Raw genomic sequence first — 70,946 nt, forward strand, 5'->3', positions numbered from 1 at the left:
GTTTTCAAAAATGCACAGGTTTGGTAGGTTTCCCTAGGTGCCGGCTGAGCTAGAGGCCAAAATCTACAGGTAGGCACTTTACAAAAAACAGCTCTGTTTTCTTTCAAAACATGGGATGTGTCCACCTTGTGTTTTGGGGCGTTTCCTATGGCGGGCCCTAGGCCTACCCACACAAGTGAGGTATAATTTTTATCGGGAGACTTGGGGGGAACGCTGGGTGGAAGGAAATTTGTGGCTCCTCTCAGATTCCAGAACTTTCTGTCACCGAAATGTGAGGAAAATATGTTTTTTTAGCCAAATGTTGAGGTTTGCAAAGGATTCTGGGTAACAGAACCTGGTAAGAGCCCCACAAGTCACCCCATCTTGGATTCCCCTAGGTCTCTAGTTTTCAAAAATGCACAGGTTTGGTAGGTTTCCCTAGGTGCCGGCTGAGCTAGAGGCCAAAATCTACAGGTAGGCACTTTGCAAAAAACAGCTCTGTTTTCTGTGATGTGTCCACGTTGTGTTTTGGGGCATATCCTGTCGCAGGCGCTAGGCCTACCCACACAAGTGAGGTATCATTTTTATCGGGAGACTTCGGGGAACGCTGAGTAGAAGAAAATTTGTGGCTCCTCTCAGATTCTAGAACTTTCTGTCACCGAAATGTGAGGAAAATATGTTTTTTTAGCCAAATGTTGAGGTTTGCAAAGGATTCTGGGTAACAGAACCTGGTTAGAGCCCCACAAGTCACCCCATCTTGGATTCCCCTAGGTCTCTAGTTTTCAAAAATGCACAGGTTTGGTAGGTTTCCCTAGGTGCCGGCTGAGCTAGAGGCCAAAATCTACAGGTAGGCACTTTGCAAAAAACAGCTCTGTTTTCTGTCCAAAAATGGGATGTGCCCACTTTGTGTTTTGGGACATTTCCTGTTGCGGGCGCTAGGACTACCCACACAAGTGAAGTATCATTTTTATCGGGAGACTTGGGGGAACGTTGGGTGGAAGGAAATTTGTGGCTCCTCTCAGATTCCAGAACTTTCTGTCACCGAAATGTGAGGAAAATATGTTTTTTTAGCCAAATCTTGAGTTTTGCAAAGGATTCTGGGTATCAGAACCTGGTCAGAGCCCCACAAGTCACCCCATCTTGGATTCCCCTAGGTCTCTAGTTTTCAGAAATGCACAGGTTTGGTAGGTTTCCCTAGGTGCCGGCTGAGCTAGAGGCCAAAATCTACAGGTAGGCACTTTGCAAAAAACAGCTCTATTTTCTTTCAAAAAATGGGATGTGTCCACGTTGTGTTTTTGGGGCGTTTCCTGTCGCGGGCGCTAGGCCTACCCACACAAGAGAGGTATCATTTTTATCAGGAGACTTGGGGGAACGCTGGGTGGAAGGAAATTTGTGGCTCCTCTCAGATTCCAGAACTTTCTGTCACCGAAATGTGAGGAAAATGTGTTTTTTTAGCCAAATTTTGAGGTTTGCAAAGGATTCTGGGTAACAGAACCTGGTTAGAGCCCCACAAGTCACCCCATCTTGGATTCCCCTAGGTCTCTAGTTTTCAAAAATGCACAGGTTTGGTAGGTTTCCCTAGGTGCCGGCTGAGCTAGAGGCCAAAATCTACAGGTAGGCACTTTACAAAAAACAGCTCTGTTTTCTTTCAAAACATGGGATGTGTCCACGTTGTGTTTTGGGGCGTTTCCTATGGCGGGCCCTAGGCCTACCCACCCAAGTGAGGTATCATTTTTATCGGGAGACTTGGGGGGAACGCTGGGTGGAAGGAAATTTGTGGCTCCTTTCATATTCCAGAACTTTCTGTCACCGAAATGTGAGGAAAATGTGTTTTTTAGCCAAATTTTGAGGAATGCAAAGGATTCTGGGTAACAGAACCTGGTCAGAGCCCCACATGTCACCCCATCTTGGATTACCCTAGGTCTCTAGTTTTCAAAAATGCACAGGTTTGGTAGGTTTCCCTAGGTGCCGGCTGAGCTAGAGGCCAAAATCTACAGGTAGGCACTTTGCAAAAAACAGCTCTGTTTTCTGTCAAAAAATGGGATGTGCCCACTTTGTGTTTTGGGACATTTCCTGTTGCGGGCGCTAGGACTACCCACACAAGTGAGGTATCATTTTTATCGGGAGACTTGGGGGAACGTTGGGTGGAAGGAAATTTGTGGCTCCTCTCAGATTCCAGAACTTTCTGTCACCGAAATGTGAGGAAAATATGTTTTTTTAGCCACATTTTGAGGTTTGCCAAGGATTCTCGGTAACAGAATCTGGTCAGAGCCCCACAAGTCACCCCATCTTGGATTCCCCTAGGTCTCTAGTTTTCAAAAATGCACAGGTTTGGTAGGTTTCCCTAGGTGCCGGCTGAGCTAGAGGCCAAAATCTACAGGTAGGCACTTTGCAAAAAACAGCTCTGTTTTCTTTCAAAAAATGGGATGTGTCCACGTTGTGTTTTGGGGCGTTTCCTATCGCGGGCGCTAGGCCTACCCACACAAGTGAGGTATCATTTTTATCGGGAGACTTGGGGGAATGCTGGGTGGAAGGAAATTTGTGGCTCCTCTCAGATTCCAGAACTTTCTGTCACTGAAATGTGAGGAAAATGTGTTTTTTTAGCCAAATTTTGAAGTTTGCAAAGGATTCTGGGTAACTGAACCTGGTCAGAGCCCCACAAGTCACCTCATCTTGGATTCCCCTAGGTCTCTAGTTTTCGAAAATGCACAGGTTTGGTAGGTTTCCTTAGGTGCCCGCTGAGCTAGAGTCCATAATCTACAGGTAGGCACTTTGCAAAAAACAGCTCTGTTTTCTTTCAAAAAATGGGATGTGTTCACGTTGTATTTTGGGGCGTCTCCTGTCGCGGGCGCTAGGCCTACCCACACAAGTGAGGTATCATTTTTATCGGGAGACTTGTGGGAACGCTGGGTGGAAGGAAATTTGTGGCTCCTCTCAGATTCCAGAACTTTCTGTCACCGAAATGTGTGGAAAATATGTTTTGTTGGCCAAATTTTGAGGTTTGCAAAGGATTCTGGGTAACAGAACCTGGTCAGAGCCCCACAAGTCATCCCATCTTGGATTCCCCAAGGTCTCTAGTTTTCAAAAATGCACAGTTTTGGTAGGTTTCCCTAGGTGCCCGCTGAGCTAGAGGCCAAAGTCTACAGGTGGGCACTTTGCAAAAAACAGCTCTGTTTTCTGTGATGTGTCCACGTTGTGTTTTGGGGCATATCCTGTTGCGGGCGCTAGGCCTACCCACACAAGTGAGGTACCATTTTTATCGGGAGACTTCGGTGAACGCTGAGTAGAAGGAAATTTGTGGCTCCTCGCAGATTCCAGGACTTTCTGTCACCGAAATGTGAGGAAAATATATTTTTTTAGCCAAATGTTGAGGTTTGCAAAGGATTCTGGGTAACAGAACCTGGTCAGAGCCCCACAAGTCACCCCATCTTGGATTCCCCTAGGTCTCTAGTTTTCAAAAATGCACAGTTTTGGTAGGTTCCCCTAGGTGCCCGCTGAGCTAGAGGCCAAAATCTACAGGTGGGCACTTTGAAAAAAACAGCTCTGTTTTCTGTGATGTGTCCACGTTGTGTTTTGGGGCATATCCTGTTGCGGGCGCTAGGCCTACCCACACAAGTGAGGTACCATTTTTATTGGGAGACTTCGGGGAACGCTGAGTAGAAGGAAATTTGTGGCTCCTCGCAGATTCCAGAACTTTCTGTCACCGAAATGTGAGGAAAATATATTTTTTTAGCCAAATGTTGAGGTTTGCAAAGGATTCTGGGTAACAGAACCTGGTCAGAGCCCCACAAGTCACCCCATCTTGGATTCCCCTAGGTCTCTAGTTTTCAAAAATGCACAGGTTTGGTAGGTTTCCCTAGGTGCCGGCTGAGCTAGAGGCCAAAATCTACAGGTAGGCACTTTGCAAAAAACAGCTCTGTTTTCTGTCAAAAAATGGGATGTGCCCACTTTGTGTTTTGGGACATTTCCTGTCGCGGGCGCTAGGACTACCCACACAAGTGAGGTACCATTTTTATCGGGAGACTTCGGGGAACTCTGAGTAGAAGGATATTTGTGGCTCCTCTCAGATTCCAGAACTTTCTGTCACCGAAATGTGAGGAAAATATGTTTTTTTAGCCAAATGTTGAGGTTTGCAAAGGATTCTGGGTAACAGAACCTGGTTAGAGCCCCACAAGTCACCCCATCTTGGATTCCCCTACGTCTCTAGTTTTCAAAAATGCACAGTTTTGGTAGGTTCCCCTAGGTGCCCGCTGAGCTAGAGGCCAAAATCTACAGGTGGGCACTTTGAAAAAAACAGCTCTGTTTTCTGTGATGTGTCCACGTTGTGTTTTGGGGCATATCCTGTTGCGGGCGCTAGGCCTACCCACACAAGTGAGGTACCATTTTTATCGGGAGACTTCGGGGAACGCTGAGTAGAAGGAAATTTGTGGCTCCTCGCAGATTCCAGAACTTTCTGTCACCGAAATGTGAGGAAAATATATTTTTTTAGCCAAATGTTGAGGTTTGCAAAGGATTCTGGGTAACAGAACCTGGTCAGAGCCCCACAAGTCACCCCATCTTGGATTCCCCTAGGTCTCTAGTTTTCAAAAATGCACAGGTTTGGTAGGTTTCCCTAGGTGCCCGCTGAGCTAGAGGCCAAAGTCTACAGGTGGGCACTTTGCAAAAAACAGCTCTGTTTTCTGTGATGTGTCCACGTTGTGTTTTGGGGCATATCCTGTTGCGGGCGCTAGGCCTACCCACACAAGTGAGGTACCATTTTTATCGGGAGACTTCGGTGAACGCTGAGTAGAAGGAAATTTGTGGCTCCTCGCAGATTCCAGGACTTTCTGTCACCGAAATGTGAGGAAAATATATTTTTTTAGCCAAATGTTGAGGTTTGCAAAGGATTCTGGGTAACAGAACCTGGTCAGAGCCCCACAAGTCACCCCATCTTGGATTCCCCTAGGTCTCTAGTTTTCAAAAATGCACAGTTTTGGTAGGTTCCCCTAGGTGCCCGCTGAGCTAGAGGCCAAAATCTACAGGTGGGCACTTTGAAAAAAACAGCTCTGTTTTCTGTGATGTGTCCACGTTGTGTTTTGGGGCATATCCTGTTGCGGGCGCTAGGCCTACCCACACAAGTGAGGTACCATTTTTATCGGGAGACTTCGGGGAACGCTGAGTAGAAGGAAATTTGTGGCTCCTCGCAGATTCCAGAACTTTCTGTCACCGAAATGTGAGGAAAATATATTTTTTTAGCCAAATGTTGAGGTTTGCAAAGGATTCTGGGTAACAGAACCTGGTCAGAGCCCCACAAGTCACCCCATCTTGGATTCCCCTAGGTCTCTAGTTTTCAAAAATGCACAGGTTTGGTAGGTTTCCCTAGGTGCCGGCTGAGCTAGAGGCCAAAATCTACAGGTAGGCACTTTGCAAAAAACAGCTCTGTTTTCTGTCAAAAAATGGGATGTGCCCACTTTGTGTTTTGGGACATTTCCTGTCGCGGGCGCTAGGACTACCCACACAAGTGAGGTACCATTTTTATCGGGAGACTTCGGGGAACTCTGAGTAGAAGGATATTTGTGGCTCCTCTCAGATTCCAGAACTTTCTGTCACCGAAATGTGAGGAAAATATGTTTTTTTAGCCAAATGTTGAGGTTTGCAAAGGATTCTGGGTAACAGAACCTGGTTAGAGCCCCACAAGTCACCCCATCTTGGATTCCCCTAGGTCTCTAGTTTTCAAAAATGCACAGGTACGGTAGGTTTCCCTAGGTGCCGGCTGAGCTAGAGGCCAAAATCTACAGGTAGGCACTTTGCAAAAAACAGCTCTGTTTTCTGTCAAAAAATGGGATGTGCCCACTTTGTGTTTTGGGACATTTCCTGTTGCGGGCGCTAGGACTACCCACACAAGTGAGGTATCATTTTTATCGGGAGACTTGGGGGAACGTTGGGTGGAAGGAAATTTGTGGCTCCTCTCAGATTCCAGAACTTTCTGTCACCGAAATGTGAGGAAAATATGTTTTTTTAGCCAAATTTTGAGGTTTGCAAAGGATTCTCGGTAACAGAATCTGGTCAGAGCCCCACAAGTCACCCCATCTTGGATTCCCCTAGGTCTCTAGTTTTCAAAAATGCACAGGTTTGGTAGGTTTCCCTAGGTGCCGGCTGAGCTAGAGGCCAAAATCTACAGGTAGGCCCTTTGAAAAAAACAGCTCTGTTTTCTTTCAAAAAATGGGATGTGTCCACGTTGTGTTTTGGGCGTTTCCTATCGCGGGCGCTAGGCCTACCCACACAAGTGAGGTATCATTTTTATCGGGAGACTTGGGGGAATGCTGGGTGGAAGGAAATTTGTGGCTCCTCTCAGATTCCAGAACTTTCTGTCACTGAAATGTGAGGAAAATGTGTTTTTTTAGCCAAATCTTGAGGTTTGCAAAGGATTCTGGGTAACAGAACCTGGTCAGAGCCCCACAAGTCACCTCATCTTGGATTCCCCTACGTCTCTAGTTTTCGAAAATGCACAGGTTTGGTAGGTTTCCCTAGGTGCCCGCTGAGCTAGAGTCCATAATCTACAGGTAGGCACTTTGCAAAAAACAGCTCTGTTTTCTTTAAAAAAATGGGATGTGTCCACGTTGTGTTTTGGGGCGTCTCCTGTCGCGGGCGCTAGGCCTACCCACACAAGTGAGGTATCATTTTTATCGGGAGACTTGTGGGAACGCTGGGTGGAAGGAAATTTGTGGCTCCTCTCAGATTCCAGAACTTTCTGTCACCGAAATGTGTGGAAAATATGTTTTGTTGGCCAAATTTTGAGGTTTGCAAAGGATTCTGGGTAACAGAACCTGGTCAGAGCCAAACAAGTCACCCCATCTTGGATTCCCCTAGGTCTCTAGTTTTCAAAAATGCACAGTTTTGGTAGGTTTCCCTAGGTGCCCGCTGAGCTAGAGGCCAAAGTCTACAGGTGGGCACTTTGCAAAAAACAGCTCTGTTTTCTGTGATGTGTCCACGTTGTGTTTTGGGGCATATCCTGTTGCGGGCGCTAGGCCTACCCACACAAGTGAGGTACCATTTTTATCGGGAGACTTCGGGGAACGCTGAGTAGAAGGAAATTTGTGGCTCCTCGCAGATTCCAGAACTTTCTGTCACCGAAATGTGAGGAAAATATATTTTTTTAGCCAAATGTTGAGGTTTGCAAAGGATTCTGGGTAACAGAACCTGGTCAGAGCCCCACAAGTCACCCCATCTTGGATTCCCCTACGTCTCTAGTTTTCAAAAATGCACAGGTTTGGTAGGTTTCCCTAGGTGCCGGCTGAGCTAGAGGCCAAAATCTACAGGTAGGCACTTTGCAAAAAACAGGTCTGTTTTCTGTAAAAAAATGGGATGTGCACACTTTGGGCCTGATTACAACTTTGGAGGACGGTGTTAAACCGTCCCAAAAGTGACAGATATACCACCTACCGTATTACGAGTTCCATAGGATATAATGGACTCGTAATACGGTAGGTGGTATATCCGCCACTTTTGGGACGGTTTAACACCGTCCTCCAAAGTTGTAATCAGGCCCTTTGTGTTTTGGGACATTTCCTGTCGCGGGCGTTAGGACTACCCACACAAGTGAGGTACCATTTTTATCGGGAGACTTCGGGGAACTCTGAGTAGAAGGAAATTTGTGGCTCCTCTCAGATTCCAGAACTTTCTGTCACCGAAATGTGAGGAAAATATGTTTTTTTAGCCAAATGTTGAGGTTTGCAAAGGATTCTGGGTAACAGAACCTGGTTAGAGCCCCACAAGTCCCCCATCTTGGATTCCCCTAGGTCTCTAGTTTTCAAAAATGCACAGGTTTGGTAGGTTTCCCTAGGTGCCGGCTGAGCTAGAGGCCAAAATCTACAGGTAGGCACTTTGCAAAAAACAGCTCTGTTTTCTGTCCAAAAATGGGATGTGCCCACTTTGTGTTTTGGGACATTTCCTGTTGCGGGCGCTAGGACTACCCACACAAGTGAGGTATCATATTTATCGGGAGACTTGGGGGAACGTTGGGTGGAAGGAAATTTGTGGCTCCCCTCAGATTCCAGAACTTTCTGTCACCGAAATGTGAGGAAAATATGTTTTTTTAGCCAAATCTTGAGTTTTGCAAAGGATTCTGGGTATCAGAACCTGGTCAGAGCCCCACAAGTCACCCCATCTTGGATTCCCCTAGGTCTCTAGTTTTCAGAAATGCACAGGTTTGGTAGGTTTCCCTAGGTGCCGGCTGAGCTAGAGGCCAAAATCTACAGGTAGGCACTTTGCAAAAAACAGCTCTATTTTCTTTCAAAAAATGGGATGTGTCCACGTTGTGTTTTTGGGGCGTTTCCTGTCGCGGGCGCTAGGCCTACCCACACAAGAGAGGTATCATTTTTATCAGGAGACTTGGGGGAACGCTGGGTGGAAGGAAATTTGTGGCTCCTCTCAGATTCCAGAACTTTCTGTCACCGAAATGTGAGGAAAATGTGTTTTTTTAGCCAAATTTTGAGGTTTGCAAAGGATTCTGGGTAACAGAACCTGGTCAGAGCCCCACAAGTCACCCCATCTTGGACTCCCCTAGGTCTCTAGTTTTCAAAAATGCACAGATTTGGTAGGTTTCCCTAGGTGCTGGCTGAGCTAGAGGCCAAAATCTACAGGTAGGCACTTTGCAAAAAACAGCTCTGTTTTCTGTGATGTGTCCACGTTGTGTTGTGGGGCATATCCTGTCGCAGGCGCTAGGCCTACCCACACAAGTGAGGTATCATTTTTATCGGGAGACTTCGGGGAACGCTGCGTAGAAGAAAATTTGTGGCTCCTCTCAGATTCCAGAACTTTCTGTCACCGAAATGTGAGGAAAATATGTTTTTTTAGCCAAATGTTGAGGTTTGCAAAGGATTCTGGGTAACAGAACCTGGTTAGAGCCCCACAAGTCACCCCATCTTGGATTCCCCTAGGTCTCTAGTTTTCAAAAATGCACAGGTTTGGTAGGTTTCCCTAGGTGCCGGCTGAGCTAGAGGCCAAAATCTACAGGTAGGCACTTTACAAAAAACAGCTCTGTTTTCTTTCAAAACATGGGATGTGTCCACGTTGTGTTTTGGGGCGTTTCCTATGGCGGGCCCTAGGCCTACCCACACAAGTGAGGTATCATTTTTATCGGGAGACTTGGGGGGAACGCTGGGTGGAAGGAAATTTGTGGCTCCTTTCATATTCCAGAACTTTCTGTCACCGAAATGTGAGGAAAATGTGTTTTTTTAGCCAAATTTTGAGGAATGCAAAGGATTCTGGGTAACAGAACCTGGTCAGAGCCCCACAAGTCACCCCATCTTGGATTCCCCTAGGTCTCTAGTTTTCAAAAATGCACAGGTTTGGTAGGTTTCCCTAGGTGCCGGCTGAGCTAGAGGCCAAAATCTACAGGTAGGCACTTTGCAAAAAACAGCTCTGTTTTCTGTCAAAAAATTGGATGTGCCCACTTTGTGTTTTGGGACATTTCCTGTTGCGGGCGCTAGGACTACCCACACAAGTGAGGTATCATTTTTATCGGGAGACTTGGGGGAACGTTGGGTGGAAGGAAATTTGTGGCTCCTCTCAGATTCCAGAACTTTCTGTCACCGAAATGTGAGGAAAATATGTTTTTTTAGCCACATTTTGAGGTTTGCCAAGGATTCTCGGTAACAGAATCTGGTCAGAGCCCCACAAGTCACCCCATCTTGGATTCCCCTAGGTCTCTAGTTTTCAAAAATGCACAGGTTTGGTAGGTTTCCCTAGGTGCCGGCTGAGCTAGAGGCCAAAATCTACAGGTAGGCACTTTGCAAAAAACAGCTCTGTTTTCTTTCAAAAAATGGGATGTGTTCACGTTGTGTTTTGGGGCGTCTCCTGTCGCGGGCGCTAGGCCTACCCACACAAGTGAGGTATCATTTTTATCGGGAGACTTGTGGGAACGCTGGGTGGAAGGAAATTTGTGGCTCCTCTCAGATTCCAGAACTTTCTGTCACCGAAATGTGTGGAAAATATGTTTTGTTGGCCAAATTTTGAGGTTTGCAAAGGATTCTGGGTAACAGAACCTGGCCAGAGCCCCACAAGTCATCCCATCTTGGATTCCCCTAGGTCTCTAGTTTTCAAAAATGCACAGTTTTGGTAGGTTTCCCTAGGTGCCCGCTGAGCTAGAGGCCAAAGTCTACAGGTGGGCACTTTGCAAAAAACAGCTCTGTTTTCTGTGATGTGTCCACGTTGTGTTTTTGGGGCATATCCTGTTGCGGGCGCTAGGCCTACCCACACAAGTGAGGTACCATTTTTATCGGGAGACTTCGGGGAACGCTGAGTAGAAGGAAATTTGTGGCTCCTCGCAGATTCCAGGACTTTCTGTCACCGAAATGTGAGGAAAATATATTTTTTTAGCCAAATGTTGAGGTTTGCAAAGGATTCTGGGTAACAGAACCTGGTCAGAGCCCCACAAGTCACCCCATCTTGGATTCCCCTAGGTCTCTAGTTTTCAAAAATGCACAGTTTTGGTAGGTTTCCCTAGGTGCCCGCTGAGCTAGAGGCCAAAATCTACAGGTGGGCACTTTGAAAAAAACAGCTCTGTTTTCTGTGATGTGTCCACGTTGTGTTTTGGGGCATATCCTGTTGCGGGCGCTAGGCCTACCCACACAAGTGAGGTACCATTTTTATCGGGAGACTTCGGGGAACGCTGAGTAGAAGGAAATTTGTGGCTCCTCGCAGATTCCAGAACTTTCTGTCACCGAAATGTGAGGAAAATATATTTTTTTAGCCAAAAGTTGAGGTTTGCAAAGGATTCTGGGTAACAGAACCTGGTCAGAGCCCCACAAGTCACCCCATCTTGGATTCCCCTCGGTCTCTAGTTTTCAAAAATGCACAGGTTTGGTAGGTTTCCCTAGGTGCCGGCTGAGCTAGAGGCCAAAATCTACAGGTAGGCACTTTGCAAAAAACAGCTCTGTTTTCTGTAAAAAAATGGGATGTGCCCACTTTGTGTTTTGGGACATTTCCTGTTGCGGGCGCTAGGACTACCCACACAAGTGAGGTATCATTTTTATCGGGAGACTTCGGGGAACTCTGAGTAGAAGGAAATTTGTGGCTCCTCTCAGATTCCAGAACTTTCTGTCACCGAAATGTGAGGAAAATATGTTTTTTTAGCCAAATGTTGAGGTTTGCAAAGGATTCTGGGTAACAGAACCTGGTTAGAGCCCCACAAGTCACCCCATCTTGGATTCCCCTAGGTCTCTAGTTTTAAAAAATGCACAGGTTTGGTAGGTTTCCCTAGGTGCCGGCTGAGCTAGAGGCCAAAATCTACAGGTAGGCACTTTGCAAAAAACAGCTCTGTTTTCTTTAAAAAAATGGGATGTGTCCACGTTGTGTTTTGGGCGTTTCCTATCGTGGGCGCTAGGCCTACCCACACAAGTGAGGTATCATTTTTATCGGGAGACTTGGGGGAATGCAGGGTGGAAGAAAATTTGTGGCTTCTCTCAGATTCCAGAACTTTCTGTCACTGAAATGTGAGGAAAATGTGTTTTTTTAGCCAAATTTTGAGGTTTGCAAAGGATTCTCGGTAACAGAACCTGGTCAGAGCCCCACAAGTCACCTCATCTTGGATTCCCCTAGGTCTCTAGTTTTCAAAAATGCACAGGTTTGGTAGGTTTCCCTAGGTGCCCGCTGAGCTAGAGTCCATAATCTACAGGTAGGCACTTTGCAAAAAACAGCTCTGTTTTCTTTAAAAAAATGGGATGTGTCCACGTTGTGTTTTGGGGCGTCTCCTGTCGCGGGCGCTAGGCCTACCCACACAAGTGAGGTATCATTTTTATCGGGAGACTTGTGGGAACGCTGGGTGGAAGGAAATTTGTGGCTCCTCTCAGATTCCAGAACTTTCTGTCACCGAAATGTGTGGAAAATATGTTTTGTTGGCCAAATTTTGAGGTTTGCAAAGGATTCTGGGTAACAGAACCTGGTCAGAGCCCCACAAGTCACCCCATCTTGGATTCCCCTAGGTCTCTAGTTTTCAAAAATGCACAGTTTTGGTAGGTTTCCCTAGGTGCCCGCTGAGCTAGAGGCCAAAGTCTACAGGTGGGCACTTTGCAAAAAACAGCTCTGTTTTCTGTGATGTGTCCACGTTGTGTTTTGGGGCATATCCTGTTGCGGGCGCTAGGCCTACCCACACAAGTGAGGTACCATTTTTATCGGGAGACTTCGGGGAACGCTGAGTAGAAGGAAATTTGTCTCTCCTCGCAGATTCCAGAACTTTCTGTCACCGAAATGTGAGGAAAATATATTTTTTTAGCCAAATGTTGAGGTTTGCAAAGGATTCTGGGTAACAGAACCTGGTCAGAGCCCCACAAGTCACCCCATCTTGGATTCCCCTACGTCTCTAGTTTTCAAAAATGCACAGGTTTGGTAGGTTTCCCTAGGTGCCGGCTGAGCTAGAGGCCAAAATCTACAGGTAGGCACTTTGCAAAAAACAGCTCTGTTTTCTGTAAAAAAAATGGGATGTGCACACTTTGTGTTTTGGGACATTTCCTGTCGCGGGCGCTAGGACTACCCACACAAGTGAGGTACCATTTTTATCGGGAGACTTCGGGGAACTCTGAGTAGAAGGAAATTTGTGGCTCCTCTCAGATTCCAGAACTTTCTGTCACCGAAATGTGAGGAAAATCTGTTTTTTTAGCCAAATGTTGAGGTTTGCAAAGGATTCTGGGTAACAGAACCTGGTTAGAGCCCCACAAGTCACCCCATCTTGGATTCCCCTAGGTCTTTAGTTTTCAAAAATGCACAGGTTTGGTAGGTTTCCCTAGGTGCCGGCTGAGCTAGAGGCCAAAATCTACAGGTAGGCACTTTGCAAAAAACAGCTCTGTTTTCTGTCCAAAAATGGGATGTGCCCACTTTGTGTTTTGGGACATTTCCTGTTGCGGGCGCTAGGACTACCCACACAAGTGAGGTATCATTTTTATCGGGAGACTTGGGGGAACGTTGGGTGGAAGGAAATTTGTGCTCCTCTCAGATTCCAGAACTTTCTGTCACCGAAATGTGAGGAAAATATGTTTTTTTAGCCAAATCTTGAGTTTTGCAAAGGATTCTGGGTATCAGAACCTGGTCAGAGCCCCACAAGTCACCCCATCTTGGATTCCCCTAGGTCTCTAGTTTTAAAAAATGCACAGGTTTGGTAGGTTTCCCTAGGTGCCGGCTGAGCTAGAGGCCAAAATCTACAGGTAGGCACTTTGCAAAAAACATCTCTGTTTTCTTTCAAAAAATGGGATGTGTCCACGTTGTGTTTTGGGCGTTTCCTATCGTGGGCGCTAGGCCTACCCACACAAGTGAGGTATCATTTTTATCGGGAGACTTGGGGGAATGCGGGGTGGAAGGAAATTTGTGGCTCCTCTCAGATTCCAGAACTTTCTGTCACTGAAATGTGAGGAAAATGTGTTTTTTTAGCCAAATTTTGAGGTTTGCAAAGGATTCTGGGTAACAGAACCTGGTCAGAGCCCCACAAGTCACCTCATCTTGGATTCCCCTAGGTCTCTAGTTTTCAAAAATGCACAGGTTTGGTAGGTTTCCCTAGGTGCCCGCTGAGCTAGAGTCCATAATCTACAGGTAGGCACTTTGCAAAAAACAGCTCTGTTTTCTTTAAAAAAATGGGATGTGTCCACGTTGTGTTTTGGGGCGTCTCCTGTCGCGGGCGCTAGGCCTACCCACACAAGTGAGGTATCATTTTTATCGGGAGACTTGTGGGAACGCTGGGTGGAAGGAAATTTGTGGCTCCTCTCAGATTCCAGAACTTTCTGTCACCGAAATGTGTGGAAAATATGTTTTGTTGGCCAAATTTTGAGGTTTGCAAAGGATTCTGGGTAACAGAACCTGGTCAGAGCCCCACAAGTCACCCCATCTTGGATTCCCCTAGGTCTCTAGTTTTCAAAAATGCACAGTTTTGGTAGGTTTCCCTAGGTGCCCGCTGAGCTAGAGGCCAAAGTCTACAGGTGGGCACGTTGCAAAAAACAGCTCTGTTTTCTGTGATGTGTCCACGTTGTGTTTTGGGGCATATCCTGTTGCGGGCGCTAGGCCTACCCACACAAGTGAGGTACCATTTTTATCGGGAGACTTCGGGGAACGCTGAGTAGAAGGAAATTTGTGGCTCCTCGCAGATTCCAGAACTTTCTGTCACCGAAATGTGAGGAAAATATATTTTTTTAGCCAAATGTTGAGGTTTGCAAAGGATTCTGGGTAACAGAACCTGGTCAGAGCCCCACAAGTCACCCCATCTTGGATTCCCCTACGTCTCTAGTTTTCAAAAATGCACAGGTTTGGTAGGTTTCCCTAGGTGCCGGCTGAGCTAGAGGCCAAAATCTACAGGTAGGCACTTTGGAAAAAACAGCTCTGTTTTCTGTAAAAAAAATGGGATGTGCACACTTTGTGTTTTGGGACATTTCCTGTCGCGGGCGCTAGGACTACCCACACAAGTGAGGTACCATTTTTATCGGGAGACTTCGGGGAACTCTGAGTAGAAGGAAATTTGTGGCTCCTCTCAGATTCCAGAACTTTCTGTCACCGAAATGTGAGGAAAATATGTTTTTTTAGCCAAATGTTGAGGTTTGCAAAGGATTCTGGGTAACAGAACCTGGTTAGAGCCCCACAAGTCACCCCATCTTGGATTCCCCTAGGTCTCTAGTTTTCAGAAATGCACAGGTTTGGTAGGTTTCCCTAGGTGCCGGCTGAGCTAGAGGCCAAAATCTACAGGTAGGCACTTTACAAAAAACAGCTCTGTTTTCTTTCAAAACATGGGATGTGTCCACGTTGTGTTTTGGGGCGTTTCCTATGGCGGGCCCTAGGCCTACCCACACAAGTGAGGTATCATTTTTATCGGGAGACTTGGGGGGAACGCTGGGTGGAAGGAAATTTGTGGCTCCTTTCATATTCCAGAATTTTCTGTCACCGAAATGTGAGGAAAATGTGTTTTTTTAGCCAAATTTTGAGGAATGCAAAGGATTCTGGGTAACAGAACCTGGTCAGAGCCCCACAAGTCACCCCATCTTGGATTCCCCTAGGTCTCTAGTTTTCAAAAATGCACAGGTTTGGTAGGTTTCCCTAGGTGCCGGCTGAGCTAGAGGCCAAAATCTACAGGTAGGCACTTTGCAAAAAACAGCTCTGTTTTCTGTCAAAAAATGGGATGTGCCCACTTTGTGTTTTGGGACATTTCCTGTTGCGGGCGCTAGGACTACCCACACAAGTGAGGTATCATTTTTATCGGGAGACTTGGGGGAACGTTGGGTGGAAGGAAATTTGTGGCTCCTCTCAGATTCCAGAACTTTCTGTCACCGAAATGTGTGGAAAATATGTTTTTTTAGCCAAATTTTGAGGTTTGCCAAGGATTCTCGGTAACAGAATCTGGTCAGAGCCCCACAAGTCACCCCATCTTGGATTCCCCTAGGTCTCTAGTTTTCAAAAATGCACAGGTTTGGTAAGTTTCCCTAGGTGCCGGCTGAGCTAGAGGCCAAAATCTACAGGTAGGCACTTTGCAAAAAACAGCTCTGTTTTCTTTCAAAAAATGGGATGTGTCCACGTTGTGTTTTGGGGCGTTTCCTATCGCGGGCGCTAGGCCTACCCACACAAGTGAGGTATCATTTTTATCGGGAGACTTGGGGGAATGCTGGGTGGAAGGAAATTTGTGGCTCCTCTCAGATTCCAGAACTTTCTGTCACTGAAATGTGAGGAAAATGTGTTTTTTTAGCCAAATTTTGAAGTTTGCAAAGGATTCTGGGTAACTGAACCTGGTCAGAGCCCCACAAGTCACCTCATCTTGGATTCCCCTAGGTCTCTAGTTTTCGAAAATGCACAGGTTTGGTAGGTTTCCCTAGGTGCCCGCTGAGCTAGAGTCCATAATCTACAGGTAGGCACTTTGCAAAAAACAGCTCTGTTTTCTTTCAAAAAATGGGATGTGTTCACGTTGTGTTTTGGGGAGTCTCCTGTCGCGGGCGCTAGGCCTACCCACACAAGTGAGGTATCATTTTTATCGGGAGACTTGTGGGAACGCTGGGTGGAAGGAAATTTGTGGCTCCTCTCAGATTCCAGAACTTTCTGTCACCGAAATATGTGGAAAATATGTTTTGTTGGCCAAATTTTGAGGTTTGCAAAGGATTCTGGGTAACAGAACCTGGTCAGAGCCCCACAAGTCATCCCATCTTGGATTCCCCTAGGTCTCTAGTTTTCAAAAATGCACAGTTTTGGTAGGTTTCCCTAGGTGACCGCTGAGCTAGAGGCCATAGTCTACAGGTGGGCACTTTGAAAAAAACAGCTCTGTTTTCTGTGATGTGTCCACGTTGTGTTTTGGGGCATATCCTGTTGCGGGCGCTAGGCCTACCCACACAAGTGAGGTACCATTTTTATCGGGAGACTTCGAGGAACGCTGAGTAGAAGGAAATTTGTGGCTCCTCGCAGATTCCAGGACTTTCTGTCACCGAAATGTGAGGAAAATATATTTTTTTAGCCAAATGTTGAGGTTTGCAAAGGATTCTGGGTAACAGAACCTGGTCAGAGCCCCACAAGTCACCCCATTTTGGATTCCCCTAGGTCTCTAGTTTTCAAAAATGCACAGTTTTGGTAGGTTTCCCTAGGTGCCCGCTGAGCTAGAGGCCAAAATCTACAGGTGGGCACTTTGAAAAAAACAGCTCTGTTTTCTGTGATGTGTCCACGTTGTGTTTTGGGGCATATCCTGTTGCGGGCGCTAGGCCTACCCACACAAGTGAGGTACCATTTTTATCGGGAGACTTCGGGGAACGCTGAGTAGAAGGAAATTTGTGGCTCCTCACAGATTCCAGAACTTTCTGTCACCGAAATGTGAGGAAAATATATTTTTTTAGCCAAATGTTGAGGTTTGCAAAGGATTCTGGGTAACAGAACCTGGTCAGAGCCCCACAAGTCACCCCATCTTGGATTCCCCTAGGTCTCTAGTTTTAAAAAATGCACAGGTTTGGTAGGTTTCCCTAGGTGCCGGCTGAGCTAGAGGCCAAAATCTACAGGTAGGCACTTTGCAAAAAACAGCTCTGTTTTCTGTAAAAAAATGGGATGTGCCCACTTTGTGTTTTGGGACATTTCCTGTCGCGGGTGCTAGGACTACCCACACAAGTGAGGTACCATTTTTATCAGGAGACTTCGGGGAACTCTGAGTAGAAGGAAATTTGTGGCTCCTCTCAGATTCCAGAACTTTCTGTCACCGAAATGTGAGGAAAATATGTTTTTTTAGCCAAATGTTGAGGTTTGCAAAGGATTCTGGGTAACAGAACCTGGTCAGAGCCCCACAAGTCACCCCATTTTGGATTCCCCTAGGTCTCTAGTTTTCAAAAATGCACAGTTTTGGTAGGTTTCCCTAGGTGCCCGCTGAGCTAGAGGCCAAAATCTACAGGTGGGCACTTTGAAAAAAACAGCTCTGTTTTCTGTGATGTGTCCACGTTGTGTTTTGGGGCATATCCTGTTGCGGGCGCTAGGCCTACCCACACAAGTGAGGTACCATTTTTATCGGGAGACTTCGGGGAACGCTGAGTAGAAGGAAATTTGTGGCTCCTCACAGATTCCAGAACTTTCTGTCACCGAAATGTGAGGAAAATATATTTTTTTAGCCAAATGTTGAGGTTTGCAAAGGATTCTGGGTAACAGAACCTGGTCAGAGCCCCACAAGTCACCCCATCTTGGATTCCCCTAGGTCTCTAGTTTTAAAAAATGCACAGGTTTGGTAGGTTTCCCTAGGTGCCGGCTGAGCTAGAGGCCAAAATCTACAGGTAGGCACTTTGCAAAAAACAGCTCTGTTTTCTGTAAAAAAATGGGATGTGCCCACTTTGTGTTTTGGGACATTTCCTGTCGCGGGCGCTAGGACTACCCACACAAGTGAGGTACCATTTTTATCAGGAGACTTCGGGGAACTCTGAGTAGAAGGAAATTTGTGGCTCCTCTCAGATTCCAGAACTTTCTGTCACCGAAATGTGAGGAAAATATGTTTTTTTAGCCAAATGTTGAGGTTTGCAAAGGATTCTGGGTAACAGAACCTGGTTAGAGCCCCACAAGTCACCCCATCTTGGATTCCCCTAGGTCTCTAGTTTTCAAAAATGCACAGGTTTGGTAGGTTTCCCTAGGTGCCGGCTGAGCTAGAGGCCAAAATCTACAGGTAGGCACTTTGCAAAAAACAGCTCTGTTTTCTGTCAAAAAATGGGATGTGCCCACTTTGTGTTTTGGGACATTTCCTGTTGCGGGCGCTAGGACTACCCACACAAGTGAGGTATCATTTTTATCGGGAGACTTGGGGGAACATTGTGTGGAAGGAAATTTGTGGCTCCTCTCAGATTCCAGAACTTTCTGTCACCGAAATGTGAGGAAAATATGTTTTTTTAGCCAAATTTTGAGGTTTGCAAAGGATTCTCGGTAACAGAATCTGGTCAGAGCCCCACAAGTCACCCCATCTTGGATTCCCCTAGGTCTCTAGTTTTCAAAAATGCACAGGTTTGGTAGGTTTCCCTAGGTGCCGGCTGAGCTAGAGGCCAAAATCTACAGGTAGGCACTTTGCAAAAAACAGCTCTGTTTTCTTTCAAAAAATGGGATGTGTCCACGTTGTGTTTTGGGCGTTTCCTATCGCGGGCGCTAGGCCTACCCACACAAGTGAGGTATCATTTTTATCGGGAGACTTGGGGGAATGCTGGGTGGAAGGAAATTTGTGGCTCCTCTCAGATTCCAGAACTTTCTGTCACTGAAATGTGAGGAAAATGTGTTTTTCTAGCCAAATTTTGAGGTTTGCAAAGGATTCTGGGTAACAGAACCTGGTCAGAGCCCCACAAGTCACCTCATCTTGGATTCCCCTAGGTCTCTAGTTTTCGAAAATGCACAGGTTTGGTAGGTTTCCCTAGGTGCCCGCTGAGCTAGAGTCCATAATCTACAGGTAGGCACTTAGCAAAAAACAGCTCTGTTTTCTTTAAAAAAATGGAAGGTGTCCACGTTGTGTTTTGGGGCGTCTCCTGTCGCGGGCGCTAGGCCTACCCACACAAGTGAGGTATCATTTTTATCGGGAGACTTGTGGGAACGCTGGGTGGAAGGAAATTTGTGGCTCCTCTCAGATTCCAGAACTTTCTGTCACCGAAATGTGTGGAAAATATGTTTTGTTGGCCAAATTTTGAGGTTTGCAAAGGATTCTGGGTAACAGAACCTGGTCAGAGCCCCACAAGTCACCTCATCTTGGATTCCCCTAGGTCTCTAGTTTTCAAAAATGCACAGTTTTGGTAGGTTTCCCTAGGTGCCCGCTGAGCTAGAGGCCAAAGTCTACAGGTGGGCACTTTGCAAAAAACAGCTCTGTTTTCTGTGATGTGTCCACGTTGTGTTTTGGGGCATATCCTGTTGCGGGCGCTAGGCCTACCCACACAAGTGAGGTACCATTTTTATCGGGAGACTTCGGGGAACGCTGAGTAGAAGGAAATTTGTGGCTCCTCACAGATTACAAGAACTTTCTGTCACCAAAATGTGAGGAAAATATATTTTTTTAGCCAAATGTTGAGGTTTGCAAAGGATTCTGGGTAACAGAACCTGGTCAGAGCCCCACAAGTCACCCCATCTTGGATTCCCCTACGTCTCTAGTTTTCAAAAATGCACAGGTTTGGTAGGTTTCCCTAGGTGCCGGCTGAGCTAGAGGCCAAAATCTACAGGTAGGCACTTTGCAAAAAACAGCTCTGTTTTCTGTAAAAAAATGGGATGTGCACACTTTGTGTTTTGGGACATTTCCTGTCGCGGGCGCTAGGACTACCCACACAAGTGAGGTACCATTTTTATCGGGAGACTTCGTGGAACTCTGAGTAGAAGGAAATTTGTGGCTCCTCTCAGATTCCAGAACTTTCTGTCACCGAAATGTGAGGAAAATATGTTTTTTTAGCCAAATGTTGAGGTTTGCAAAGGATTCTGGGTAACAGAACCTGGTTAGAGCCCCACAAGTCAACCCATCTTGGATTCCCCTAGGTCTCTAGTTTTCAAAAATGCACAGGTTTGGTAGGTTTCCCTAGGTGCCGGCTGAGCTAGAGGCCAAAATCTACAGGTAGGCACTTTGCAAAAAACAGCTCTGTTTTCTGTCCAAAAATGGGATGTGCCCACTTTGTGTTTTGGGACATTTCCTGTTGCGGGCGCTAGGACTACCCACACAAGTGAGGTATCATTTTTATCGGGAGACTTGGGGGAACGTTGGGTGGAAGGAAATTTGTGGCTCCTCTCAGATTCCAGAACTTTCTGTCACCGAAATGTGAGGAAAATATGTTTTTTTAGCCAAATCTTGAGTTTTGCAAAGGATTCTGGGTATCAGAACCTGGTCAGAGCCCCACAAGTCACCCCATCTTGGATTCCCCTAGGTCTCTAGTTTTCAGAAATGCACAGGTTTGGTAGGTTTCCCTAGGTGCCGGCTGAGCTAGAGGCCAAAATCTACAGGTAGGCACTTTGCAAAAAACAGCTCTATTTTCTTTCAAAAAATGGGATGTGTCCACGTTGTGTTTTTTGGGTGTTTCCTGTCGCGGGCGCTAGGCCTACCCACACAAGAGAGGTATCATTTTTATCAGGAGACTTGGGGGAACGCTGGGTGGAAGGAAATTTGTGGCTCCTCTCAGATTCCAGAACTTTCTGTCACCGAAATGTGAGGAAAATGTGTTTTTTTAGCCAAATTTTGAGGTTTGCAAAGGATTCTGGGTAACAGAACCTGGTCAGAGCCCCACAAGTCACCCCATCTTGGACTCCCCTAGGTCTCTAGTTTTCAAAAATGCACAGATTTAGTAGGTTTCCCTAGGTGCTGGCTGAGCTAGAGGCCAAAATCTACAGGTAGGCACTTTGCAAAAAACAGCTCTGTTTTCTGTGATGTGTCCACGTTGTGTTTTGGGGCATATCCTGTCGCAGGCGCTAGGCCTACCCACACAAGTGAGGTATCATTTTTATCGGGAGACTTCGGGGAACGCTGAGTAGAAGAAAATTTGTGGCTCCTCTCAGATTCCAGAACTTTCTGTCACCGAAATGTGAGGAAAATATGTTTTTTTAGCCAAATGTTGAGGTTTGCAAAGGATTCTGGGTAACAGAACCTGGTTAGAGCCCCACAAGTCACCCATCTTGGATTCCCCTAGGTCTCTAGTTTTCAAAAATGCACAGGTTTGGTAGGTTTCCCTAGGTGCCGGCTGAGCTAGAGGCCAAAATCTACAGGTAGGCACTTTACAAAAAACAGCTCTGTTTTCTTTCAAAACATGGGATGTGTCCACGTTGTGTTTTGGGGCGTTTCCTATGGCGGGCCCTAGGCCTACCCACACAAGTGAGGTATCATTTTTATCGGGAGACTTGGGGGGAACGCTGGGTGGAAGGAAATTTGTGGCTCCTTTCATATTCCAGAACTTTCTGTCACCGAAATGTGAGGAAAATGTGTTTTTTTAGCCAAAGTTTGAGGAATGCAAAGGATTCTGGGTAACAGAACCTGGTCAGAGCCCCACAAGTCACCCCATCTTGGAATCCCCTAGGTCTCTAGTTTTGAAATATGCACAGGTTTGGTAGGTTTCCCTAGGTGCCGGCTGAGCTAGAGGCCAAAATCTACAGGTAGGCACTTTGCCAAAAACAGCTCTGTTTTTGGTCAAAAAATGGGATGTGCCCACTTTGTGTTTTGGGACATTTCCTGTTGCGGGCGCTAGGACTACCCACACAAGTGAGGTACCATTTTTATCGGGAGACTTCGGGGAACGCTGAGTAGAAGGAAATTTGTGGCTCCTCTCAGATTCCAGAACTTTCTGTCACCGAAATGTGAGGAAAATATGTTTTTTTAGCCAAATTTTGAGGTTTGCAAAGGATTCTGGGTAACAGAACCTGATCAGAGCCCCACAAGTCACCACATCTTGGATTCCCCTAGGTCTATAGTTTTCAAAAATGCACAGGTTTGGTAGGTTTCCCTAGGTGCCGGCTGAGCTAGAGGCCAAAATCTACAGGTAGGCACTTTGCAAAAAACAGCTCTGTTTTCTTTCAAAACATGGGATGTGTCCACGTTGTGTTTTGGGGCGTTTCATGTGGCGGGCGCTAGGCCTACCCACACAAGTGAGGTATCATTTTTATCAGGAGACTTGGGGGGAACGCTTAGTGGAAGGAAATTTGTGGCTCCTTTCATATTACAGAACTTTCTGTCACCGAAATGTGAGGAAAATGTGTTTTTTTAGCCAAATTTTGAGGTTTGCAAAGGATTCTGGGTAACAGAACCTGGTCAGAGCCCCACAAGTCACCCCATCTTGGATTCCCCTAGGTCTCTAGTTTTCGAAAATGCACAGGTTTGGTAGGTTTCCCTAGGTGCCCGCTGAGCTAGAGGCCAAAATCTACAGGTAGGCACTTTGCAAAAAACAGCTCTGTTTTCTTTAAAAAAATGGGATGTGTCCACGTTGTGTTTTGGGGCGTTTCCTGTCGAGGGCGCTAGGCCTACCCACACAAGTGAGGTACCATTTTTATCGGGAGACGTGGGGGAACGCTGGGTGGAAGGAAATGTGTGGCTCCTCTCAGATTCCAGAACTTTCTGTCACCGAAATGTGAGGAAAATATGTTTTTTTAGCCAAATTTTGAGGTTTGCAAAGGATTCTCGGTAACAGAACCTGGTCAGAGTCCCACAAGTCACCCCATCTTGGATTCCCCTAGGTCTCTAGTTTTCAAAAATGCACAGGTTTGGTAGGTTTCCCTAGGTGCCGGCTGAGCTAGAGGCCAAAATCTACAGGTAGGCACTTTGCAAAAAACAGCTCTGTTTTCTTTCAAAAAATGGGATGTGTCCACGTTGTGTTTTGGGGCGTTTCCTATCGCGGGCGCTAGGCCTACCCACACAAGTGAGGTATCATTTTTATCGGGAGACTTGGGGGAATGCTGGGTGGAAGGAAATTTGTGGCTCCTTTCAGATTCCAGAACTTTCTGTCACTGAAATATGAGGAAAATGTGTTTTTTTAGCCAAATTGTGAGGTTTGCAAAGGATTCTGAGTAACAGAACCTGGTCAGAGCCCCACAAGTCACCTCATCTTGGATTCCCCTAGGTCTCTAGTTTTCGAAAATGCACAGGTTTGGTAGGTTTCCCTAGGTGCCCGCTGAGCTAGAGTCCATAATCTACAGGTAGGCACTTTGCAAAAAACAGCTCTGTTTTCTTTAAAAAAATGGGATGTGTCCACGTTGTGTTTTGGGGCGTTTCCTGTCGCAGGCGCTAGGCCTACCCACACAAGTGAGGTATCATTTTTATTGGGAGACTTGGGTGAACGCGGGGTGGAAGGAAATTTGTGGCTCCTCTCAGATTCCAGAACTTTCTGTCACCGAAATATGTGGAAAATGTGTTTTGTTGGCCAAATTTTGAGGTTTGCAAAGGATTCTGGGTAACAGAACCTGGTCAGAGCCCCACAAGTCACCCCATCTTGGATTCCCCTAGGTCTCTAGTTTTCAAAAATGCACAGTTTTGGTAGGTTTCCCTAGGTGCCCGCTGAGCTAGAGGCCAAAGTCTACAGGTGGGCACTTTGGAAAAAACAGCTCTGTTTTCTGTGATGTGTCCACGTTGTGTTTTGGGGCATATCCTGTCGCAGGCGCTAGGCCTACCCACACAAGTGAGGTACCATATTTATCGGGAGACTTGGGGGAACGCTGGGTGGAAGGAAATTTGTGGCTCCTCTCAGATTCCAGAACTTTCTGTCACCGAAATGTGAGGAAAATATGTTTTGTTGGCCAACTTTTGAGATTTGCTAAGGATTCTGGGTAACAGAACCTGGTCAGAGCCCCACAAGTCATCCCATCTTGGATTCCCCTAGGTCTCTAGTTTTCAAAAATGCACAGATTTGGTGGGTTTCCCTAGGTGCCGGCTGAGCTAGAGGCCAAAGTAAACAGGTAGGAACTTTGCAAAAAACAGTTCTGTTTTCTGTGATGTGTCCACGTTGTGTTTTGGGGCATATCCTGTTGCGGGCGCTAGGCCTACCCACAGAAGTGAGGTACCATTTTTATCGGGAGACTTGGGGGAACGCTGGGTGGAAGGGAATTTGTGGCTCCTCTCAGATTCCAGGATTTTCTGTCACCGAAATGTGAGGAAAATATGTTTTTTAGCCAAATTTTGAGGTTTAAAAAGGATTCTGGGTAACAGAACCTGGTCAGAGCCCCACATGTCACCCCATCTTGGATTCCCCTAGGTCTCTAGTTTTCAAATATGCACAGGTTTGGTAGGTTTCCCTAGGTGCCGGCTGAGCTAGAGGCCAAAGTCTACAGGTGGGCACTTTGCAAAAAACAGCTCTGTTTTCTGTGATGTGTCCACGTTGTGTTTTGGGGCATATCCTGTTGTGGGCGCTAGGCCTACCCACACAAGTGAGGTACCATTTTTATCGGGAGACTTCGGGGAACGCTGAGTAGAAGGAAATTTGTGGCTCCTCACAGATTACAAGAACTTTCTGTCACCAAAATGTGAGGAAAATATATTTTTTTAGCCAAATGTTGAGGTTTGCAAAGGATTCTGGGTAACAGAACCTGGTCAGAGCCCCACAAGTCACCCCATCTTGGATTCCCCTACGTCTCTAGTTTTCAAAAATGCACAGGTTTGGTAGGTTTCCCTAGGTGCCGGCTGAGCTAGAGGCCAAAATCTACAGGTAGGCACTTTGCAAAAAACAGCTCTGTTTTCTGTAAAAAAATGGGATGTGCACACTTTGTGTTTTGGGACATTTCCTGTCGCGGGCGCTAGGACTACCCACACAAGTGAGGTACCATTTTTATCGGGAGACTTCGGGGAACTCTGAGTAGAAGGAAATTTGTGGCTCCTCTCAGATTCCAGAACTTTCTGTCACCGAAATGTGAGGAAAATATGTTTTTTTAGCCAAATGTTGAGGTTTGCAAAGGATTCTGGGTAACAGAACCTGGTTAGAGCCCCACAAGTCACCCCATCTTGGATTCCCCTAGGTCTCTAGTTTTCAAAAATGCACAGGTTTGGTAGGTTTCCCTAGGTGCCGGCTGAGCTAGAGGCCAAAATCTACAGGTAGGCACTTTGCAAGAAACAGCTCTGTTTTCTGTCCAAAAATGGGATGTGCCCACTTTGTGTTTTGGGACATTTCCTGTTGTGGGCGCTAGGACTACCCACACAAGTGAGGTATCATTTTTATCGGGAGACTTGGGGGAACGTTGGGTGGAAGGAAATTTGTGGCTCCTCTCAGATTCCAGAACTTTCTGTCACCGAAATGTGAGGAAAATATGATTTTTTAGCCAAATCTTGAGTTTTGCAAAGGATTCTGGGTATCAGAACCTGGTCAGAGACCCACAAGTCACCCCATCTTGGATTCCCCTAGGTCTCTAGTTTTCAGAAATGCACAGGTTTGGTAGGTTTCCCTAGGTGCCGGCTGAGCTAGAGGCCAAAATCTACAGGTAGGCACTTTGCAAAAAACAGCTCTATTTTCTTTCAAAAAATGGGATGTGCCCACTTTGTGTTTTGGGACATTTCCTGTTGTGGGCGCTAGGACTACCCACACAAGTGAGGTATCATTTTTATCAGGAGACTTGGGGGAACGCTGGGTGGAAGGAAATTTGTGGCTCCTCTCAGATTCCAGAACTTTCTGTCACCGAAATGTGAGGAAAATGTGTTTTTTTTAGCCAAATTTTGAGGTTTGCAAAGGATTCTGGGTAACAGAACCTGGTCAGAGCCCCACAAGTCACCCCATCTTGGACTCCCATAGGTCTCTAGTTTTCAAAAATGCACAGATTTGGTAGGTTTCCCTAGGTGCTGGCTGAGCTAGAGGCCAAAATCTACAGGTAGGCACTTTGCAAAAAACAGCTCTGTTTTCTGTGATGTGTCCACGTTGTGTTTTGGGGCATATCCTGTCGCAGGCGCTAGGCCTACCCACACAAGTGAGGTATCATTTTTATCGGGAGACTTCGGGGAACGCTGAGTAGAAGAAAATTTGTGGCTCCTCTCAGATTCCAGAACTTTCTGTCACCGAAATGTGAGGAAAATATGTTTTTTTAGCCAAATGTTGAGGTTTGCAAAGGATTCTGGGTAACAGAACCTGGTTAGAGCCCCACAAGTCACCCATCTTGGATTCCCCTATGTCTCTAGTTTTCAAAAATGCACAGGTTTGGTAGGTTTCCCTAGGTGCCCGCTGAGCTAGAGGCCAAAATCTACAGGTAGGCACTTTGCAAAAAACAGCTCTGTTTTCTTTCAAAACATGGGATGTGTCCACGTTGTGTTTTGTGGCGTTTCCTATGGCGGGCCCTAGGCCTACCCACACAAGTGAGGTATCATTTTTATCTGGAGACTTGGGGGGAACGCTGGGTGGAAGGAAATTTGTGGCTCCTTTCATATTCCAGAACTTTCTGTCACCGAAATGTGAGGAAAATGTGTTTTTTTAGCCAAAGTTTGAGGAATGCAAAGGATTCTGGGTAACAGAACCTGGTCAGAGCCCCACAAGTCACCCCATCTTGGAATCCCCTAGGTCTCTAGTTTTGAAATATGCACAGGTTTGGTAGGTTTCCCTAGGTGCCGGCTGAGCTAGAGGCCAAAATCTACAGGTAGGCACTTTGCCAAAAACAGCTCTGTTTTTGGTCAAAAAATGGGATGTGCCCACTTTGTGTTTTGGGACATTTCCTGTCGCGGGCGCTAGGACTACCCACACAAGTGAGGTACCATTTTTATCGGGAGACTTCGGGGAACGCTGAGTAGAAGGAAATTTGTGGCTCCTCTCAGATTCCAGAACTTTCTGTCACCGAAATGTGAGGAAAATATGTTTTTTTAGCCAAATTTTGAGGTTTGCAAAGGATTCTGGGTAACAGAACCTGATCAGAGCCCCACAAGTCACCACATCTTGGATTCCCCTAGGTCTATAGTTTTCAAAAATGCACAGGTTTGGTAGGTTTCCCTAGGTGCCGGCTGAGCTAGAGGCCAAAATCTACAGGTAGGCACTTTGCAAAAAACAGCTCTGTTTTCTTTCAAAACATGGAATGTGTCCACGTTGTGTTTTGGGGCGTTTCATGTGGCGGGCGCTAGGCCTACCCACACAAGTGAGGTATCATTTTTATCAGGAGACTTGGGGGCAACGCTTGGTGGAAGGAAATTTGTGGCTCCTTTCATATTACAGAACTTTCTGTCACCGAAATGTGAGGAAAATGTGTTTTTTTAGCCAAATTTTGAGGTTTGCAAAGGATTCTGGGTAACAGAACCTGGTCAGAGCCCCACAAGTCACCCCATCTTGGATTCCCCTAGGTCTCTAGTTTTCGAAAATGCACAGGTTTGGTAGGTTTCCCTAGGTGCCCGCTGAGCTAGAGGCCAAAATCTACAGGTAGGCACTTTGCAAAAAACAGCTCTGTTTTCTTTAAAAAAATGGGATGTGTCCACGTTGTGTTTTGGGGCGTTTCCTGTCGAGGGCGCTAGGCCTACCCACACAAGTGAGGTACCATTTTTATCGGGAGACGTGGGGGAACGCTGGGTGGAAGGAAATGTGTGGCTCCTCTCAGATTCCAGAACTTTCTGTCACCGAAATGTGAGGAAAATATGTTTTTTTAGCCAAATTTTGAGGTTTGCAAAGGATTCTCGGTAACAGAACCCGGTCAGAGTCCCACAAGTCACCCATCTTGGATTCCCCTAGGTCTCTAGTTTTCAAAAATGCACAGGTTTGGTAGGTTTCCCTAGGTGCCGGCTGAGCTAGAGGCCAAAATCTACAGGTAGGCACTTTGCAAAAAACAGCTCTGTTTTCTTTCAAAAAATGGGATGTGTCCACGTTGTGTTTTGGGGCGTTTCCTATCGCGGGCGCTAGGCCTACCCACACAAGTGAGGTATCATTTTTATCGGGAGACTTGGGGGAATGCTGGGTGGAAGGAAATTTGTGGCTCCTTTCAGATTCCAGAACTTTCTGTCACTGAAATATGAGGAAAATATGTTTTTTTAGCCAAATTGTGAGGTTTGCAAAGGATTCTGAGTAACAGAACCTGGTCAGAGCCCCACAAGTCACCTCATCTTGGATTCCCCTAGGTCTCTAGTTTTCAAAAATGCACAGGTTTGGTAGGTTTCCCTAGGTGCCGGCTGAGCTAGAGGCCAAAATCTACAGGTAGGCACTTTGCAAAAAACAGCTCTGTTTTCTTTCAAAAAATGGGATGTGTCCACGTTGTGTTTTGGGCGTTTCCTATCGCGGGCGCTAGGCCTACCCACACAAGTGAGGTATCATTTTTATCGGGAGACTTGGGGGAATGCTGGGTGGAAGGAAATTTGTGGCTCCTCTCAGATTCCAGAACTTTCTGTCACTGAAATGTGAGGAAAATGTGTTTTTCTAGCCAAATTTTGAGGTTTGCAAAGGATTCTGGGTAACAGAACCTGGTCAGAGCCCCACAAGTCACCTCATCTTGGATTCCCCTAGGTCTCTAGTTTTCGAAAATGCACAGGTTTGGTAGGTTTCCCTAGGTGCCCGCTGAGCTAGAGTCCATAATCTACAGGTAGGCACTTAGCAAAAAACAGCTCTGTTTTCTTTAAAAAAATGGAAGGTGTCCACGTTGTGTTTTGGGGCGTCTCCTGTCGCGGGCGCTAGGCCTACCCACACAAGTGAGGTATCATTTTTATCGGGAGACTTGTGGGAACGCTGGGTGGAAGGAAATTTGTGGCTCCTCTCAGATTCCAGAACTTTCTGTCACCGAAATGTGTGGAAAATATGTTTTGTTGGCCAAATTTTGAGGTTTGCAAAGGATTCTGGGTAACAGAACCTGGTCAGAGCCCCACAAGTCACCTCATCTTGGATTCCCCTAGGTCTCTAGTTTTCAAAAATGCACAGTTTTGGTAGGTTTCCCTAGGTGCCCGCTGAGCTAGAGGCCAAAGTCTACAGGTGGGCACTTTGCAAAAAACAGCTCTGTTTTCTGTGATGTGTCCACGTTGTGTTTTGGGGCATATCCTGTTGCGGGCGCTAGGCCTACCCACACAAGTGAGGTACCATTTTTATCGGGAGACTTCGGGGAACGCTGAGTAGAAGGAAATTTGTGGCTCCTCACAGATTACAAGAACTTTCTGTCACCAAAATGTGAGGAAAACATATTTTTTTAGCCAAATGTTGAGGTTTGCAAAGGATTCTGGGTAACAGAACCTGGTCAGAGCCCCACAAGTCACCCCATCTTGGATTCCCCTACGTCTCTAGTTTTCAAAAATGCACAGGTTTGGTAGGTTTCCCTAGGTGCCGGCTGAGCTAGAGGCCAAAATCTACAGGTAGGCACTTTGCAAAAAACAGCTCTGTTTTCTGTAAAAAAATGGGATGTGCACACTTTGTGTTTTGGGACATTTCCTGTCGCGGGCGCTAGGACTACCCACACAAGTGAGGTACCATTTTTATCGGGAGACTTCGGGGAACTCTGAGTAGAAGGAAATTTGTGGCTCCTCTCAGATTCCAGAACTTTCTGTCACCGAAATGTGAGGAAAATATGTTTTTTTAGCCAAATGTTGAGGTTTGCAAAGGATTCTGGGTAACAGAACCTGGTTAGAGCCCCACAAGTCAACCCATCTTGCATTCCCCTAGGTCTCTAGTTTTCAAAAATGCACAGGTTTGGTAGGTTTCCCTAGGTGCCGGCTGAGCTAGAGGCCAAAATCTACAGGTAGGCACTTTGCAAAAAACAGCTCTGTTTTCTGTCCAAAAATGGGATGTGCCCACTTTGTGTTTTGGGACATTTCCTGTTGCGGGCGCTAGGACTACCCACACAAGTGAGGTATCATTTTTATCGGGAGACTTGGGGGAACGTTGGGTGGAAGGAAATTTGTGGCTCCTCTCAGATTCCAGAACTTTCTGTCACCGAAATGTGAGGAAAATATGATTTTTTAGCCAAATCTTGAGTTTTGCAAAGGATTCTGGGTATCAGAACCTGGTCAGAGACCCACAAGTCACCCCATCTTGGATTCCCCTAGGTCTCTAGTTTTCAGAAATGCACAGGTTTGGTAGGTTTCCCTAGGTGCCGGCTGAGCTAGAGGCCAAAATCTACAGGTAGGCACTTTGCAAAAAACAGCTCTATTTTCTTTCAAAAAATGGGATGTGTCCACGTTGTGTTTTTTGGGTGTTTCCTGTCGCGGGCGCTAGGCCTACCCACACAAGAGAGGTATCATTTTTATCAGGAGACTTGGGGGAACGCTGGGTGGAAGGAAATTTGTGGCTCCTCTCAGATTCCAGAACTTTCTGTCACCGAAATGTGAGGAAAATGTGTTTTTTTAGCCAAATTTTGAGGTTTGCAAAGGATTCTGGGTAACAGAACCTGGTCAGAGCCCCACAAGTCACCCCATCTTGGACTCCCATAGGTCTCTAGTTTTCAAAAATGCACAGATTTGGTAGGTTTCCCTAGGTGCTGGCTGAGCTAGAGGCCAAAATCTACAGGTAGGCACTTTGCAAAAAACAGCTCTGTTTTCTGTGATGTGTCCACGTTGTGTTTTGGGGCATATCCTGTCGCAGGCGCTAGGCCTACCCACACAAGTGAGGTATCATTTTTATCGGGAGACTTCGGGGAACGCTGAGTAGAAGAAAATTTGTGGCTCCTCTCAGATTCCAGAACTTTCTGTCACCGAAATGTGAGGAAAATATGTTTTTTTAGCCAAATGTTGAGGTTTGCAAAGGATTCTGGGTAACAGAACCTGGTTAGAGCCCCACAAGTCACCCATCTTGGATTCCCCTAGGTCTCTAGTTTTCAAAAATGCACAGGTTTGGTAGGTTTCCCTAGGTGCCGGCTGAGCTAGAGGCCAAAATCTACAGGTAGGCACTTTACAAAAAACAGCTCTGTTTTCTTTCAAAACATGGGATGTGTCCACGTTGTGTTTTGGGGCGTTTCCTATGGCGGGCCCTAGGCCTACCCACACAAGTGAGGTATCATTTTTATCGGGAGACTTGGGGGGAACGCTGGGTGGAAGGAAATTTGTGGCTCCTTTCATATTCCAGAACTTTCAGTCACCGAAATGTGAGGAAAATGTGTTTTTTTAGCCAAAGTTTGAGGAATGCAAAGGATTCTGGGTAACAGAACCTGGTCAGAGCCCCACAAGTCACCCCATCTTGGAATCCCCTAGGTCTCTAGTTTTGAAATATGCACAGGTTTGGTAGGTTTCCCTAGGTGCCGGCTGAGCTAGAGGCCAAAATCTACAGGTAGGCACTTTGCCAAAAACAGCTCTGTTTTTGGTCAAAAAATGGGATGTGCCCACTTTGTGTTTTGGGACATTTCCTGTCGCGGGCGCTAGGACTACCCACACAAGTGAGGTACCATTTTTATCGGGAGACTTCGGGGAACGCTGAGTAGAAGGAAATTTGTGGCTCCTCTCAGATTCCAGAACTTTCTGTCACCGAAATGTGAGGAAAATATGTTTTTTTAGCCAAATTTTGAGGTTTGCAAAGGATTCTGGGTAACAGAACCTGATCAGAGCCCCACAAGTCACCACATCTTGGATTCCCCTAGGTCTATAGTTTTCAAAAATGCACAGGTTTGGTAGGTTTCCCTAGGTGCCGGCTGAGCTAGAGGCCAAAATCTACAGGTAGGCACTTTGCAAAAAACAGCTCTGTTTTCTTTCAAAACATGGAATGTGTCCACGTTGTGTTTTGGGGCGTTTCATGTGGCGGGCGCTAGGCCTACCCACACAAGTGAGGTATCATTTTTATCAGGAGACTTGGGGGGAACGCTTGGTGGAAGGAAATTTGTGGCTCCTTCATATTACAGAACTTTCTGTCACCGAAATGTGAGGAAAATGTGTTTTTTTAGCCAAATTTTGAGGTTTGCAAGGATTCTGGGTAACAGAACCTGGTCAGAGCCCCACAAGTCACCCCATCTTGGATTCCCCTAGGTCTCTAGTTTTCGAAAATGCACAGGTTTGGTAGGTTTCCCTAGGTGCCCGCTGAGCTAGAGGCCAAAATCTACAGGTAGGCACTTTGCAAAAAACAGCTCTGTTTTCTTTAAAAAAATGGGATGTGTCCACGTTGTGTTTTGGGGCGTTTCCTGTCGAGGGCGCTAGGCCTACCCACACAAGTGAGGTACCATTTTTATCGGGAGACGTGGGGGAACGCTGGGTGGAAGGAAATGTGTGGCTCCTCTCAGATTCCAGAACTTTCTGTCACCGAAATGTGAGGAAAATATGTTTTTTTAGCCAAATTTTGAGGTTTGCAAAGGATTCTCGGTAACAGAACCCGGTCAGAGTCCCACAAGTCACCCCATCTTGGATTCCCCTAGGTCTCTAGTTTTCAAAAATGCACAGGTTTGGTAGGTTTCCCTAGGTGCCGGCTGAGCTAGAGGCCAAAATCTACAGGTAGGCACTTTGCAAAAAACAGCTCTGTTTTCTTTCAAAAAATGGGATGTGTCCACGTTGTGTTTTGGGGCGTTTCCTATCGCGGGCGCTAGGCCTACCCACACAAGTGAGGTATCATTTTTATCGGGAGACTTGGGGGAATGCTGGGTGGAAGGAAATTTGTGGCTCCTTTCAGATTCCAGAACTTTCTGTCACTGAAATATGAGGAAAATATGTTTTTTTAGCCAAATTGTGAGGTTTGCAAAGGATTCTGAGTAACAGAACCTGGTCAGAGCCCCACAAGTCACCTCATCTTGGATTCCCCTAGGTCTCTAGTTTTCAAAAATGCACAGGTTTGGTAGGTTTCCCTAGGTGCCGGCTGAGCTAGAGGCCAAAATCTACAGGTAGGCACTTTGCAAAAAACAGCTCTGTTTTCTTTCAAAAAATGGGATGTGTCCACGTTGTGTTTTGGGCGTTTCCTATCGCGGGCGCTAGGCCTACCCACACAAGTGAGGTATCATTTTTATCGGGAGACTTGGGGGAATGCTGGGTGGAAGGAAATTTGTGGCTCCTCTCAGATTCCAGAACTTTCTGTCACTGAAATGTGAGGAAAATGTGTTTTTCTAGCCAAATTTTGAGGTTTGCAAAGGATTCTGGGTAACAGAACCTGGTCAGAGCCCCACAAGTCACCTCATCTTGGATTCCCCTAGGTCTCTAGTTTTCGAAAATGCACAGGTTTGGTAGGTTTCCCTAGGTGCCCGCTGAGCTAGAGTCCATAATCTACAGGTAGGCACTTAGCAAAAAACAGCTCTGTTTTCTTTAAAAAAATGGAAGGTGTCCACGTTGTGTTTTGGGGCGTCTCCTGTCGCGGGCGCTAGGCCTACCCACACAAGTGAGGTATCATTTTTATCGGGAGACTTGTGGGAACGCTGGGTGGAAGGAAATTTGTGGCTCCTCTCAGATTCCAGAACTTTCTGTCACCGAAATGTGTGGAAAATATGTTTTGTTGGCCAAATTTTGAGGTTTGCAAAGGATTCTGGGTAACAGAACCTGGTCAGAGCCCCACAAGTCACCTCATCTTGGATTCCCCTAGGTCTCTAGTTTTCAAAAATGCACAGTTTTGGTAGGTTTCCCTAGGTGCCCGCTGAGCTAGAGGCCAAAGTCTACAGGTGGGCACTTTGCAAAAAACAGCTCTGTTTTCTGTGATGTGTCCACGTTGTGTTTTGGGGCATATCCTGTTGCGGGCGCTAGGCCTACCCACACAAGTGAGGTACCATTTTTATCGGGAGACTTCGGGGAACGCTGAGTAGAAGGAAATTTGTGGCTCCTCACAGATTACAAGAACTTTCTGTCACCAAAATGTGAGGAAAACATATTTTTTTAGCCAAATGTTGAGGTTTGCAAAGGATTCTGGGTAACAGAACCTGGTCAGAGCCCCACAAGTCACCCCATCTTGGATTCCCCTACGTCTCTAGTTTTCAAAAATGCACAGGTTTGGTAGGTTTCCCTAGGTGCCGGCTGAGCTAGAGGCCAAAATCTACAGGTAGGCACTTTGCAAAAAACAGCTCTGTTTTCTGTAAAAAAATGGGATGTGCACACTTTGTGTTTTGGGACATTTCCTGTCGCGGGCGCTAGGACTACCCACACAAGTGAGGTACCATTTTTATCGGGAGACTTCGGGGAACTCTGAGTAGAAGGAAATTTGTGGCTCCTCTCAGATTCCAGAACTTTCTGTCACCGAAATGTGAGGAAAATATGTTTTTTTAGCCAAATGTTGAGGTTTGCAAAGGATTCTGGGTAACAGAACCTGGTTAGAGCCCCACAAGTCAACCCATCTTGCATTCCCCTAGGTCTCTAGTTTTCAAAAATGCACAGGTTTGGTAGGTTTCCCTAGGTGCCGGCTGAGCTAGAGGCCAAAATCTACAGGTAGGCACTTTGCAAAAAACAGCTCTGTTTTCTGTCCAAAAATGGGATGTGCCCACTTTGTGTTTTGGGACATTTCCTGTTGCGGGCGCTAGGACTACCCACACAAGTGAGGTATCATTTTTATCGGGAGACTTGGGGGAACGTTGGGTGGAAGGAAATTTGTGGCTCCTCTCAGATTCCAGAACTTTCTGTCACCGAAATGTGAGGAAAATATGATTTTTTAGCCAAATCTTGAGTTTTGCAAAGGATTCTGGGTATCAGAACCTGGTCAGAGACCCACAAGTCACCCCATCTTGGATTCCCCTAGGTCTCTAGTTTTCAGAAATGCACAGGTTTGGTAGGTTTCCCTAGGTGCCGGCTGAGCTAGAGGCCAAAATCTACAGGTAGGCACTTTGCAAAAAACAGCTCTATTTTCTTTCAAAAAATGGGATGTGTCCACGTTGTGTTTTTTGGGTGTTTCCTGTCGCGGGCGCTAGGCCTACCCACACAAGAGAGGTATCATTTTTATCAGGAGACTTGGGGGAACGCTGGGTGGAAGGAAATTTGTGGCTCCTCTCAGATTCCAGAACTTTCTGTCACCGAAATGTGAGGAAAATGTGTTTTTTTAGCCAAATTTTGAGGTTTGCAAAGGATTCTGGGTAACAGAACCTGGTCAGAGCCCCACAAGTCACCCCATCTTGGACTCCCATAGGTCTCTAGTTTTCAAAAATGCACAGATTTGGTAGGTTTCCCTAGGTGCTGGCTGAGCTAGAGGCCAAAATCTACAGGTAGGCACTTTGCAAAAAACAGCTCTGTTTTCTGTGATGTGTCCACGTTGTGTTTTGGGGCATATCCTGTCGCAGGCGCTAGGCCTACCCACACAAGTGAGGTATCATTTTTATCGGGAGACTTCGGGGAACGCTGAGTAGAAGAAAATTTGTGGCTCCTCTCAGATTCCAGAACTTTCTGTCACCGAAATGTGAGGAAAATATGTTTTTTTAGCCAAATGTTGAGGTTTGCAAAGGATTCTGGGTAACAGAACCTGGTTAGAGCCCCACAAGTCACCCATCTTGGATTCCCCTAGGTCTCTAGTTTTCAAAAATGCACAGGTTTGGTAGGTTTCCCTAGGTGCCGGCTGAGCTAGAGGCCAAAATCTACAGGTAGGCACTTTACAAAAAACAGCTCTGTTTTCTTTCAAAACATGGGATGTGTCCACGTTGTGTTTTGGGGCGTTTCCTATGGCGGGCCCTAGGCCTACCCACACAAGTGAGGTATCATTTTTATCGGGAGACTTGGGGGGAACGCTGGGTGGAAGGAAATTTGTGGCTCCTTTCATATTCCAGAACTTTCAGTCACCGAAATGTGAGGAAAATGTGTTTTTTTAGCCAAAGTTTGAGGAATGCAAAGGATTCTGGGTAACAGAACCTGGTCAGAGCCCCACAAGTCACCCCATCTTGGAATCCCCTAGGTCTCTAGTTTTGAAATATGCACAGGTTTGGTAGGTTTCCCTAGGTGCCGGCTGAGCTAGAGGCCAAAATCTACAGGTAGGCACTTTGCCAAAAACAGCTCTGTTTTTGGTCAAAAAATGGGATGTGCCCACTTTGTGTTTTGGGACATTTCCTGTCGCGGGCGCTAGGACTACCCACACAAGTGAGGTACCATTTTTATCGGGAGACTTCGGGGAACGCTGAGTAGAAGGAAATTTGTGGCTCCTCTCAGATTCCAGAACTTTCTGTCACCGAAATGTGAGGAAAATATGTTTTTTTAGCCAAATTTTGAGGTTTGCAAAGGATTCTGGGTAACAGAACCTGATCAGAGCCCCACAAGTCACCACATCTTGGATTCCCCTAGGTCTATAGTTTTCAAAAATGCACAGGTTTGGTAGGTTTCCCTAGGTGCCGGCTGAGCTAGAGGCCAAAATCTACAGGTAGGCACTTTGCAAAAAACAGCTCTGTTTTCTTTCAAAACATGGAATGTGTCCACGTTGTGTTTTGGGGCGTTTCATGTGGCGGGCGCTAGGCCTACCCACACAAGTGAGGTATCATTTTTATCAGGAGACTTGGGGGGAACGCTTGGTGGAAGGAAATTTGTGGCTCCTTCATATTACAGAACTTTCTGTCACCGAAATGTGAGGAAAATGTGTTTTTTTAGCCAAATTTTGAGGTTTGCAAGGATTCTGGGTAACAGAACCTGGTCAGAGCCCCACAAGTCACCCCATCTTGGATTCCCCTAGGTCTCTAGTTTTCGAAAATGCACAGGTTTGGTAGGTTTCCCTAGGTGCCCGCTGAGCTAGAGGCCAAAATCTACAGGTAGGCACTTTGCAAAAAACAGCTCTGTTTTCTTTAAAAAAATGGGATGTGTCCACGTTGTGTTTTGGGGCGTTTCCTGTCGAGGGCGCTAGGCCTACCCACACAAGTGAGGTACCATTTTTATCGGGAGACGTGGGGGAACGCTGGGTGGAAGGAAATGTGTGGCTCCTCTCAGATTCCAGAACTTTCTGTCACCGAAATGTGAGGAAAATATGTTTTTTTAGCCAAATTTTGAGGTTTGCAAAGGATTCTCGGTAACAGAACCTGGTCAGAGTCCCACAAGTCACCCCATCTTGGATTCCCCTAGGTCTCTAGTTTTCAAAAATGCACAGGTTTGGTAGGTTTCCCTAGGTGCCGGCTGAGCTAGAGGCCAAAATCTACAGGTAGGCACTTTGCAAAAAACAGCTCTGTTTTCTTTCAAAAAATGGGATGTGTCCACGTTGTGTTTTGGGGCGTTTCCTATCGCGGGCGCTAGGCCTACCCACACAAGTGAGGTATCATTTTTATCGGGAGACTTGGGGGAATGCTGGGTGGAAGGAAATTTGTGGCTCCTTTCAGATTCCAGAACTTTCTGTCACTGAAATATGAGGAAAATGTGTTTTTTTAGCCAAATTGTGAGGTTTGCAAAGGATTCTGAGTAACAGAACCTGGTCAGAGCCCCACAAGTCACCTCATCTTGGATTCCCCTAGGTCTCTAGTTTTCGAAAATGCACAGGTTTGGTAGGTTTCCCTAGGTGCCCGCTGAGCTAGAGTCCATAATCTACAGGTAGGCACTTTGCAAAAAACAGCTCTGTTTTCTTTAAAAAAATGGGATGTGTCCACGTTGTGTTTTGGGGCGTTTCCTGTCGCGGGCGCTAGGCCTACCCACACAAGTGAGGTATCATTTTTATCGGGAGACTTGGGTGAACGCGGGGTGGAAGGAAATTTGTGGCTCCTCTCAGATTCCAGAACTTTCTGTCACCGAAATATGTGGAAAATGTGTTTTGTTGGCCAAATTTTGAGGTTTGCAAAGGATTCTGGGTAACAGAACCTGGTCAGAGCCCCACAAGTCACCCCATCTTGGATTCCCCTAGGTCTCTAGTTTTCAAAAATGCACAGTTTTGGTAGGTTTCCCTAGGTGCCCGCTGAGCTAGAGGCCAAAGTCTACAGGTGGGCACTTTGGAAAAAACAGCTCTGTTTTCTGTGATGTGTCCACGTTGTGTTTTGGGGCATATCCTGTCGCGGGCGCTAGGCCTACCCACACAAGTGAGGTACCATATTTATCGGGAGACTTGGGGGAACGCTGGGTGGAAGGAAATTTGTGGCTCCTCTCAGATTCCAGAACTTTCTGTCACCGAAATGTGAGGAAAATATGTTTTGTTGGCCAACTTTTGAGATTTGCTAAGGATTCTGGGTAACAGAACCTGGTCAGAGCCCCACAAGTCATCCCATCTTGGATTCCCCTAGGTCTCTAGTTTTCAAAAATGCACAGATTTGGTGGGTTTTTCCCTAGGTGCCGGCTGAGCTAGAGGCCAAAGTAAACAGGTAGGAACTTTGCAAAAAACAGTTCTGTTTTCTGTGATGTGTCCACGTTGTGTTTTGGGGCATATCCTGTTGCGGGCGCTAGGCCTACCCACAGAAGTGAGGTACCATTTTTATCGGGAGACTTGGGGGAACGCAGGGTGGAAGGGAATTTGTGGCTCCTCTCAGATTCCAGGACTTTCTGTCACCGAAATGTGAGGAAAATATGTTTTTTAGCCAAATTTTGAGGTTTAAAAAGGATTCTGGGTAACAGAACCTGGTCAGAGCCCCACATGTCACCCCATCTTGGATTCCCCTAGGTCTCTAGTTTTCAAATATGCACAGGTTTGGTAGGTTTCCCTAGGTGCCGGCTGAGCTAGAGGCCAAAGTCTACAGGTGGGCACTTTGCAAAAAACAGCTCTGTTTTCTGTGATGTGTCCACGTTGTGTTTTGGGGCATATCCTGTTGTGGGCGCTAGGCCTACCCACACAAGTGAGGTACCATTTTTATCGGGAGACTTCGGGGAACGCTGAGTAGAAGGAAATTTGTGGCTCCTCACAGATTACAAGAACTTTCTGTCACCAAACTGTGAGGAAAATATATTTTTTTAGCCAAATGTTGAGGTTTGCAAAGGATTCTGGGTAACAGAACCTGGTCAGAGCCCCACAAGTCACCCCATCTTGGATTCCCCTACGTCTCTAGTTTTCAAAAATGCACAGGTTTGGTAGGTTTCCCTAGGTGCCGGCTGAGCTAGAGGCCAAAATCTACAGGTAGGCACTTTGCAAAAAACAGCTCTGTTTTCTGTAAAAAAATGGGATGTGCACACTTTGTGTTTTGGGACATTTCCTGTCGCGGGCGCTAGGACTACCCACACAAGTGAGGTACCATTTTTATCGGGAGACTTCGGGGAACTCTGAGTAGAAGGAAATTTGTGGCTCCTCTCAGATTCCAGAACTTTCTGTCACCGAAATGTGAGGAAAATATGTTTTTTTAGCCAAATGTTGAGGTTTGCAAAGGATTCTGGGTAACAGAACCTGGTTAGAGCCCCACAAGTCACCCCATCTTGGATTCCCCTAGGTCTCTAGTTTTCAAAAATGCACAGGTTTGGTAGGTTTCCCTAGGTGCCGGCTGAGCTAGAGGCCAAAATCTACAGGTAGGCACTTTGCAAGAAACAGCTCTGTTTTCTGTCCAAAAATGGGATGTGCCCACTTTGTGTTTTGGGACATTTCCTGTTGTGGGCGCTAGGACTACCCACACAAGTGAGGTATCATTTTTATCGGGAGACTTGGGGGAACGTTGGGTGGAAGGAAATTTGTGGCTCCTCTCAGATTCCAGAACTTTCTGTCACCGAAATGTGAGGAAAATATGATTTTTTAGCCAAATCTTGAGTTTTGCAAAGGATTCTGGGTATCAGAACCTGGTCAGAGACCCACAAGTCACCCCATCTTGGATTCCCCTAGGTCTCTAGTTTTCAGAAATGCACAGGTTTGGTAGGTTTCCCTAGGTGCCGGCTGAGCTAGAGGCCAAAATCTACAGGTAGGCACTTTGCAAAAAACAGCTCTATTTTCTTTCAAAAAATGGGATGTGTCCACGTTGTGTTTTTTGGGTGTTTCCTGTCGCGGGCGCTAGGCCTACCCACACAAGAGAGGTATCATTTTTATCAGGAGACTTGGGGGAACGCTGGGTGGAAGGAAATTTGTGGCTCCTCTCAGATTCCAGAACTTTCTGTCACCGAAATGTGAGGAAAATGTGTTTTTTTAGCCAAATTTTGAGGTTTGCAAAGGATTCTGGGTAACAGAACCTGGTCAGAGCCCCACAAGTCACCCCATCTTGGACTCCCATAGGTCTCTAGTTTTCAAAAATGCACAGATTTGGTAGGTTTCCCTAGGTGCTGGCTGAGCTAGAGGCCAAAATCTACAGGTAGGCACTTTGCAAAAAACAGCTCTGTTTTCTGTGATGTGTCCACGTTGTGTTTTGGGGCATATCCTGTCGCAGGCGCTAGGCCTACCCACACAAGTGAGGTATCATTTTTATCGGGAGACTTCGGGGAACGCTGAGTAGAAGAAAATTTGTGGCTCCTCTCAGATTCCAGAACTTTCTGTCACCGAAATGTGAGGAAAATATGTTTTTTTAGCCAAATGTTGAGGTTTGCAAAGGATTCTGGGTAACAGAACCTGGTTAGAGCCCCACAAGTCACCCATCTTGGATTCCCCTAGGTCTCTAGTTTTCAAAAATGCACAGGTTTGGTAGGTTTCCCTAGGTGCCCGCTGAGCTAGAGGCCAAAATCTACAGGTAGGCACTTTACAAAAAACAGCTCTGTTTTCTTTCAAAACATGGGATGTGTCCACGTTGTGTTTTGGGGCGTTTCCTATGGCGGGCCCTAGGCCTACCCACACAAGTGAGGTATCATTTTTATCGGGAGACTTGGGGGGAACGCTGGGTGGAAGGAAATTTGTGGCTCCTTTCATATTCCAGAACTTTCTGTCACCGAAATGTGAGGAAAATGTGTTTTTTTAGCCAAAGTTTGAGGAATGCAAAGGATTCTGGGTAACAGAACCTGGTCAGAGCCCCACAAGTCACCCCATCTTGGAATCCCCTAGGTCTCTAGTTTTGAAATATGCACAGGTTTGGTAGGTTTCCCTAGGTGCCGGCTGAGCTAGAGGCCAAAATCTACAGGTAGGCACTTTGCCAAAAACAGCTCTGTTTTTGGTCAAAAAATGGGATGTGCCCACTTTGTGTTTTGGGACATTTCCTGTCGCGGGCGCTAGGACTACCCACACAAGTGAGGTACCATTTTTATCGGGAGACTTCGGGGAACGCTGAGTAGAAGGAAATTTGTGGCTCCTCTCAGATTCCAGAACTTTCTGTCACCGAAATGTGAGGAAAATATGTTTTTTTAGCCAAATTTTGAGGTTTGCAAAGGATTCTGGGTAACAGAACCTGATCAGAGCCCCACAAGTCACCACATCTTGGATTCCCCTAGGTCTATAGTTTTCAAAAATGCACAGGTTTGGTAGGTTTCCCTAGGTGCCGGCTGAGCTAGAGGCCAAAATCTACAGGTAGGCACTTTGCAAAAAACAGCTCTGTTTTCTTTCAAAACATGGAATGTGTCCACGTTGTGTTTTGGGGCGTTTCATGTGGCGGGCGCTAGGCCTACCCACACAAGTGAGGTATCATTTTTATCAGGAGACTTGGGGGGAACGCTTGGTGGAAGGAAATTTGTGGCTCCTTTCATATTACAGAACTTTCTGTCACCGAAATGTGAGGAAAATGTGTTTTTTTAGCCAAATTTTGAGGTTTGCAAAGGATTCTGGGTAACAGAACCTGGTCAGAGCCCCACAAGTCACCCCATCTTGGATTCCCCTAGGTCTCTAGTTTTCGAAAATGCACAGGTTTGGTAGGTTTCCCTAGGTGCCCGCTGAGCTAGAGGCCAAAATCTACAGGTAGGCACTTTGCAAAAAACAGCTCTGTTTTCTTTAAAAAAATGGGATGTGTCCACGTTGTGTTTTGGGGCGTTTCCTGTCGAGGGCGCTAGGCCTACCCACACAAGTGAGGTACCATTTTTATCGGGAGACGTGGGGGAACGCTGGGTGGAAGGAAATGTGTGGCTCTCTCAGATTCCAGAACTTTCTGTCACCGAAATGTGAGGAAAATATGTTTTTTTAGCCAAATTTTGAGGTTTGCAAAGGATTCTCGGTAACAGAACCTGGTCAGAGTCCCACAAGTCACCCCATCTTGGATTCCCCTAGGTCTCTAGTTTTCAAAAATGCACAGGTTTGGTAGGTTTCCCTAGGTGCCGGCTGAGCTAGAGGCCAAAATCTACAGGTAGGCACTTTGCAAAAAACAGCTCTGTTTTCTTTCAAAAAATGGGATGTGTCCACGTTGTGTTTTGGGGCGTTTCCTATCGCGGGCGCTAGGCCTACCCACACAAGTGAGGTATCATTTTTATCGGGAGACTTGGGGGAATGCTGGGTGGAAGGAAATTTGTGGCTCCTTTCAGATTCCAGAACTTTCTGTCACTGAAATATGAGGAAAATGTGTTTTTTTAGCCAAATTGTGAGGTTTGCAAAGGATTCTGAGTAACAGAACCTGGTCAGAGCCCCACAAGTCACCTCATCTTGGATTCCCCTAGGTCTCTAGTTTTCGAAAATGCACAGGTTTGGTAGGTTTCCCTAGGTGCCCGCTGAGCTAGAGTCCATAATCTACAGGTAGGCACTTTGCAAAAAACAGCTCTGTTTTCTTTTAAAAAATGGGATGTGTCCACGTTGTGTTTTGGGGCGTTTCCTGTCGCGGGCGCTAGGCCTACCCACACAAGTGAGGTATCATTTTTATCGGGAGACTTGGGTGAACGCGGGGTGGAAGGAAATTTGTGGCTCCTCTCAGATTCCAGAACTTTCTGTCACCGAAATATGTGGAAAATGTGTTTTGTTGGCCAAATTTTGAGGTTTGCAAAGGATTCTGGGTAACAGAACCTGGTCAGAGCCCCACAAGTCACCCCATCTTGGATTCCCCTAGGTCTCTAGTTTTAAAAAATGCACAGTTTTGGTAGGTTTCCCTAGGTGCCCGCTGAGCGAGAGGCCAAAGTCTACAGGTGGGCACTTTGGAAAAAACAGCTCTGTTTTCTGTGATGTGTCCACGTTGTGTTTTGGGGCATATCCTGTCGCGGGCGCTAGGCCTACCCACACAAGTGAAGTACCATATTTATCGGGAGACTTGGGGGAACGCTGGGTGGAAGGAAATTTGTGGCTCCTCTCAGATTCCAGAACTTTCTGTCACCGAAATGTGAGGAAAATATGTTTTGTTGGCCAACTTTTGAGATTTGCTAAGGATTCTGGGTAACAGAACCTGGTCAGAGCCCCACAAGTCATCCCATCTTGGATTCCCCTAGGTCTCTAGTTTTCAAAAATGCACAGATTTGGTGGGTTTTTCCCTAGGTGCCGGCTGAGCTAGAGGCCAAAGTAAACAGGTAGGAACTTTGCAAAAAACAGTTCTGTTTTCTGTGATGTGTCCACGTTGTGTTTTGGGGCATATCCTGTTGCGGGCGCTAGGCCTACCCACAGAAGTGAGGTACCATTTTTATCGGGAGACTTGGGGGAACGCAGGGTGGAAGGGAATTTGTGGCTCCTCTCAGATTCCAGGACTTTCTGTCACCGAAATGTGAGGAAAATATGTTTTTTAGCCAAATTTTGAGGTTTAAAAAGGATTCTGGGTAACAGAACCTGGTCAGAGCCCCACATGTCACCCCATCTTGGATTCCCCTAGGTCTCTAGTTTTCAAATATGCACAGGTTTGGTAGGTTTCCCTAGGTGCCGGCTGAGCTAGAGGCCAAAGTCTACAGGTGGGCACTTTGCAAAAAACAGCTCTGTTTTCTGTGATGTGTCCACGTTGTGTTTTGGGGCATATCCTGTTGTGGGCGCTAGGCCTACCCACACAAGTGAGGTACCATTTTTATCGGGAGACTTCGGGGAACGCTGAGTAGAAGGAAATTTGTGGCTCCTCACAGATTACAAGAACTTTCTGTCACCAAAATGTGAGGAAAATATATTTTTTTAGCCAAATGTTGAGGTTTGCAAAGGATTCTGGGTAACAGAACCTGGTCAGAGCCCCACAAGTCACCCCATCTTGGATTCCCCTACGTCTCTAGTTTTCGAAAATGCACAGGTTTGGTAGGTTTCCCTAGGTGCCGGCTGAGCTAGAGGCCAAAATCTACAGGTAGGCATTTTGCAAAAAACAGCTCTGTTTTCTGTAAAAAAATGGGATGTGCACACTTTGTGTTTTGGGACATTTCCTGTCGCGGGCGCTAGGACTACCCACACAAGTGAGGTACCATTTTTATCGGGAGACTTCGGGGAACTCTGAGTAGAAGGAAATTTGTGGCTCCTCTCAGATTCCAGAACTTTCTGTCACCGAAATGTGAGGAAAATATGTTTTTTTAGCCAAATGTTGAGGTTTGCAAAGGATTCTGGGTAACAGAACCTGGTTAGAGCCCCACAAGTCACCCCATCTTGGATTCCCCTAGGTCTCTAGTTTTCAAAAATGCACAGGTTTGGTAGGTTTCCCTAGGTGCCGGCTGAGCTAGAGGCCAAAATCTACAGGTAGGCACTTTGCAAGAAACAGCTCTGTTTTCTGTCCAAAAATGGGATGTGCCCACTTTGTGTTTTGGGACATTTCCTGTTGTGGGCGCTAGGACTACCCACACAAGTGAGGTATCATTTTTATCGGGAGACTTGGGGGAACGTTGGGTGGAAGGAAATTTGTGGCTCCTCTCAGATTCCAGAACTTTCTGTCACCGAAATGTGAGGAAAATATGATTTTTTAGCCAAATCTTGAGTTTTGCAAAGGATTCTGGGTATCAGAACCTGGTCAGAGACCCACAAGTCACCCCATCTTGGATTCCCCTAGGTCTCTAGTTTTCAGAAATGCACAGGTTTGGTAGGTTTCCCTAGGTGCCGGCTGAGCTAGAGGCCAAAATCTACAGGTAGGCACTTTGCAAAAAACAGCTCTATTTTCTTTCAAAAAATGGGATGTGTCCACGTTGTGTTTTTTGGGTGTTTCCTGTCGCGGGCGCTAGGCCTACCCACACAAGAGAGGTATCATTTTTATCAGGAGACTTGGGTGAACGCGGGGTGGAAGGAAATTTGTGGCTCCTCTCAGATTCCAGAACTTTCTGTCACCGAAATATGTGGAAAATGTGTTTTGATGGCCAAATTTTGAGGTTTGCAAAGGATTCTGGGTAACAGAACCTGGTCAGAGCCCCACAAGTCACCCCATGTTGGATTCCCCTAGGTCTCTAGTTTTCAAAAATGCACAGTTTTGGTAGGTTTCCCTAGGTGCCCGCTGAGCTAGAGGCCAAAGTCTACAGGTGGGCACTTTGGAAAAAACAGCTCTGTTTTCTGTTATGTGTCCACGTTGTGTTTTGGGGCATATCCTGTCGCGGGCGCTAGGCCTACCCACACAAGTGAGGTACCATATTTATCGGGAGACTTGGGGGAACGCTGGGTGGAAGGAAATTTGTGGCTCCTCTCAGATTCCAGAACTTTCTGTCACCGAAATGTGAGGAAAATATGTTTTGTTGGCCAACTTTTGAGATTTGCTAAGGATTCTGGGTAACAGAACCTGGTCAGAGCCCCACAAGTCACCCCATCTTGGATTCCCCTAGGTCTCTAGTTTTCAAAAATGCACAGATTTGGTGGGTTTCCCTAGGTGCCGGCTGAGCTAGAGGCCAAAGTAAACAGGTAGGAACTTTGCAAAAAACAGTTCTGTTTTCTGTGATGTGTCCACGTTGTGTTTTGGGGCATATCCTGTTGCGGGCGCTAGGCCTACCCACAGAAGTGAGGTACCATTTTTATCGGGATACTTGGGGGAACGCTGGGTGGAAGGGAATTTGTGGCTCCTCTCAGATTCCAGGACTTTCTGTCACCGAAATGTGAGGAAAATATGTTTTTTAGCCAAATTTTGAGGTTTGAAAAGGATTCTGGGTAACAGAAACTGGTCAGAGCCCCACATGTCACCCCATCTTGGATTCCCCTAGGTCTCTAGTTTTCAAATATGCACAGGTTTGGTAGGTTTCCCTAGGTGCCGGCTGAGCTAGAGGCCAAAATCTACAGGTAGGCACTTTGCAAAAAACAGCTCTGTTTTCTGTGATGTGTCCACGTTGTGTTTTGGGGCATATCCTGTCGCAGGCGCTAGGCCTACCCACACAAGTGAGGTATCATTTTTATCGGGAGACTTCGGGGAACGCTGAGTAGAAGAAAATTTGTGGCTCCTCTCAGATTCCAGAACTTTCTGTCACCGAAATGTGAGGAAAATATGTTTTTTTAGCCAAATGTTGAGGTTTGCAAAGGATTCTGGGTAACAGAACCTGGTTAGAGCCCCACAAGTCACCCCATCTTGGATTCCCCTAGGTCTCTAGTTTTCAAAAATGCACAGGTTTGGTAGGTTTCCCTAGGTGCCGGCTGAGCTAGAGGCCAAAATCTACAGGTAGGCACTTTACAAAAAACAGCTCTGTTTTCTTTCAAATCATGGGATGTGTCCACGTTGTGTTTTGGGGCGTTTCCTATGGCGGGCGCTAGGCCTACCCACACAAGTGAGGTATCATTTTTATCGGGAGACTTGGGGGGAACGCTGGGTGGAAGGAAATTTGTGGCTCCTTTCATATTCCAGAACTTTCTGTCACCGAAATGTGAGGAAAATGTGTTTTTTTAGCCAAATTGTGAGGAATGCAAAGGATTCTGGGTAACAGAACCTGGTCAGAGCCCCACAAGTCACCCCATCTTGGATTCCCCTAGGTCTCTAGTTTTCAAATATGCACAGGTTTGGTAGGTTTCCCTAGGTGCCGGCTGAGCTAGAGGCCAAAATCTACAGGTAGGCACTTTGCCAAAAACAGCTCTGTTTTTGGTCAAAAAATGGGATGTGCCCACTTTGTGTTTTGGGACATTTCCTGTCGCGGGCGCCAGGACTACCCACACAAGTGAGGTACCATTTTTATCGGGAGACTTCGGGGAACGCTGAGTAGAAGGAAATTTGTGGCTCCTCTCAGATTCCAGAACTTTCTGTCACCGAAATGTGAGGAAAATATGTTTTTTTAGCCAAATTTTGAGGTTTGCAAAGGATTCTGGGTAACAGAACCTGATCAGAGCCCCACAAGTCACCACATCTTGGATTCCCCTAGGTCTATAGTTTTCAAAAATGCACAGGTTTGGTAGGTTTCCCTAGGTGCCGGCTGAGCTAGAGGCCAAAATCTACAGGTAGGCACTTTGCAAAAAACAGCTCTGTTTTCTTTCAAAACATGGGATGTGTCCACGTTGTGTTTTGGGGCGTTTCATGTGGCGGGCGCTAGGTCTACCCACACAAGTGAGGTATCATTTTTATCGGGAGACTTGGGGGGAACGCTTGGTGGAAGGAAATTTGTGGCTCCTTTCATATTACAGAACTTTCTGTCACCGAAATGTGAGGAAAATGTGTTTTTTTAGCCAAATTTTGAGGTTTGCAAAGGATTCTGGGTAACAGAACCTGGTCAGAGCCCCACAAGTCACCCCATCTTGGATTGCCCTAGGTCTCTAGTTTTCAAAAATGCACAGGTTTGGTAGGTTTCCCTCAGTGTAGGCTGAGCTAGAGGCCAAAATCTACAGGTAGGCACTTTGCAAAAAACAGCTCTGTTTTCTTTCAAAACATGGGATGTGTCCACGTTGTGTTTTGGGGTGTTTCCTGTGGCGGGCGCTAGGCCTACCTACACAAGTGAGGTATCATTTTTATCGGGAGACTTGGGGGGAACGCTGGGTGGAAGGAAATTTGTGGCTCCTCTCAGATTCCAGAACTTTCTGTCACTGAAATGTGAGGAAAATGTGTTTTTTTAGCCAAATTTTGAGGTTTGCAAAGGATTCTGGGTAACAGAACCTGGTCAGAGCCCCACAAGTCACCTCATCTTGGATTCCCCTAGGTCTCTAGTTTTCGAAAATGCACAGGTTTGGTAGGTTTCCCTAGGTGCCCGCTGAGCTAGAGTCCATAATCTACAGGTAGGCACTTTGCAAAAAACAGCTCTGTTTTCTTTAAAAAAATGGGATGTGTCCACGTTGTGTTTTGGGGCGTCTCCTGTCGCGGGCGCTAGGCCTACCCACACAAGTGAGGTATCATTTTTATCGGGAGACTTGTGGGAACGCTGGGTGGAAGGAAATTTGTGGCTCCTCTCAGATTCCAGAACTTTCTGTCACCGAAATGTGTGGAAAATATGTTTTGTTGGCCAAATTTTGAGGTTTGCAAAGGATTCTGGGTAACAGAACCTGGTCAGAGCCCCACAAGTCACCCCATCTTGGATTCCCCTAGGTCTCTAGTTTTAAAAAATGCACAGTTTTGGTAGGTTTCCCTAGGTGCCTGCTGAGCTAGAGGCCAAAGTCTACAGGTGGGCACTTTGCAAAAAACAGCTCTGTTTTCTGTGATGTGTCCACGTTGTGTTTTGGGGCATATCCTGTTGCGGGCACTAGGCCTTCCCACACAAGTGAGGTACCATTTTTATCGGGAGACTTCGGGGAACGCTGAGTAGAAGGAAATTTGTGGCTCCTCGCAGATTCCAGAACTTTCTGTCACCGAAATGTGAGGAAAATATATTTTTTTAGCCAAATGTTGAGGTTTGCAAAGGATTCTGGGTAACAGAACCTGGTCAGAGCCCCACAAGTCACCCCATCTTGGATTCCCCTAGGTCTCTAGTTTTAAAAAATGCACAGGTTTGGTAGGTTTCCCTAGGTGCCGGCTGAGCTAGAGGCCAAAATCTACAGGTAGGCACTTTGCAAAAAACAGCTCTGTTTTCTGTAAAAAAATGGGATGTGCACACTTTGTGTTTTGGGACATTTCCTGTCGCGGGCGCTAGGACTACCCACACAAGTGAGGTACCATTTTTATCGGGAGACTTCGGGGAACTCTGAGTAGAAGGAAATTTGTGGCTCCTCTCAGATTCCAGAACTTTCTGTCACCGAAATGTGAGGAAAATATGTTTTTTTAGCCAAATGTTGAGGTTTGCAAAGGATTCTGGGTAACAGAACCTGGTTAGAGCCCCACAAGTCACCCCATCTTGGATTCCCCTAGGTCTCTAGTTTTCAAAAATGCACAGGTTTGGTAGGTTTCCCTAGGTGCCGGCTGAGCTAGAGGCCAAAATCTACAGGTAGGCACTTTGCAAAAAACAGCTCTGTTTTCTGTCCAAAAATGGGATGTGCCCATTTTGTGTTTTGGGACATTTCCTGTTGCGGGCGCTAGGACTACCCACACAAGTGAGGTATCATTTTTATCGGGAGACTTGGGGGAACGTTGGGTGGAAGGAAATTTGTGGCTCCTCTCAGATTCCAGAACTTTCTGTCACCGAAATGTGAGGAAAATATGTTTTTTTAGCCAAATCTTGAGTTTTGCAAAGGATTCTGGGTAACAGAACCTGGTCAGAGCCCCACAAGTCACCCCATCTTGGATTCCCCTAGGTCTCTAGTTTTCAGAAATGCACAGGTTTGGTAGGTTTCCCTAGGTGCCGGCTGAGCTAGAGGCCAAAATCTACAGGTAGGCACTTTGCAAAAAACAGCTCTATTTTCTTTCAAAAAATGGGATGTGTCCATGTTGTGTTTTTGGGGCGTTTCCTGTCGCGGGCGCTAGGCCTACCCACACAAGAGAGGTATCATTTTTATCAGGAGACTTGGGGGAACGCTGGGTGGAAGGAAATTTGTGGCTCCTCTCAGATTCCAGAACTTTCTGTCACCGAAATGTGAGGAAAATGTGTTTTTTTAGCCAAATTTTGAGGTTTGCAAAGGATTCTGGGTAACAGAACCTGGTCAGAGCCCCACAAGTCACCCCATCTTGGATTCCCCTACGTCTCTAGTTTTCAAAAATGCACAGGTTTGGTAGGTTTCCCTAGGTGCCGGCTGAGCTAGAGGCCAAAATCTACAGGTAGGCACTTTGCAAAAAAAACAGCTCTGTTTTCTGTAAAAAAATGGGATGTGCACACTTTGTGTTTTGGGACATTTCCTGTCGCGGGCGCTAGGACTACCCACACAAGTGAGGTACCATTTTTATCGGGAGACTTCGAGGAACTCTGAGTAGAAGGAAATTTGTGGCTCCTCTCAGATTCCAGAACTTTCTGTCACCGAAATGTGAGGAAAATATGTTTTTTTAGCCAAATGTTGAGGTTTGCAAAGGATTCTGGGTAACAGAACCTGGTTAGAGCCCCACAAGTCACCACATCTTGGATTCCCCTAGGTCTCTAGTTTTCAAAAATGCACAGGTTTGGTAGGTTTCCCTAGGTGCCGGCTGAGCTAGAGGCCAAAATCTACAGGTAGGCACTTTGCAAAAAACAGCTCTGTTTTCTGTCCAAAAATGGGATGTGCCCACTTTGTGTTTTGGGACATTTCCTGTTGCGGGCGCTAGGACTACCCACACAAGTGAGGTATCATTTTTATCGGGAGACTTGGGGGAACGTTGGATGGAAGGAAATTTGTGGCTCCTCTCAGATTCCAGAACTTTCTGTCACCGAAATGTGAGGAAAATATGTTTTTTTAGCCAAATCTTGAGTTTTGCAAAAGATTCTGGGTATCAGAACCTGGTCAGAGCCCCACAAGTCACCCCATCTTGGATTCCCCTAGGTCTCTAGTTTTCAGAAATGCACAGGTTTGGTAGGTTTCCCTAGGTGCCGGCTGAGCTAGAGGCCAAAATCTACAGGTAGGCACTTTGCAAAAAACAGCTCTATTTTCTTTCAAAAAATGGGATGTGTCCACGTTGTGTTTTTTGGGTGTTTCCTGTCGCGGGCACTAGGCCTACCCACACAAGAGAGGTATCATTTTTATCAGGAGACTTGGGGGAACGCTGGGTGGAAGGAAATTTGTGGCTCCTCTCAGATTCCAGAACTTTCTGTCACCGAAATGTGAGGAAAATGTGTTTTTTTAGCCAAATTTTGAGGTTTGCAAAGGATTCTGGGTAACAGAACCTGGTCAGAGCCCCACAAGTCACCCCATCTTGGACTCCCCTAGGTCTCTAGTTTTCAAAAATGCACAGATTTGGTAGGTTTCCCTAGGTGCTGGCTGAGCTAGAGGCCAAAATCTACAGGTAGGCACTTTGCAAAAAACAGCTCTGTTTTCTGTGATGTGTCCACGTTGTGTTTTGGGGCATATCCTGTCGCAGGCGCTAGGCCTACCCACACAAGTGAGGTATCATTTTTATCGGGAGACTTCGGGGAACGCTGAGTAGAAGAAAATTTGTGGCTCCTCTCAGATTCCAGAACTTTCTGTCACCGAAATGTGAGGAAAATATGTTTTTTTAGCCAAATGTTGAGGTTTGCAAAGGATTCTGGGTAACAGAACCTGGTTAGAGCCCCACAAGTCACCCATCTTGGATTCCCCTAGGTCTCTAGTTTTCAAAAATGCACAGGTTTGGTAGGTTTCCCTAGGTGCCGGCTGAGCTAGAGGCCAAAATCTACAGGTAGGCACTTTACAAAAAACAGCTCTGTTTTCTTTCAAAACATGGGATGTGTCCACGTTGTGTTTTGGGGCGTTTCCTATGGCGGGCCCTAGGCCTACCCACACAAGTGAGGTATCATTTTTATCGGGAGACTTGGGGGGAACGCTGGGTGGAAGGAAATTTGTGGCTCCTTTCATATTCCAGAACTTTCTGTCACCGAAATGTGAGGAAAATGTGTTTTTTTAGCCAAAGTTTGAGGAATGCAAAGGATTCTGGGTAACAGAACCTGGTCAGAGCCCCACAAGTCACCCCATCTTGGAATCCCCTAGGTCTCTAGTTTTCAAAAATGCACAGATTTGGTAGGTTTCCCTAGGTGCTGGCTGAGCTAGAGGCCAAAATCTACAGGTAGGCACTTTGCAAAAAACAGCTCTGTTTTCTGTGATGTGTCCACGTTGTGTTTTGGGGCATATCCTGTCGCAGGCGCTAGGCCTACCCACACAAGTGAGGTATCATTTTTATCGGGAGACTTCGGGGAACGCTGAGTAGAAGAAAATTTGTGGCTCCTCTCAGATTCCAGAACTTTCTGTCACCGAAATGTGAGGAAAATATGTTTTTTTAGCCAAATGTTGAGGTTTGCAAAGGATTCTGGGTAACAGAACCTGGTTAGAGCCCCACAAGTCACCCATCTTGGATTCCCCTAGGTCTCTAGTTTTCAAAAATGCACAGGTTTGGTAGGTTTCCCTAGGTGCCCGCTGAGCTAGAGGCCAAAATCTACAGGTAGGCACTTTACAAAAAACAGCTCTGTTTTCTTTCAAAACATGGGATGTGTCCACGTTGTGTTTTGGGGCGTTTCCTATGGTGGGCCCTAGGCCTACCCACACAAGTGAGGTATCATTTTTATCGGGAGACTTGGGGGGAACGCTGGGTGGAAGGAAATTTGTGGCTCCTTTCATATTCCAGAACTTTCTGTCACCGAAATGTGAGGAAAATGTGTTTTTTTAGCCAAAGTTTGAGGAATGCAAAGGATTCTGGGTAACAGAACCTGGTCAGAGCCCCACAAGTCACCCCATCTTGGAATCCCCTAGGTCTCTAGTTTTGAAATATGCACAGGTTTGGTAGGTTTCCCTAGGTGCCGGCTGAGCTAGAGGCCAAAATCTACAGGTAGGCACTTTGCCAAAAACAGCTCTGTTTTTGGTAAAAAAATGGGATGTGCCCACTTTGTGTTTTGGGACATTTCCTGTCGCGGGCGCTAGGACTACCCACACAAGTGAGGTACCATTTTTATCGGGAGACTTCGGGGAACGCTGAGTAGAAGGAAATTTGTGGCTCCTCTCAGATTCCAGAACTTTCTGTCACCGAAATGTGAGGAAAATATGTTTTTTTAGCCAAATTTTGAGGTTTGCAAAGGATTCTGGGTAACAGAACCTGATCAGAGCCCCACAAGTCACCACATCTTGGATTCCCCTAGGTCTATAGTTTTCAAAAATGCACAGGTTTGGTAGGTTTCCCTAGGTGCCGGCTGAGCTAGAGGCCAAAATCTACAGGTAGGCACTTTGCAAAAAACAGCTCTGTTTTCTTTCAAAACATGGAATGTGTCCACGTTGTGTTTTGGGGCGTTTCATGTGGCGGGCGCTAGGCCTACCCACACAAGTGAGGTATCATTTTTATCAGGAGACTTGGGGGGAACGCTTGGTGGAAGGAAATTTGTGGCTCCTTTCATATTACAAAACTTTCTGTCACCGAAATGTGAGGAAAATTTGTTTTTTTAGCCAAATTTTGAGGTTTGCAAAGGATTCTGGGTAACAGAACCTGGTCAGAGCCCCACAAGTCACCCCATCTTGGATTCCCCTAGGTCTCTAGTTTTCGAAAATGCACAGGTTTGGTAGGTTTCGCTAGGTGCCTGCTGAGCTAGAGGCCAAAATCTACAGGTAGGCACTTTGCAAAAAACAGCTCTGTTTTCTTTAAAAAAATGGGATGTGTCCACGTTGTGTTTTGGGGCGATTCCTGTCGAGGGCGCTAGGCCTACCCACACAAGTGAGGTACCATTTTTATCGGGAGACGTGGGGGAACGCTGGGTGGAAGGAAATGTGTGGCTCCTCTCAGATTCCAGAACTTTCTGTCACCGAAATGTGAGGAAAATATGTTTTTTTAGCCAAATTTTGAGGTTTGCAAAGGATTCACGGTAACAGAACCTGGTCAGAGTCCCACAAGTCACCCCATCTTGGATTCCCCTAGGTCTCTAGTTTTCAAAAATGCACAGGTTTGGTAGGTTTCCCTAGGTGCCGGCTGAGCTAGAGGCCAAAATCTACAGGTAGGCACTTTGCAAAAAACAGCTCTGTTTTCTTTCAAAAAATGGGATGTGTCCACGTTGTGTTTTGGGGCGTTTCCTATCGCGGGCGCTAGGCCTACCCACACAAGTGAGGTATCATTTTTATCAGGAGACTTGGGGGAATGCTGGGTGGAAGGAAATTTGTGGCTCCTTTCAGATTCCAGAACTTTCTGTCACTGAAATATGAGGAAAATGTGGTTTTTTAGCCAAATTTTGAGGTTTGCAAAGGATTCTGAGTAACAGAACCTGGTCAGAGCCCCACAAGTCACCTCATCTTGGATTCCCCTAGGTCTCTAGTTTTCGAAAATGCACAGGTTTGGTAGGTTTCCCTAGGTGCCCGCTGAGCTAGAGTCCATAATCTACAGGTAGGCACTTTGCAAAAAACAGCTCTGTTTTCTTTAAAAAAATGGGATGTGTCCACGTTGTGTTTTGGGGCGTTTCCTGTCGCGGGCGCTAGGCCTACCCACACAAGTGAGGTATCATTTTTATCGGGAGACTTGGGTGAACGCGGGGTGGAAGGAAATTTGTGGCTCCTCTCAGATTCCAGAACTTTCTGTCACCGAAATATGTGGAAAATGTGTTTTGTTGGCCAAATTTTGAGGTTTGCAAAGGATTCTGGGTAACAGAACCTGGTCAGAGCCCCACAAGTCACCCCATGTTGGATTCCCCTAGGTCTCTAGTTTTCAAAAATGCACAGTTTTGGTAGGTTTCCCTAGGTGCCCGCTGAGCTAGAGGCCAAAGTCTACAGGTGGGCACTTTGGAAAAAACAGCTCTGTTTTCTGTGATGTGTCCACGTTGTGTTTTGGGGCATATCCTGTCGCGGGCGCTAGGCCTACCCACACAAGTGAGGTACCATATTTATCGGGAGACTTGGGGGAACGCTGGGTGGAAGGAAATTTGTGGCTCCTCTCAGATTCCAGAACTTTCTGTCACCGAAATGTGAGGAAAATATGTTTTGTTGGCCAACTTTTGAGATTTGCTAAGGATTCTGGGTAACAGAACCTGGTCAGAGCCCCACAAGTCACCCCATCTTGGATTCCCCTAGGTCTCTAGTTTTCAAAAATGCACAGATTTGGTGGGTTTCCCTAGGTGCCGGCTGAGCTAGAGGCCAAAGTAAACAGGTAGGAACTTTGCAAAAAACAGTTCTGTTTTCTGTGATGTGTCCACGTTGTGTTTTGGGGCATATCCTGTTGCGGGCGCTAGGCCTACCCACAGAAGTGAGGTACCATTTTTATCGGGAGACTTGGGGGAACGCTGGGTGGAAGGGAATTTGTGGCTCCTCTCAGATTCCAGGACTTTCTGTCACCGAAATGTGAGGAAAATATGTTTTTTAGCCAAATTTTGAGGTTTGAAAAGGATTCTGGGTAACAGAACCTGGTCAGAGCCCCACATGTCACCCCATCTTGGATTCCCCTAGGTCTCTAGTTTTCAAATATGCACAGGTTTGGTAGGTTTCCCTAGGTGCCGGCTGAGCTAGAGGCCAAAATCTACAGGTAGGCACTTTGCAAAAAACAGCTCTGTTTTCTGTGATGTGTCCACGTTGTGTTTTGGGGCATATCCTGTCGCAGGCGCTAGGCCTACCCACACAAGTGAGGTATCATTTTTATCGGGAGACTTCGGGGAACGCTGAGTAGAAGAAAATTTGTGGCTCCTCTCAGATTCCAGAACTTTCTGTCACCGAAATGTGAGGAAAATATGTTTTTTTAGCCAAATGTTGAGGTTTGCAAAGGATTCTGGGTAACAGAACCTGGTTAGAGCCCCACAAGTCACCCCATCTTGGATTCCCCTAGGTCTCTAGTTTTCAAAAATGCACAGGTTTGGTAGGTTTCCCTAGGTGCCGGCTGAGCTAGAGGCCAAAATCTACAGGTAGGCACTTTACAAAAAACAGCTCTGTTTTCTTTCAAATCATGGGATGTGTCCACGTTGTGTTTTGGGCGTTTCCTATGGCGGGCGCTAGGCCTACCCACACAAGTGAGGTATCATTTTTATCGGGAGACTTGGGTGAACGCGGGGTGGAAGGAAATTTGTGGCTCCTCTCAGATTCCAGAACTTTCTGTCACCGAAATATGTGGAAAATGTGTTTTGTTGGCCAAATTTTGAGGTTTGCAAAGGATTCTGGGTAACAGAACCTGGTCAGAGCCCCACAAGTCACCCCATGTTGGATTCCCCTAGGTCTCTAGTTTTCAAAAATGCACAGTTTTGGTAGGTTTCCCTAGGTGCCCGCTGAGCTAGAGGCCAAAGTCTACAGGTGGGCACTTTGGAAAAAACAGCTCTGTTTTCTGTGATGTGTCCACGTTGTGTTTTGGGGCATATCCTGTCGCGGGCGCTAGGCCTACCCACACAAGTGAGGTACCATATTTATCGGGAGACTTGGGGGAACGCTGGGTGGAAGGAAATTTGTGGCTCCTCTCAGATTCCAGAACTTTCTGTCACCGAAATGTGAGGAAAATATGTTTTGTTGGCCAACTTTTGAGATTTGCTAAGGATTCTGGGTAACAGAACCTGGTCAGAGCCCCACAAGTCACCCCATCTTGGATTCCCCTAGGTCTCTAGTTTTCAAAAATGCACAGATTTGGTGGGTTTCCCTAGGTGCCGGCTGAGCTAGAGGCCAAAGTAAACAGGTAGGAACTTTGCAAAAAACAGTTCTGTTTTCTGTGATGTGTCCACGTTGTGTTTTGGGGCATATCCTGTTGCGGGCGCTAGGCCTACCCACAGAAGTGAGGTACCATTTTTATCGGGAGACTTGGGGGAACGCTGGGTGGAAGGGAATTTGTGGCTCCTCTCAGATTCCAGGACTTTCTGTCACCGAAATGTGAGGAAAATATGTTTTTTAGCCAAATTTTGAGGTTTGAAAAGGATTCTGGGTAACAGAACCTGGTCAGAGCCCCACATGTCACCCCATCTTGGATTCCCCTAGGTCTCTAGTTTTCAAATATGCACAGGTTTGGTAGGTTTCCCTAGGTGCCGGCTGAGCTAGAGGCCAAAATCTACAGGTAGGCACTTTGCAAAAAACAGCTCTGTTTTCTGTGATGTGTCCACGTTGTGTTTTGGGGCATATCCTGTCGCAGGCGCTAGGCCTACCCACACAAGTGAGGTATCATTTTTATCGGGAGACTTCGGGGAACGCTGAGTAGAAGAAAATTTGTGGCTCCTCTCAGATTCCAGAACTTTCTGTCACCGAAATGTGAGGAAAATATGTTTTTTTAGCCAAATGTTGAGGTTTGCAAAGGATTCTGGGTAACAGAACCTGGTTAGAGCCCCACAAGTCACCCCATCTTGGATTCCCCTAGGTCTCTAGTTTTCAAAAATGCACAGGTTTGGTAGGTTTCCCTAGGTGCCGGCTGAGCTAGAGGCCAAAATCTACAGGTAGGCACTTTACAAAAAACAGCTCTGTTTTCTTTCAAATCATGGGATGTGTCCACGTTGTGTTTTGGGCGTTTCCTATGGCGGGCGCTAGGCCTACCCACACAAGTGAGGTATCATTTTTATCGGGAGACTTGGGGGGAACGCTGGGTGGAAGGAAATTTGTGGCTCCTTTCATATTCCAGAACTTTCTGTCACCGAAATGTGAGGAAAATGTGTTTTTTTAGCCAAATTGTGAGGAATGCAAAGGATTCTGGGTAACAGAACCTGGTCAGAGCCCCACAAGTCACCCCATCTTGGATTCCCCTAGGTCTCTAGTTTTCAAATATGCACAGGTTTGGTAGGTTTCCCTAGGTGCCGGCTGAGCTAGAGGCCAAAATCTACAGGTAGGCACTTTGCCAAAAACAGCTCTGTTTTTGGTCAAAAAATGGGATGTGCCCACTTTGTGTTTTGGGACATTTCCTGTCGCGGGCGCCAGGACTACCCACACAAGTGAGGTACCATTTTTATCGGGAGACTTCGGGGAACGCTGAGTAGAAGGAAATTTGTGGCTCCTCTCAGATTCCAGAACTTTCTGTCACCGAAATGTGAGGAAAATATGTTTTTTTAGCCAAATTTTGAGGTTTGCAAAGGATTCTGGGTAACAGAACCTGATCAGAGCCCCACAAGTCACCACATCTTGGATTCCCCTAGGTCTATAGTTTTCAAAAATGCACAGGTTTGGTAGGTTTCCCTAGGTGCCGGCTGAGCTAGAGGCCAAAATCTACAGGTAGGCACTTTGCAAAAAACAGCTCTGTTTTCTTTCAAAACATGGGATGTGTCCACGTTGTGTTTTGGGGCGTTTCATGTGGCGGGCGCTAGGTCTACCCACACAAGTGAGGTATCATTTTTATCGGGAGACTTGGGGGGAACGCTTGGTGGAAGGAAATTTGTGGCTCCTTTCATATTACAGAACTTTCTGTCACCGAAATGTGAGGAAAATGTGTTTTTTTAGCCAAATTTTGAGGTTTGCAAAGGATTCTGGGTAACAGAACCTGGTCAGAGCCCCACAAGTCACCCCATCTTGGATTGCCCTAGGTCTCTAGTTTTCAAAAATGCACAGGTTTGGTAGGTTTCCCTCAGTGTAGGCTGAGCTAGAGGCCAAAATCTACAGGTAGGCACTTTGCAAAAAACAGCTCTGTTTTCTTTCAAAACATGGGATGTGTCCACGTTGTGTTTTGGGGTGTTTCCTGTGGCGGGCGCTAGGCCTACCTACACAAGTGAGGTATAATTTTTATCGGGAGACTTGGGGGGAACGCTGGGTGGAAGGAAATTTGTGGCTCCTCTCAGATTCCAGAACTTTCTGTCACTGAAATGTGAGGAAAATGTGTTTTTTTAGCCAAATTTTGAGGTTTGCAAAGGATTCTGGGTAACAGAACCTGGTCAGAGCCCCACAAGTCACCTCATCTTGGATTCCCCTAGGTCTCTAGTTTTCGAAAATGCACAGGTTTGGTAGGTTTCCCTAGGTGCCCGCTGAGCTAGAGTCCATAATCTACAGGTAGGCACTTTGCAAAAAACAGCTCTGTTTTCTTTAAAAAAATGGGATGTGTCCACGTTGTGTTTTGGGGCGTCTCCTGTCGCGGGCGCTAGGCCTACCCACACAAGTGAGGTATCATTTTTATCGGGAGACTTGTGGGAACGCTGGGTGGAAGGAAATTTGTGGCTCCTCTCAGATTCCAGAACTTTCTGTCACCGAAATGTGTGGAAAATATGTTTTGTTGGCCAAATTTTGAGGTTTGCAAAGGATTCTGGGTAACAGAACCTGGTCAGAGCCCCACAAGTCACCCCATCTTGGATTCCCCTAGGTCTCTAGTTTTAAAAAATGCACAGTTTTGGTAGGTTTCCCTAGGTGCCCGCTGAGCTAGAGGCCAAAGTCTACAGGTGGGCACTTTGCAAAAAACAGCTCTGTTTTCTGTGATGTGTCCACGTTGTGTTTTGGGGCATATCCTGTTGCGGGCACTAGGCCTACCCACACAAGTGAGGTACCATTTTTATCGGGAGACTTCGGGGAACGCTGAGTAGAAGGAAATTTGTGGCTCCTCGCAGATTCCAGAACTTTCTGTCACCGAAATGTGAGGAAAATATATTTTTTTAGCCAAATGTTGAGGTTTGCAAAGGATTCTGGGTAACAGAACCTGGTCAGAGCCCCACAAGTCACCCCATCTTGGATTCCCCTAGGTCTCTAGTTTTAAAAAATGCACAGGTTTGGTAGGTTTCCCTAGGTGCCGGCTGAGCTAGAGGCCAAAATCTACAGGTAGGCACTTTGCAAAAAACAGCTCTGTTTTCTGTAAAAAAATGGGATGTGCACACTTTGTGTTTTGGGACATTTCCTGTCGCGGGCGCTAGGACTACCCTCACAAGTGAGGTACCATTTTTATCGGGAGACTTCGGGGAACTCTGAGTAGAAGGAAATTTGTGGCTCCTCTCAGATTCCAGAACTTTCTGTCACCGAAATGTGAGGAAAATATGTTTTTTTAGCCAAATGTTGAGGTTTGCAAAGGATTCTGGGTAACAGAACCTGGTTAGAGCCCCACAAGTCACCCCATCTTGGATTCCCCTAGGTCTCTAGTTTTCAAAAATGCACAGGTTTGGTAGGTTTCCCTAGGTGCCGGCTGAGCTAGAGGCCAAAATCTACAGGTAGGCACTTTGCAAAAAACAGCTCTGTTTTCTGTCCAAAAATGGGATGTGCCCATTTTGTGTTTTGGGACATTTCCTGTTGCGGGCGCTAGGACTACCCACACAAGTGAGGTATCATTTTTATCGGGAGACTTGGGGGAACGTTGGGTGGAAGGAAATTTGTGGCTCCTCTCAGATTCCAGAACTTTCTGTCACCGAAATGTGAGGAAAATATGTTTTTTTAGCCAAATCTTGAGTTTTGCAAAGGATTCTGGGTAACAGAACCTGGTCAGAGCCCCACAAGTCACCCCATCTTGGATTCCCCTAGGTCTCTAGTTTTCAGAAATGCACAGGTTTGGTAGGTTTCCCTAGGTGCCGGCTGAGCTAGAGGCCAAAATCTACAGGTAGGCACTTTGCAAAAAACAGCTCTATTTTCTTTCAAAAAATGGGATGTGCACACTTTGTGTTTTGGGACATTTCCTGTCGCGGGCGCTAGGACTACCCACACAAGTGAGGTACCATTTTTATCGGGAGACTTCGGGGAACTCTGAGTAGAAGGAAATTTGTGGCTCCTCTCAGATTCCAGAACTTTCTGTCACCGAAATGTGAGGAAAATATGTTTTTTTAGCCAAATGTTGAGGTTTGCAAAGGATTCTGGGTAACAGAACCTGGTTAGAGCCCCACAAGTCACCCCATCTTGGATTCCCCTAGGTCTCTAGTTTTCAAAAATGCACAGGTTTGGTAGATTTCCCGAGGTGCCGGCTGAGCTAGAGGCCGAAATCTACAGGTAGGCACTTTGCAAAAAACAGCTCTGTTTTCTGTCCAAAAATGGGATGTGCCCATTTTGTGTTTTGGGACATTTCCTGTTGCGGGCGCTAGGACTACCCACACAAGTGAGGTATCATTTTTATCGGGATACTTGGGGGAACGTTGGGTGGAAGGAAATTTGTGGCTCCTCTCAGATTCCAGAACTTTCTGTCACCGAAATGTGAGGAAAATATGTTTTTTTAGCCAAATCTTGAGTTTTGCAAAGGATTCTGGGTAACAGAACCTGGTCAGAGCCCCACAAGTCACCCCATCTTGGATTCCCCTAGGTCTCTAGTTTTCAGAAATGCACAGGTTTGGTAGGTTTCCCTAGGTGCCGGCTGAGCTAGAGGCCAAAATCTACAGGTAGGCACTTTGCAAAAAACAGCTCTATTTTCTTTCAAAAAATGGGATGTGTCCACGTTGTGTTTTTGGGGCGTTTCCTGTCGCGGGCGCTAGGCCTACCCACACAAGAGAGGTATCATTTTTATCAGGAGACTTGGGGGAACGCTGGGTGGAAGGAAATTTGTGGCTCCTCTCAGATTCCAGAACTTTCTGTCACCGAAATGTGAGGAAAATGTGTTTTTTTAGCCAAATTTTGAGGTTTGCAAAGGATTCTGGGTAACAGAACCTGGTCAGAGCCCCACAAGTCACCCCATCTTGGATTCCCCTACGTCTCTAGTTTTCAAAAATGCACAGGTTTGGTAGGTTTCCCTAGGTGCCGGCTGAGCTAGAGGCCAAAATCTACAGGTAGGCACTTTGCAAAAAACAGCTCTGTTTTCTGTAAAAAAATGGGATGTGCACACTTTGTGCTTTGGGACATTTCCTGTCGCGGGCGCTAGGACTACCCACACAAGTGAGGTACCATTTTTATCGGGAGACTTCGAGGAACTCTGAGTAGAAGGAAATTTGTGGCTCCTCTCAGATTCCAGAACTTTCTGTCACCGAAATGTGAGGAAAATATGTTTTTTTAGCCAAATGTTGAGGTTTGCAAAGGATTCTGGGTAACAGAACCTGGTTAGAGCCCCACAAGTCACCACATCTTGGATTCCCCTAGGTCTCTCGTTTTCAAAAATGCACAGGTTTGGTAGGTTTCCCTAGGTGCCGGCTGAGCTAGAGGCCAAAATCTACAGGTAGGCACTTTGCAAAAAACAGCTCTGTTTTCTGTCCAAAAATGGGATGTGCCCACTTTGTGTTTTGGGACATTTCCTGTTGCGGGCGCTAGGACTACCCACACAAGTGAGGTATCATTTTTATCGGGAGACTTGGGGGAACGTTGGGTGGAAGGAAATTTGTGGCTCCTCTCAGATTCCAGAACTTTCTGTCACCGAAATGTGAGGAAAATATGTTTTTTTAGCCAAATCTTGAGTTTTGCAAAAGATTCTGGGTATCAGAACCTGGTCAGAGCCCCACAAGTCACCCCATCTTGGATTCCCCTAGGTCTCTAGTTTTCAGAAATGCACAGGTTTGGTAGGTTTCCCTAGGTGCCGGCTGAGCTAGAGGCCAAAATCTACAGGTAGGCACTTTGCAAAAAACAGCTCTATTTTCTTTCAAAAAATGGGATGTGTCCACGTTGTGTTTTTTGGGTGTTTCCTGTCGCGGGCGCTAGGCCTACCCACACAAGAGAGGTATCATTTTTATCAGGAGACTTGGGGGAACGCTGGGTGGAAGGAAATTTGTGGCTCCTCTCAGATTCCAGAACTTTCTGTCACCGAAATGTGAGGAAAATGTGTTTTTTTAGCCAAATTTTGAGGTTTGCAAAGGATTCTGGGTAACAGAACCTGGTCAGAGCCCCACAAGTCACCCCATCTTGGACTCCCCTAGGTCTCTAGTTTTCATAAATGCACAGATTTGGTAGGTTTCCCTAGGTGCTGGCTGAGCTAGAGGCCAAAATCTACAGGTAGGCACTTTGCAAAAAACAGCTCTGTTTTCTGTGATGTGTCCACGTTGTGTTTTGGGGCATATCCTGTCGCAGGCGCTAGGCCTACCCACACAAGTGAGGTATCATTTTTATCGGGAGACTTCGGGGAACGCTGAGTAGAAGAAAATTTGTGGCTCCTCTCAGATTCCAGAACTTTCTGTCACCGAAATGTGAGGAAAATATGTTTTTTTAGCCAAATGTTGAGGTTTGCAAAGGATTCTGGGTAACAGAACCTGGTTAGAGCCCCACAAGTCACCCATCTTGGATTCCCCTAGGTCTCTAGTTTTCAAAAATGCACAGGTTTGGTAGGTTTCCCTAGGTGCCGGCTGAGCTAGAGGCCAAAATCTACAGGTAGGCACTTTACAAAAAACAGCTCTGTTTTCTTTCAAAACATGGGATGTGTCCACGTTGTGTTTTGGGGCGTTTCCTATGGCGGGCCCTAGGCCTACCCACACAAGTGAGGTATCATTTTTATCGGGAGACTTGGGGGGAACGCTGGGTGGAAGGAAATTTGTGGCTCCTTTCATATTCCAGAACTTTCTGTCACCGAAATGTGAGGAAAATGTGTTTTTTTAGCCAAAGTTTGAGGAATGCAAAGGATTCTGGGTAACAGAACCTGGTCAGAGCCCCACAAGTCACCCCATCTTGGAATCCCCTAGGTCTCTAGTTTTCAAATATGCACAGGTTTGGTAGGTTTCCCTAGGTGCCGGCTGAGCTAGAGGCCAAAATCTACAGGTAGGCACTTTGCCAAAAACAGCTCTGTTTTTGGTCAAAAAATGGGATGTGCCCACTTTGTGTTTTGGGACATTTCCTGTCGCGGGCGCTAGGACTACCCACACAAGTGAGGTACCATTTTTATCGGGAGACTTCGGGGAACGCTGAGTAGAAGGAAATTTGTGGCTCCTCTCAGATTCCAGAACTTTCTGTCACCGAAATGTGAGGAAAATATGTTTTTTTAGCCAAATTTTGAGGTTTGCAAAGGATTCTGGGTAACAGAACCTGATCAGAGCCCCACAAGTCACCAAATCTTGGATTCCCCTAGGTCTATAGTTTTCAAAAATGCACAGGTTTGGTAGGTTTCCCTAGGTGCCGGCTGAGCTAGAGGCCAAAATCTACAGGTAGGCACTTTGCAAAAAACAGCTCTGTTTTCTTTCAAAACATGGGATGTGTCCACGTTGTGTTTTGGGGCGTTTCATGTGGCGGGCGCTAGGCCTACCCACACAAGTGAGGTATCATTTTTATCGGGAGACTTGGGGGGAACGCTTGGTGGAAGGAAATTTGTGGCTCCTTTCATATTACAGAACTTTTTGTCACCGAAATGTGAGGAAAATGTGTTTTTTTAGCCAAATTTTGAGGTTTGCAAAGGATTCTGGGTAACAGAACCTGGTCAGAGCCCCACAAGTCACCCCATCTTGGATTCCCCTAGGTCTCTAGTTTTCGAAAATGCACAGGTTTGGTAGGTTTCCCTAGGTGCCGGCTGAGCTAGAGGCCAAAATCTACAGGTAGGCACTTTGCAAAAAACAGCTCTGTTTTCTTTAAAAAAATGGGATGTGTCCACGTTGTGTTTTGGGGCGTTTCCTGTCGAGGGCGCTAGGCCTACCCACACAAGTGAGGTACCATTTTTATCGGGAGACGTGGGGGAACGCTGGGTGGAAGGAAATGTGTGGCTCCTCTCAGATTCCAGAACTTTCTGTCACCGAAATGTGAGGAAAATATGTTTTTTTAGCCAAATTTTGAGGTTTGCAAAGGATTCTCGGTAACAGAACCTGGTCAGAGACCCACAAGTCACCCCATCTTGGATTCCCCTAGGTCTCTAGTTTTCAAAAATGCACAGGTTTGGTAGGTTTCCCTAGGTGCCGGCTGAGCTAGAGGCCAAAATCTACAGGTAGGCACTTTGCAAAAAACAGCTCTGTTTTCTTTCAAAAAATGGGATGTGTCCACGTTGTGTTTTGGGGCGTTTCCTATCGCGGGCGCTAGGCCTACCCACACAAGTGAGGTATCATTTTTATCGGGAGACTTGGGGGAATGCTGGGTGGAAGGAAATTTGTGGCTCCTCTCAGATTCCAGAACTTTCTGTCACTGAAATATGAGGAAAATGTGGTTTTTTAGCCAAATTTTGAGGTTTGCAATGGATTCTGAGTAACAGAACCTGGTCAGAGCCCCACAAGTCACCTCATCTTGGATTCCCCTAGGTCTCTAGTTTTCGAAAATGCACAGGTTTGGTAGGTTTCCCTAGGTGCCCGCTGAGCTAGAGGCCAAAGTCTACAGGTGGGCACTTTGGAAAAAACAGCTCTGTTTTCTGTGATGTGTCCACGTTGTGTTTTGGGGCATATCCTGTCGGTGGCGCTAGGCCTACCTACACAAGTGAGGTACCATATTTATCGGGAGACTTGGGGGAACGCTGGGTGGAAGGAAATTTGTGGCTCCTCTCAGATTCCAGAACTTTCTGTCACCGAAATGTGAGGAAAATATGTTTTGTTGGCCAACTTTTGAGATTTGCTAAGGATTCTGGGTAACAGAACCTGGTCAGAGCCCCACAAGTCACCCCATCTTGGATTCCCCTAGGTCTCTAGTTTTCAAAAATGCACAGATTTGGTGGGTTTCCCTAGGTGCCGGCTGAGCTAGATGCCAAAGTAAACAGGTAGGAACTTTGCAAAAAACAGTTCTGTTTTCTGTGATGTGTCCACGTTGTGTTTTGGGGCATATCCTGTTGCGGGCGCTAGGCCTACCCACAGAAGTGAGGTACCATTTTTATCGGGAGACTTGGGGGAACGCTGGGTGGAAGGAAATTTGTGGCTCCTCTCAGATTCCAGGACTTTCTGTCACCGAAATGTGAGGAAAATATGTTTTTTAGCCAAATTTTGTGGTTTGAAAAGGATTCTGGGTAACAGAACCTGGTCAGAGCCCCACATGTCACCCCATCTTGGATTCCCCTAGGTCTCTAGTTTTCAAATATGCACAGGTTTGGTAGGTTTCCCTAGGTGCCGGCTGAGCTAGAGGCCAAAATCTACAGGTAGGCACTTTGCAAAAAACAGCTCTGTTTTCTGTGATGTGTCCACGTTGTGTTTTGGGGCATATCCTGTCGCAGGCGCTAGGCCTACCCACACAAGTGAGGTATCATTTTTATCGGGAGACTTCGGGGAACGCTGAGTAGAAGAAAATTTGTGGCTCCTCTCAGATTCCAGAACTTTCTGTCACCGAAATGTGAGGAAAATATGTTTTTTTAGCCAAATGTTGAGGTTTGCAAAGGATTCTGGGTAACAAAACCTGGTTAGAGCCCCACAAGTCACCCCATCTTGGATTCCCCTAGGTCTCTAGTTTTCAAAAATGCACAGGTTTGGTAGGTTTCCCTAGGTGCCGGCTGAGCTAGAGGCCAAAATCTACAGGTAGGCACTTTACAAAAAACAGCTCTGTTTTCTTTCAAATCATGGGATGTGTCCACGTTGTGTTTTGGGGCGTTTCCTATGGCGGGCGCTAGGCCTACCCACACAAGTGAGGTATCATTTTTATCGGGAGACTTGGGGGGAACGCTGGGTGGAAGGAAATTTGTGGCTCCTTTCATATTCCAGAACTTTCTGTCACCGAAATGTGAGGAAAATGTGTTTTTTTAGCCAAATTGTGAGGAATGCAAAGGATTCTGGGTAACAGAACCTGGTCAGAGCCCCACAAGTCACCCTATCTTGGATTCCCCTAGGTCTCTAGTTTTCAAATATGCACAGGTTTGGTAGGTTTCCCTAGGTGCCGGCTGAGCTAGAGGCCAAAATCTACAGGTAGGCACGTTGCCAAAAACAGCTCTGTTTTTGGTCAAAAAATGGGATGTGCCCACTTTGTGTTTTGGGACATTTCCTGTCGCGGGCGCCAGGACTACCCACACAAGTGAGGTACCATTTTTATCGGGAGACTTCGGGGAACGCTGAGTAGAAGGAAATTTGTGGCTCCTCTCAGATTCCAGAACTTTCTGTCACCGAAATGTGAGGAAAATATGTTTTTTTAGCCAAATTTTGAGGTTTGCAAAGGATTCTGGGTAACAGAACCTGATCAGAGCCCCACAAGTCACCACATCTTGGATTCCCCTAGGTCTATAGTTTTCAAAAATGCACAGGTTTGGTAGGTTTCCCTAGGTGCCGGCTGAGCTAGAGGCCAAAATCTACAGGTAGGCACTTTGCAAAAAACAGCTCTGTTTTCTTTCAAAACATGGGATGTGTCCACGTTGTGTTTTGGGGCGTTTCATGTGGCGGGCGCTAGGCCTACCCACACAAGTGAGGTATCATTTCTATCGGGAGACTTGGGGGGAACGCTTGGTGGAAGGAAATTTGTGGCTCCTTTCATATTACAGAACTTTCTGTCACCGAAATGTGAGGAAAATGTGTTTTTTTAGCCAAATTTTGAGGTTTGCAAAGGATTCTGGGTAACAGAACCTGGTCAGAGCCCCACAAGTCACCCCATCTTGGATTCCCCTAGGTCTCTAGTTTTCAAAAATGCACAGGTTTGGTAGGTTTCCCTCAGTGTAGGCTGAGCTAGAGGCCAAAATCTACAGGTAGGCACTTTGCAAAAAACAGCTCTGTTTTCTTTCAAAACATGGGATGTGTCCACGTTGTGTTTTGGGGTGTTTCCTGTGGCGGGCGCTAGGCCTACCTACACAAGTGAGGTATCATTTTTATCGGGAGACTTGGGGGGAACGCTGGGTGGAAGGAAATTTGTGGCTCCTCTCAGATTCCAGAACTTTCTGTCACTGAAATGTGAGGAAAATGTGTTTTTTTAGCCAAATTTTGAGGTTTGCAAAGGATTCTGGGTAAAGAACCTGGTCAGAGCCCCACAAGTCACCTCATCTTGGATTACCCTAGGTCTCTAGTTTTCGAAAATGCACAGGTTTGGTAGGTTTCCCTAGGTGCCCGCTGAGCTAGAGTCCATAATCTACAGGTAGGTACTTTGCAAAAAACAGCTCTGTTTTCTTTCAAAAAATGGGATGTGTCCACGTTGTGTTTTGGGGCGTCTCCTGTCGCGGGCGCTAGGCCTACCCACACAAGTGAGGTATCATTTTTATCGGGAGACTTGTGGGAACGCTGGGTGGAAGGAAATTTGTGGCTCCTCTCAGATTCCAGAACTTTCTGTCACCGAAATGTGTGGAAAATATGTTTTGTTGGCCAAATTTTGAGGTTTGCAAAGGATTCTGGGTAACAGAACCTGGTCAGGGCCCCACAAGTCACCCCATCTGGGATTCCCCTAGGTCTCTAGTTTTAAAAAATGCACAGTTTTGGTAGGTTTCCCTAGGTGCCCGCTGAGCTAGAGGCCAAAGTCTACAGGTGGGCACTTTGCAAAAAACAGCTCTGTTTTCTGTGATGTGTCCACGTTGTGTTTTGGGGCATATCCTGTTGCGGGCACTAGGCCTACCCACACAAGTGAGGTACCATTTTTATCGGGAGACTTCGGGGAACGCTGAGTAGAAGGAAATTTGTGGCTCCTCGCAGATTCCAGAACTTTCTGTCACCGAAATGCGAGGAAAATATATTTTTTTAGCCAAATGTTGAGGTTTGCAAAGGATTCTGGGTAACAGAACCTGGTCAGAGCCCCACAAGTCACCCCATCTTGGATTCCCCTAGGTCTCTAGTTTTAAAAAATGCACAGGTTTGGTAGGTTTCCCTAGGTGCCGGCTGAGCTAGAGGCCAAAATCTACAGGTAGGCACTTTGCAAAAAACAGCTCTGTTTTCTGTAAAAAAATGGGATGTGCACACTTTGTGTTTTGGGACATTTCCTGTCGCGGGCGCTAGGACTACCCACACAAGTGAGGTACCATTTTTATCGGGAGACTTCGGGGAACTCTGAGTAGAAGGAAATTTGTGGCTCCTCTCAGATTCCAGAACTTTCTGTCACCGAAATGTGAGGAAAATATGTTTTTTTAGCCAAATGTTGAGGTTTGCAAAGGATTCTGGGTAACAGAACCTGGTTAGAGCCCCACAAGTCACCCCATCTTGGATTCCCCTAGGTCTCTAGTTTTAAAAAATGCACAGGTTTGGTAGCTTTCCCTAGGTGCCGGCTGAGCTAGAGGCCAAAATCTACAGGTAGGCACTTTGCAAAAAACAGCTCTGTTTTCTGTCCAAAAATGGGATGTGCCCACTTTGTGTTTTGGGACATTTCCTGTTGGGGCGCTAGGACTACCCACACAAGTGAGGTATCATTTTTATCGGGAGACTTGGGGGAACGTTGGGTGGAAGGAAATTTGTGGCTCCTCTCAGATTCCAGAACTTTCTGTCACCGAAATGTGAGGAAAATATGTTTTTTTAGCCAAATCTTGAGTTTTGCAAAGGATTCTGGGTAACAGAACCTGGTCAGAGCCCCACAAGTCACCCCATCTTGGATTCCCCTAGGTCTCTAGTTTTAAAAAATGCACAGGTTTGGTAGGTTTCCCTAGGTGCCGGCTGAGCTAGAGGCCAAAATCTACAGGTAGGCACTTTGCAAAAAACAGCTCTGTTTTCTGTAAAAAAATGGGATGTGCACACTTTGTGTTTTGGGACATTTCCTGTCGCGGGCGCTAGGACTACCCACACAAGTGAGGTACCATTTTTATCGGGAGACTTCGGGGAACTCTGAGTAGAAGGAAATTTGTGGCTCCTCTCAGATTCCAGAACTTTCTGTCACCGAAATGTGAGGAAAATATGTTTTTTTAGCCAAATGTTGAGGTTTGCAAAGGATTCTGGGTAACAGAACCTGGTTAGAGCCTCACAAGTCACCCCATCTTGGATTCCCCTAGGTCTCTAGTTTTCAAAAATGCACAGGTTTGGTAGGTTTCCCTAGGTGCCGGCTGAGCTAGAGGCCAAAATCTACAGGTAGGCACTTTGCAAAAAACAGCTCTGTTTTCTGTCCAAAAATGGGATGTGCCCACTTTGTGTTTTGGGACATTTCCTGTTGGGGCGCTAGGACTACCCACACAAGTGAGGTATCATTTTTATCGGGAGACTTGGGGGAACGTTGGGTGGAAGGAAATTTGTGGCTCCTCTCAGATTCCAGAACTTTCTGTCACCGAAATGTGAGGAAAATATGTTTTTTTAGCCAAATCTTGAGTTTTGCAAAGGATTCTGGGTAACAGAACCTGGTCAGAGCCCCACAAGTCACCCCATCTTGGATTCCCCTAGGTCTCTAGTTTTCAGAAATGCACAGGTTTGGTAGGTTTCCCTAGGTGCCGGCTGAGCTAGAGGCCAAAATCTACAGGTAGGCACTTTGCAAAAAACAGCTCTATTTTCTTTCAAAAAATGGGATGTGTCCACGTTGTGTTTTTGGGGCGTTTCCTGTCGCGGGCGCTAGGCCTACCCACACAAGAGAGGTATCATTTTTATCAGGAGACTTGGGGGAACGTTGGGTGGAAGGAAATTTGTGGCTCCTCTCAGATTCCAGAACTTTCTGTCACCGAAATGTGAGGAAAATATGTTTTTTTAGCCAAATCTTGAGTTTTGCAAAGGATTCTGGGTAACAGAACCTGGTCAGAGCCCCACAAGTCACCCCATCTTGGATTCCCCTAGGTCTCTAGTTTTCAAAAATGCACAGATTTGGTAGGTTTCCCTAGGTGCTGGCTGAGCTAGAGGCCAAAATCTACAGGTAGGCACTTTGCAAAAAACAGCTCTGTTTTCTGTGATGTGTCCACGTTGTGTTTTGGGGCATATCCTGTCGCAGGCGCTAGGCCTACCCACACAAGTGAGGTATCATTTTTATCGGGAGACTTCGGGGAACGCTGAGTTGAAGAAAATTTGTGGCTCCTCTCAGATTCCAGAACTTTCTGTCACCGAAATGTGAGGAAAATATGTTTTTTTAGCCAAATGTTGAGGTTTGCAAAGGATTCTGGGTAACAGAACCTGGTTAGAGCCCGACAAGTCACCCCATCTTGGATTCCCCTAGGTCTCTAGTTTTCAAAAATGCACAGGTTTGGTAGGTTTCCCTAGGTGCCGGCTGAGCTAGAGGCCAAAATCTACAGGTAGGCACTTTACAAAAAACAGCTCTGTTTTCTTTCAAAACATGGGATGTGTCCACGTTGTGTTTTGGGGCGTTTCCTATGGCGGGCGCTAGGCCTACCCACACAAGTGAGGTATCATTTTTATCGGGAGACTTGGGGGGAACGCTGGGTGGAAGGAAATTTGTGGCTCCTTTCATATTCCAGAACTTTCTGTCACCGAAATGTGGGGAAAATGTGTTTTTTTAGCCAAATTTTGAGGAATGCAAAGGATTGTGGGTAACAGAACCTGGTCAGAGCCCCACAAGTCACCCCATCTTGGATTCCCCTAGGTCTCTAGTTTTCAAATATGCACAGGTTTGGTAGGTTTCCCTAGGTGCCGGCTGAGCTAGAGGCCAAAATCTACAGGTAGGCACTTTGCCAAAAACAGCTCTGTTTTTGGTCAAAAAATGGGATGTGCCCACTTTGTGTTTTGGGACATTTCCTGTCACGGGCGCTAGGACTACCCACACAAGTGAGGTACCATTTTTATCGGGAGACTTCGGGGAACGCTGAGTAGAAGGAAATTTGTGGCTCCTCTCAGATTCCAGAACTTTCTGTCACCGAAATGTGAGGAAAATATGTTTTTTTAGCCAAATTTTGAGGTTTGCAAAGGATTCTGGGTAACAGAACCTGATCAGAGCCCCACAAGTCACCACATCTTGGATTCCCCTAGGTCTATAGTTTTAAAAAATGCACAGGTTTGGTAGGTTTCCCTAGGTGCCGGCTGAGCTAGAGGCCAAAATCTACAGGTAGGCACTTTGCAAAAAACAGCTCTGTTTTCTTTCAGAACATGGGATGTGTCCACGTTGTGTTTTGGGGCGTTTCATGTGGCGGGCGCTAGGCCTACCCACACAAGTGAGGTATCATTTTTATCGGGAGACTTGGGGGGAACGCTTGGTGGAAGGAAATTTGTGGCTCCTTTCATATTACAGAACTTTCTGTCACCGAAATGTGAGGAAAATGTGTTTTTTTAGCCAAATTTTGAGGTTTGCAAAGGATTCTGGTTAACAGAACCTGGTCAGAGCCCCACAAGTCACCCCATCTTGGATTCCCCTAGGTTTCTAGTTTTCAAAAATGCACAGGTT

The sequence above is a fragment of the Pleurodeles waltl genome, chromosome 10 (assembly GCF_031143425.1).
Source record: "Pleurodeles waltl isolate 20211129_DDA chromosome 10, aPleWal1.hap1.20221129, whole genome shotgun sequence".
NCBI classification, from domain to species: Eukaryota; Metazoa; Chordata; class Amphibia; order Caudata; family Salamandridae; genus Pleurodeles; species Pleurodeles waltl.